Source organism: Platalea leucorodia (assembly GCF_965183815.1).
Source record: "Platalea leucorodia genome assembly, chromosome: 19".
Classification (NCBI taxonomy): Eukaryota; Metazoa; Chordata; class Aves; order Pelecaniformes; family Threskiornithidae; genus Platalea; species Platalea leucorodia.
In genome coordinates, this window is record NC_138841.1 from 7792880 (window position 1) to 7862855 (window position 69976).

The 69976-nt window shown below is 54.4% G+C and overlaps 2 protein-coding genes across 2 annotated transcripts; both read left to right on the top strand.

Moving 5' to 3' along the window:
- Positions 1-13033: 13033 nt before the first annotated feature.
- Positions 13034-16618, top strand: LOC309598914 (SUN domain-containing protein 5-like; the record flags this gene model as incomplete). The annotated part of the gene is made up of 6 exons (XM_082329942.1): positions 13034-13090; positions 13671-13746; positions 14321-14433; positions 15039-15206; positions 15567-15656; positions 16442-16618. The coding sequence occupies 6 exons, from the start codon at positions 13034-13036 to the stop codon at positions 16616-16618; spliced, it is 681 nt and encodes a 226-aa protein (XP_082186068.1).
- A 6065-nt stretch (positions 16619-22683) lies between these two features.
- Positions 22684-49243, top strand: LOC309598915 (sperm-associated antigen 4 protein-like; the record flags this gene model as incomplete). The annotated part of the gene is made up of 7 exons (XM_082329943.1): positions 22684-22895; positions 45614-45707; positions 46288-46363; positions 46952-47064; positions 47664-47831; positions 48192-48281; positions 49067-49243. 7 exons carry the CDS (start codon positions 22684-22686, stop codon positions 49241-49243), a joined length of 930 nt encoding a protein of 309 aa, XP_082186069.1.
- Between the last annotated feature and the right edge of the window lie 20733 nt (positions 49244-69976).

Sequence of the window (69976 nt, forward strand, 5' to 3'; positions counted from 1 at the left end):
TGCCTGTGCCACAGAAGTCACCGACCTCTAGCAGTGCCTTTGTTCGCATTGTCCACCCTGGCAGCGAGGTCCCGCAGTAAACACCAGCTGCAATTCACATCATCAAGAGAGAGTTATTTTACTGGGGTCGCTAGCGATGCCTGCAGTCGCGTTGTCTCCTCCCTGTTGCCTTAGGGGTGGGGCAGCAGGTGAGCTGAGGAGGTGGGGAACGTGGCGTGCGGAGAGAGGACGCGCCTCTGCCTGGAAGCCATCGGCCCAGGCTTGAGGGGACTGCGCAGCCGTGAGCCTCAGGTGTGCTCAGTGCCTCAGAGCTATTCCCCGCTTCCCCTCGCTGCTTCAGGGAGCCCCGAGACCAGGCTGCATGGGCTAGGAGAGGTACCTCCCCATGGGTGCTCCTGCACGGCCCCTCCCCTCTGGGAATCCCCAGTTCAGGCTTGGAAGTAGCTACGCCCTTCTCTCTCGGACTTGCAGACTAAGCAAGCCATGTGGCCCAGTGGCCAGAGCAGCAGCATGGCTGGGAGACTCCCAGTCTTACTGGCAGTCCAAAAGGCAGTCCCGGTCCAGGACGTACTCGGGAAGCGCTTGGGCCATTGGAGTTTCTGCCCATACTGGCCCAAAAGGAAAGCTGGGCAGCTGAAAGCTGGCATCCAGCACAGCCTGGCTGTCGCTCTCAGGTGTCTGCTCATGCAAACTCACCAAGAGCCACGGGGAGCAAGAAGAAGACGACTTGGAAGATCCTCTTCTTCTGCAGGGCCATCTTTTGCCTGAAAAAGAGGGAGTCCTGTGGCTGCCAATGATCCAAGCCTTGGGCAAAGCCCTCCGCCGGTGGAGTTCCCTTTTCAGGCTGGAAAGCCACCCTTTTGGAAGCCTCCTGCTGCCAGAGAGCTGCCAGAGCAGCGCCCAGGAGGAAGACGATTTCTGTCCACACCGTTCAACACTGCCGGCAGATCTTCCCCAGAGGAAGGGCTCCAGAAGCACCATCCCAAAGGGAATGAAAATTATGCAGGGAAATAAAGAGGCCGAGCAAACGAAGACTGCTTTTCAGCCGTCTTTCTGGTGGGGACCTTGCTCTCTCTTTGGCTGAGAAAGCAGGCCTGTTCTCACTTGCGAGCACACAGATCTCTCTTAGGGGTGTTTTTCTGCAGAGCTGGGAAGCGCAGGAGCCTTGTCTGCCTTTCCTCCCAGAGCCCTCCCAGACCTGCGCGGTCACTGGCCAGAGCTGGGGAAAAGCCTTCCCCCGCGGGGGCTTGGCTCTGCACCCAAGCGTCTGGCTACGCGGCAGTTTGCCCTACCACAGCCAAAGTGTGGGGCTCTGGCAAATGCGTGGGACTGAGACTGCCGAGGGGCTTTGCTCTTGGCTCTCCCTGCGAATGGCCACAGCACGAGCAGCACCCCAGCTTGGGCGCCCGACTGGGAGCCCTGGGCTGCTGGCTGGGGAACACCCTCTGCTCTCCCCTTTGCTTGCACCGGCCCTCAGACATCCCCTTTCTCTCCCCGTCACCAGCAGAAACGTCATGTAATACGTACACGGCGGAGATGCACGTCCTCAGCAGACGTCTCCGCGGGGAGACAAGGGCGCCTGCTGGACGGCAAGTAAGGCTGAAGACTGTCCCTGCGCAAGGAAAGCAGAGAAAAGTTAGGCCTGTCTCTTGAGGTCTCTTCTCTAGGATGCCCAGCCCCGCGTGTCTCAGCTGCCTGCGGGGAGGCGGGCACCGTGTCCTACACACGCATTCCTTGGGGCAAAGAGCAGGGCAGCCTGCACTTCTCCTGCCACTTGTGACGTTTGGCCAGAGCTCCAGCGCAGCGCAGCTCTCCAAGTTCACCCCCGAGGAGGTCACAGCAAGCAGCAGTGCTGAGCTTACTTGCAATTTCTGTGGCCTTGTCGCGCCACTTGGCAGGCCCTTGAGTGGCTGAGCCGGGAGCTGACATCGAAGAGAGTATCCCCAGCTCCACCTGCATGCGGAGGTTCCTGTCGGAGGAAAAAGACAAATGCCCGTTGCCCACCGTCCCCACGCCGCGGGAGCCGAGGCGGGCAGGAGCAGCCTGAGCGGCGGCCCTTGCCAGAGGACGGGCCGTCCCAGCAGCAGCGAGAGAGGGCAGCCCCCCCCCCTCTTCTTTCCCCATCCTTTGCTTTACACGCCTGCAGTGGGAGCAAGCTGGCAGCAGCAGACCCCCGCCTCGGGAAGCCCACCCGGCAGCACAGCGCGATTCTCAGCCCGTCCCTCCCTGCTCCCTGGCCCCGGCCCCACCCTGCCCCGCGGCAGACACCTCCCAGTGGCCGTTCGGGGAGGGGGCACGGGCTGCTGTCCCCCCCCACGGCTCCCCCCACCTCTTCCCTGGGCACTCCCAGGTCTCCCGACCCCTCTCTGCCCCACACAGCTGCTCCCATCAGCTAGGCAGGATCGCCCCTCCACGTCCCGAGGGGGCCAGTCTCAGGCCCCAGGGGCTTGGCCTCCCCATGCAGCAAAACCGCCCCGTGCAGCAGGGCTGGGCTCCGACCCTGCAGCACGAGGCTGCCGCCTCCCCAAAGGCCCCTGCTGCACACTGCCTTTTGGCTGGGAGAGTGAGCCAGGCTTTCCGCCAAGACCCGTCCCCACAGAAGGGGGCCTTCGCAAGCCACGGGGCTCTTCCTTCAGAAAACTTCTGTCGGCTTCCCCAGGCTGCTCCGCACCCCACTGACCGTGCTAGGCCACGTCCGTGCTACCAGCCCAACCTGATGCCCCGCGGAGATGCCAGGCTTCGTACCTACTCGTCTGGCAGCGGCTGGGCCCTGCTTCCTCCCCTGCCGGCTGTTGGCCAGCCTCGTTCCCCAAGGAGCCTTGGGAGGGCCCTTGGCATCTTCTCTCGGGGGCCTTTCTCCTCGCCATCTCTGGGCAAAGGCAGGCTCCCCGCTCCGCTCTTCCCCCTCAGCCCCAGCAGTGTGGCCTGCCCAGGCAAAAACAGCTCCGGCAGCAGCCCCACGCTGCCCCACAGCAGGAGCGCGCCTGCCCAGGGCAAGAGCCACACGGCAGCTGGGGGCTCCTTCCCTGCGCGCCACAGGGCTGTGCGGGCAGCCAGCTCTGACCTCACACTGGTGACTCTGACATCACACTGGGGGAGGCATCCGGCCTCAGTCAGAACCTGAGAGCAATGAAGTGAGAGAGGGTGTTGGGACCATTAGGTGTCTGGTCATGTTTAGAGCCCCAGTGTCTGTGGGGCTGTGAAAGTGCTCCCAAGGGAAGGTTAGGGTCAGAAACAGCTTTTAGCCCTGGCACCTTTGGTGTGGCTGAAATTGCTGTATATTTTCAATTTCCGAGCTGGGCTCTGGCTACAATGAGCGGGAGACAGAGAGTGTTTTGGACTTTTAGGAGGGCAGGCAAGCGCAGAGGCCCAGTGTTTGTGGGCCTGTGTCATGGTTTAACCCCAGTCAGCAACTAAAGTGCCACACAGCCGCTCACTCACTCCCCCCTCTCCAGTGTGATGAGGGAGAGAATCGGAAGGTTAAAAGGGGGAAAAAACTCGTGGGTTGTGATAAGAACATTTTAATAATTGAAATAAAGTAAAATAGAAGTAGTAGTATTAGTGGTAGTAATAATAATAATAGTAATAAGAACATAGTAATATACAAAGCAAGTGATGCACGATACAATTGCTCACGACCTGCCGACTGATGCCCAGCCTGTCCTCGAGCAGCGATCGCTGCCCCCCAGCCAACTCTCCTCAGTTTATATACTGATCATGACGCCATACGGTATGGAATAGCCCTTTGGCCAGTCGGGGTCACCTGTCCTGGCTGTGCTCCCTCCCAGCTTCTCACTGTCAGGGTAGGGGAAGCTGAAAAGTCCTTGACTGGTGTAAGCACTACTTAGCAAGAACTACAACAGCAGTGTGTTATCAACATTATTCTCATACTAAATCCAAAACACAGCACTATACCAGCTACTAGGAAGAAAATTAACTCTATCCCAGCTGAAACCAGGACATTTTGCTATTGTCCTGAGCATTGTTTTTATTATAGTTATGCGGCTAATTTTTCTAAAAAGAAGCATATTTTTCATGTGTGGTTTTCAAGAAACTATGCAGATTAACAAGTATATAAGAAGTATACAGGAAAAGCTAGGTCCCTGGGGCCATTGCCACTGCCTAATTCTCTTACTATTCCATTATTTACTACATATGCTTCTAGAGATACTAAATTTGATACGAGAGCAACCCTTACACAATTCCTACTTTTGGGGGGAAAAGATACACACATCTTCCCACTGTGACGCTAACAGGTAGAACTTTACCTCTGCCAGCTGGAAGAGTGCCAAATTCCTACAGTGCTTTACTGGCTCAGGACTTGACAACTGGGAAGTACTTGATGAGCTCTAGGTCTTAAATGAACAGAGAAAATAGCTCAGTGGCACACAGAAAAGACTGAAAGGAAGGGAGAAAAAAAAAAGCTGCTTATGGCTTGGATGGGCGTGCTCTTTGCTGGGTAAAAAACTGGCTGAATGGCCGGGCCCAAAGAGTTGTGGTGAATGGAGTTAAATGCAGCTGGTGGCTGGTCACAAGTGGTGTTCCCCAGGGCTCAGCATTGGGGCCAGTCCTGTTTAATGTCTTTATCAATGATCAGGATGAGGGGATCAAGTACACCCTCACTAAGTTTGCAGATGACGCCAACTTGGGTGGGAGTGTTGATCTCCGGAGGGCAGGAAGGCCCTACAGAGGGACCTGGCCCGGCTGGATTGATGGGCCGAGGCCAACTGTGTGAGGGTCAACAAGGCTCAGTGCCGGGTCCTGCGCTTGGGTCACAACAACCCCAGGCAACGCTACAGGCTGGGGGGGGAGTGGCTGGAGAGCTGCCCGGGGGAAAAGGAGGGGGTATTGGTGGACAGCTGGCTGAATATGAGGCAGCAGTGTGCCCAGGTGGCCAAGAAGCCAATAGCGTCCTGTCTTGTACCAGAAATAGTGTGGCCAGCACGACCAGGGAGGTGATCGTCCCCCTGTACTGGGCACTGGTGAGGCCACACCTGGAATCCTGTGTTCAGTGTTGGGCCCCTCACTACACGAAGGACACTGATAGAGCACAAATTGCTACTTGGCATGGAAGGTAAGTGTGGGCAGGGGCACAACCTGTGCAGGTACTTTAAGAAGAGATACCAGATCCATCCCAGACACCAAGGGAACTGCGTTTTATACTGTTCAACTTGTGTCAGTTATTTTTGTTGCAAATGACACCCCTGATTAATGTTAGACCTAGGTACAGTACCAATTACTTTGCCATTGACACACATACCTACCACGCAGTGTTTAGGTGCAGCCTCACTACAGGCTGTTTAACATCCTTGAAAAGTAAGACTAGCTAACATGCATTTCTAATTACTGATCATCAGTGAGCTACTGCTAAACCGCATGTTTTAGCGGTGTCCAGGAGCGTGTTTCCTGGCACCTACTCAAGTTCTTCTTTGATGGGTAAGCAAAAGCCAGCAGCCACAAGCCCTTACCAAGACTGTATCTTGCAGCACAGAACACAATTCCTGCCTACTACCACATGGCTCTGGCACTTTCCTTCTTGGGCGCTGTAAAATGAACTGAAACAATTCAGTGCGCTGGTATTTGTCTTACTCTTTAAAGGACTCAGCAGTGAATTTCAAGAAACAGACGGTTATCAAGAGGAACTATACAAAGTATTACATTGCTTAACTGACAGTATAACTGACAGCTTAAGTATGCAAAGGCATCTTAGAAATGCTGGAAGATGGATGTTGAATTATTACCATAGAAGTATCACACTGGAATTAACCAATTTTAAGAAGCTTGTAAGCTCCTGCTGCAGGAGCTCCTGCAGACACCGCTCCCTCCCCGCGCTGCCGCTGATGCACCCGCGGTGACGGAGGATCGAGCGTGCCCCAGGCCCGGCTCGCTGCTGCCAGGACAGGCCGTGGGGGCCTGGGGCTGCGGGACAGGCCTCAGGGGAGGTGCTGGGGCCGGGGCAGCTGCAGGGGCCGAGCGGGGCCGCGGCGGATGCGGGGGGCTCCGGGAGTCGGGCTGCCCGGTGCCTGTGCCCGGGGGGATCTGTCTCCATCTCCTTCCCCTCCCCAGCTCTCGGGTCGGTCCTGGGGCTGCCCCGGCCAGGCCCGGCTCCAGCTTGGAGCTCCCCCCGCCACCCGCGGGGTTCCAGCAGGCAGGAGACACCCCCACGCCCGCCCAAGGGCCTCACTCCCCTCACGGGCAGCCCCAGGCCTCACCTCAGCCAGGCCGCAGCTGGAGCTGCACCTCCCGAGACCAACACGGCTGCCAGGAAGGTGAGCGTGGGGCCATGACGGCTCCGGGCATGCCCTGGTAACCAACATGGCCGCCCGGCAGCCCCATGTCTCAGGACTACAGCTCCCGGCATGCCGTGCTAACCAACATGGCCACCTGGCGGACATGTGCCCCAGGACTACAGCTCCCGGCATGCCACGGGGCGCAACTGCCCTGCTGTCTGACCCTGCGCGGCCACCGTCCCCCGCCCCGGCTGGGCCCTGCCCCACGAGCAGGCCCCATGGCCGCCTCCGCGGGGCTGCGCTGGCCCCAGAGCCCCGGTGGAGAGGGAGGAGGAGGGGGAGAGGGGGACAGAACGGCGGAGAAGGGTGGGGCAGGGCGGTGGGGTGGCCGGAGAGGGACAGGAGCAGGACAGAGGGACAGGAGACAGACAGAGGGATGGTGGGAAAAAGGGGTAGCTGGGCAGGGAGTGGAGAAAGGAAAAATAGTGGTGAGGAGCAGAAACAGGGATAGAGAAGGAAGGAGACGGAGGGCAAGTGAAGAACATGGCGCAGGAAGAAAACTAGTGCTAAGCAGCAGGACAGAGGGACAGAGAGAGAAGAGGGGCAGGAAGGAGAACAGAGGGATGGACAGACACAGAAAGGGCAAGGGCACGGGACAGGGGGGCGGAGAGACAGAGAAATGGGACAGGGAACAGGACAGAAGGACAGAAGGCAAAGGGTGAGAGGGAGAAGAAAGGGGAGAGGCAGGGGCAGAGAGTGGGACACAGAGCAAGGGAACAGACACTCTCTGTTTCTGGAGCCTCCCAATGTTCAATGGAGTCTGTCTCCCTGGCCTGCTGAGTACAGCCAAAGTCCAGACAGAAAACTGCAAACATCCGGGGATTCCTCCCACCCCAAAGGTGCCAGGACCAAAAGCTCTCGCTGCTCTTCAAGTAGCCAGGCAACCGCATTCACAGCCCCACAAACACTGGGGCTGTCTCTTTCTAGAGCCTCCCAAAGTCCAATACAATCTGCCTGGGCCGCTGAGCCAGAGCCAGCTCAGCAATTGCGCTGTAATAAAGAGAATGCCTGCTTCTCGATGCTACATTGGTGTGAAGAGGTTGATTCCCCATTTTGGTGACAGTTTGGGCGACCCAGATGGGACTCTGCTTCTGAATGTTGACGGATCCGCGGGATCGCAGGACCCCCAGCCGGCACCGAGGGATTCTTGGGAAGAACCTCCGAAGCCGAGACCAAAGAGCTCTGAGCAGGACCCCTGGGAAGGTAAAGGCATCCCTTTTCTGATTAAAAGGGTGGTTGCCTGCCCGTCAGGCGCGGTGAAGGCCTCGCGGGGTTGGGCTGTAAAGGTACCTAAGGGAAGGATTGGACCCTATCGGGCCCAAGTCCCTAGGACACCTGTGTCTGGAAAGCTTTGGCCGAAGGGGTGGGTTGGAGTCCCACTGGAGGTAATCTAGGGGTTCAAGTCCCCGTCTGGGGAATGCCTCTGACTATTTTGTGCAAAGTTATTGTTTCTCTGTTTGGTGTTGCTGTATCTTTTGTGGCGGGTACTAAGCCCTCTGCGGAAGGGGGGATTCGGAAAAGATCTCCCCTAGGACGAATGGTGAAACATAGGAGGAAATTGGGAGGGGAGCCTCTCACTCAAAAACAGCTTCTAGAATATGGTAACAATTGGTGGCCAATGTATAGTCTCGAAGATCAGGAAAAATGGCCAAAGAACGGAACTCGTAAGATATACTACTATAGTACAACTGATGGTACTTTGCAGGCGGGAGGGTAAATGGGATGAAGTACCATGCGTGCATTTCTTTTTCACACTAAGAAACCTCCCAGAATGGCAGAAGGAATGCGGAATAATCCCACAGGATCCTCTGATCTTGGCTCTAGAAAAGGAGGGGAGGGGCAGGAATTTAAAATGATGGTGTTCTGCTTGTAGTATGGGGAAGAGATGCTGGAAAGGCGGACAGGAGGCAGAAGGTGACCTAGAGTTCATGGCTGCTCCCCGGCAGAGGTTGGGAGAGAATCCTGACGCCGGTGAAGCTATTAGTCATGTGAGCAGGGTAAGAGAAAGCGGTCGTAGGCGAGCCGGTGACGCTGGTAGCGCGGGAGGAATTGGCTATGGCCCTGGCTATGGGCGACTTGGTGGAGCAGAAGGATTTAGTGCGATGGCAGGAAGAACGAGGGGACGACAAGGGGAAGCAGGAGAGGTTTTACAAGCTCCTCTCCGACAAGCGGTCGGAAATAACGGGCCAGTAAGCGTTAAAGTGCCATTGCCAAGAAGGGATTTGAGGTCCTGGAAGGAAACGGCGGGTATTGATAGGGAAGAGCCAGAAAGGGGGGGTAAAGTTTTGGAAACTATAACCAGGACCCACGCCCCTGATTGGAATGACGTACAGGTAATATTAGAGACATTGTGAGACGGTACTGAGAAGAAGGTGGTATGAAACACTGCTGGGAAAGAGGTAGAAGGAGCACGGGCTAATGGGGACCTGCAGGGAATGACAGATCCAACTTTTCCTGCCGCAGACGCGGGGGGGGATCCTAAGCAGCCGGGACCCCAGGGGCTTTTGGGTACTATTTGGCATAAGGCACGCTATGCCAAAAGCGATCCATTGGTGCAAATGCTATGAGGTTAAGCAAGAACCAAACGAATCCCTGTCTGCCTTGGTGGAGCGGTTAAAAGTCACTGCCAGGAAATACACGAATGTAGACCCCGAAAAACCAGAAGAGGCCGTTCAGTTGGCTTCTGTCTTTATGAGACAATCGGCCCCAGCTATAAGAAAGAAACTCCAAAACTTCGAAGGGGCAGACTCAAGGGAATTAGGAAAGATGTTAGAGGTAGCGTGGATGATTTTTCATAGTAGAGAGAAGGAAAAAGAGGCACGACAGGTTCGAAGGGAACACCTAAGAGAGGGGAGATGGATTGCTGCTTTAACAGGGGCTCCTGGAGGAACCGATAGAGAAAGGGGAGGCACAGGAAGGGGTTACCGGGAAGAAGCAGGGGAAGGGGAAACTCAGCTCCTTTTGTACAAGCCCGTCTTGCCTCTTACTGGGTTTTTCTTCTTGGCATACAAAACAGTTCCGAAAGGAGAAACGCTGGCAGAAGCAGCTGCCCCATGGGCTGAGAGCAAAGCCCCCGTTCCAGCAGGCTTTCTGGTTTCCCGGGGATGCCCAGGAGAGCTGGAACCCTGCCTGGCAGCACAGGCCAGGCAGCCGCCCGGCACGGGAGTGTGGCAGGGTTCGGGGGGCCCAGAGGCATGGGCAAAACGTCGCTCAGGAGAGCGGCAGCCGTGCTGCCCCAGGGGAGCCCACCGGCTCTCCCCGCCCTGCTGCACGCTGGGGAGCCCCAGTGTGATGTCAGAGCCACCAGTGTGAGGTCAGAGCTGGCCGCCCGCACAGCCCTGTGGCGTGCGGGGAAGGAGCCCCCAGCTGCCGTGTGGCTCTTGCCCTGGGCAGGCGCGCTCCTGCTGTGGGGCAGCGTGGGGCTGCTGCCGGAGCTGTTTTTGCCTGGGCAGGCCACACTGCTGGGGCTGAGGGGGAAGAGCGGAGCGGGGAGCCTGCCTTTGCCCAGAGATGGCGAGGAGAAAGGCCCCCGAGAGAAGACGCCAAGGGCCCTCCCAAGGCTCCTTGGGGAACGAGGCTGGCCAACAGCCGGCAGGGGAGGAAGCAGGGCCCAGCCGCTGCCAGACGAGTAGGTACGAAGCCTGGCATCTCCGCGGGGCATCAGGTTGGGCTGGTAGCACGGACGTGGCCTAGCACGGTCAGTGGGGTGCGGAGCAGCCTGGGGAAGCCGACAGAAGTTTTCTGAAGGAAGAGCCCCGTGGCTTGCGAAGGCCCCCTTCTGTGGGGACGGGTCTTGGCGGAAAGCCTGGCTCACTCTCCCAGCCAAAAGGCAGTGTGCAGCAGGGGCCTTTGGGGAGGCGGCAGTCTCGTGCTGCAGGGTCGGAGCCCAGCCCTGCTGCACGGGGCGGTTTTGCTGCACGGGGAGGCCAAGCCCCTGGGGCCTGAGACTGGCCCCCTCGGAACGCGGAGGGGCGATCCTGCCTGGCTGATGGGAGCAGCTGTGTGGGGCAGAGAGGGGTCGGGAGACCTGGGAGTGCCCAGGGAAGAGGTGGGGGGAGCTGTGGGGGGGGACAGCAGCCCGTGCCCCCTCCCCGAACGGCCACTGGGAGGTGTCTGCCGCGGGGCAGGGTGGGGCCGGGGCCAGGGAGCAGGGAGGGACGGGCTGAGAATCGCGCTGTGCTGCCGGGTGGGCTTCCCGAGGCGGGGGTCTGCTGCTGCCAGCTTGCTCCCACTGCAGGCGTGTAAAGCAAAGGATGGGGAAAGGAGAGGGGAGCTGCCCTCTCTCGCTGCTGCTGGGACGGCCCGTCCTCTGGCAAGGGCCGCCGCTCAGGCTGCTCCTGCCCGCCTCGGCTCCCGCGGCGTGGGGACGGTGGGCAACGGGCATTTGTCTTTTTCCTCCGACAGGAACCTCCGCATGCAGGTGGAGCTGGGGATACTCTCTTCGATGTCAGCTCCCGGCTCAGCCACTCAAGGGCCTGCCAAGTGGCGCGACAAGGCCACAGAAATTGCAAGTAAGCTCAGCACTGCTGCTTGCTGTGACCTCCTCGGGGGTGAACTTGGAGAGCTGCGCTGCGCTGGAGCTCTGGCCAAACGTCACAAGTGGCAGGAGAAGTGCAGGCTGCCCTGCTCTTTGCCCCAAGGAATGCGTGTGTAGGACACGGTGCCCGCCTCCCCGCAGGCAGCTGAGACACGCGGGGCTGGGCATCCTAGAGAAGAGACCTCAAGAGACAGGCCTAACTTTTCTCTGCTTTCCTTGCGCAGGGACAGTCTTCAGCCGTACTTGCCGTACGGCAGGCGCCCTTGTCTCCCCGCGGAGACGTCTGCTGAGGACGTGCATCTCCGCCGTGTACGTATTACATGACGTTTCTGCTGGTGACGGGGAGAGAAAGGGGATGTCTGAGGGCCGGTGCAAGCAAAGGGGAGAGCAGAGGGTGTTCCCCAGCCAGCAGCCCAGGGCTCCCAGTCGGGCGCCCAAGCTGGGGAAGCCAAGCCCCCGCGGGGGAAGGCTTTTCCCCAGCTCTGGCCAGTGACCGCACAGGTCTGGGAGGGCTCTGGGAGGAAAGGCAGACAAGGCTCCTGCGCTTCCCAGCTCTGCAGAAAAACACCCCTAAGAGAGATCTGTGTGCTCACAAGTGAGAACAGGCCTGCTTTCTCAACCAAAGAGAGAGCAAGGTCCCCACCAGAAAGACAGCTGAAAAGCAGTCTTCGTTTGCTCGGCCTCTTTACTTCCGTGCATAATTTTCATTCCCTTTGGGATGGTGCTTCTGGAGCCCTTCCTCTGGGGAAGATCTGCCGGCAGTGTTGAACGGTGTGGACAGAAATCGTCTTCCTCCTGGGCTCTGGCAGCTCTCTGGCAGCAGGAGGCTTCCAAAAGGGTGGCTTTCCGGCCTGAGAAGGGAACTCCACCGGCAGAGGGCTTTGCCCAAGGCTTGGATCATTGGCAGCCACAGGACTCCCTCTTTTTCAGGCAAAAGATGGCCCTGCAGAAGAAGAGGATCTTCCAAGTCATCTTCTTCTTGCTCCCCGTGGCTCTTGGTGAGTTTGCATGAGCAGACACCTGAGAGCGACAGCCAGGCTGTGCTGGATGCCAGCTTTCAGCTGCCCAGCTTTCCTTTTGGGCCAGTATGGGCAGAAACTCCCATGGCCCAAGCGCTTCCCGAGTACGTCCTGGACCGGGACTGCCTTTTGGACTGCCAGTAAGACTGGGAGTCTCCCAGCCATGCTGCTGCTCTGGCCACTGGGCCACATGGCTTGCTTAGTCTGCAAGTCCGGGAGAGAAGGGCGTAGCTACTTCCAAGCCTGAACTGGGGATTCCCAGAGGGGAGGGGCCGTGCCGGGGCACCCATGGGGAGGTACCTCTCCTAGCCCATGCAGCCTGGTCTCGGGGCTCCCTGAAGCAGCGAGGGGAAGCGGGGAATAGCTCTGGGGCACTGAGCACACCTGAGGCTCACGGCTGCGCAGTCCCCTCAAGCCTGGGCCGATGGCTTCCGGGCAGAGGCGCGTCCTCTCTCCGCACGCCACGTTCCCCACCTCCTCAGCTCACCTGCTGCCCCACCCCTAAGGCAACAGGGAGGAGACAACGCGACTGCAGGCATCGCTAGCGACCCCAGTAAAATAACTCTCTCTTGATGATGTGAATTGCAGCTGGTGTTTACTGCGGGACCTCGCTGCCAGGGTGGACAATGCGAACAAAGGCACTGCTAGAGGTCGGTGACTTCTGTGGCACAGGCACCTCCTGCAACAGAGCATTGCTGAGAGCGGCTGGATAAATCACGGGCTCTCCTGCTGCCACACACAGGGTGACCCAAAGAAGCAGCAGCTTGTGCCGAGTCTTCCTAGGAAAGCCTCTCCTGGGAAGCCCCGGCGGCTCTGGTAGCGGATGCTCGAACCGAGCGTTTTTCCCTTTCAGGAGCTGGCACTTGTGTCCGCAGAAGACCTGAAGACCCTGCGGTAAGAGACGTTTCCTGAGCTGGAATTGGTTCTGTGCAGAAGCATCAGCCCACCTCGTGCTACCTGCACTCATTTTGCTAACAGCCAGGGCTCCCATACCTCCTACCTGCCTTTGCCTTCTGCTCAAACTGGTGTGGAAGGGAAGCACTCTCAAAGCTGGGAAAGCACACGTGTCTCTCCTTCTTGCCGAGCTGAGACGCTCCCCAGAGGGGACGGGCCGCTCTCTGACAAGATCTGCTTTCGTGCTTTTATGCAGGAGCTTTCGCGTTTTCTTGGAGGAGCAAAGGCAAATGATGCAGCTTCTGATGCAGGAGGTGGCTCAACTGAGGGCGGAGGTCAGCAGGGCAAAGGTGATGCTGCGTTTTGGGGAATGAAGCTTGGCTGGGCAGAACCCCCAAGAAAGCACTCCTTGGGCTTGTTGGTGGGTCGGACTGCTGACTGCAGCAACCCAGCCTTTGCCCCAGGGGCTTGCTGGGTGAGCTTCTGTGCTGCACAGGCCCTTCTCCAGGCCCAGTTTAAGCAGGCTGCTTCAGGCAGCAGAGGACTCCCAACAGCCTTCCCTTGGCACGCTGGCACTCTGGCTCCTCTGGCTGGGCTCCTGAGGCAGTGATGAGACCCAGGCACGCTCACGGGGCCAGCCGTTGCTTGCAGGGCCCGAGCCCATCTCCCCGCTGACCTGCAGAGCGTGGAGGGTGGGGACGAGGGTGTGGGGACCCTCGTCAACCCACCTCATGGCCATGGCCGTGGCCGTGGACACAGATTCTCTTCCTCAGTCCTTGTGGCTCCCGTCAGCAGCAGAGTCTTGCAGCTCTGTGGACAAGGCTTGCCTTGCCTTTCTGACACTGACCCTTTGCCTCTGCCGGCGCTAGCAGCCACGCTGAACTGCCCGCTGATGTGGTCCTTTTCTGTGTTCATTTATGGCGTTCCCAGGAAGTGAACCAGGCAGCATCGCAGATGGCTTCGGAAGTCTACGTCGAGATGTCTGACTGGGCCCTGAAAAGCTCTGGTATGGACACAAGCAGCCCAGTCTCCTTGCCCTGCGCTTGTCTGCAGCACTCCCCAAAGCAGCCTGTGCTGCAGGCGCTGCTCTCCAAAGTGGGGGAGCTTCAAAGCTTCATGGGGTCCAAGAGCAATGCTGTGGCACAGTGGCTCTCTCAGACTCCCTCCCAGTCCTGCCCTCGGCCTCCGCACGGGGGCCTCCGCCGCTGCCCCCGCACGTGTTCCTGTGCTGTTGGAAGGGCTCTCTTCCTCTGCACTGCATTGGAAGAGGGAATGGCTGGGCCATCCTTTGCTGCCCATGCCGCAAGCCCTCAGTTTTGGTCTGCTGTCATTCACGTGGGCGCCCGCTGTCTCCCAGAACGCTCACACCTTCTCCTCGTGGCGCTGTGAGAGAAGCAGTCACCAGCAGGCACGTGGCTGCCGTCATTCCCCTGTGCAGCTGGGCACCCCCAGCAGCGTGGGGAGGAGGAGAGCACTGAGAGACGTGGAGCTGGCCGGCAGCATCAGAAAGACTGTCTGAGCACCGAGTCCGCCTAGAATGTGGCCTCTTCCAGTAGTCACCTGCGCTCCCTCCCTTCCAGGTGCCACCATCGACATGCAGAGAACTTCCGAGACCTACATCTGCAAAGAGAATTGGGGCTGCAGGGTTTTATGGCTCTTTCGCACTGCCAACCCTCCGGACACTATTTTGCAGGTATCGTAGCAGAAGTCCTCAGGGAAGGTTTCCTGCCTCCCTCTGAAGTTGGGGACCGACCTCAGGGGCTCTCCCCTCGCTCCAGTGGCACTGCTCAAGCCCACAGTGTTGATCAGGTTCCTGAAAGCAAAGCTCGAACACAGGGCTGGGCTTGCTAGCAATCAATGGTTCCCCTCAGGAGGGGAATGGAGCTGAACGGAGCCAAACTGCTGCATCTCGCCCACAGTGCTCTGCCCCAGCTGGGTGAAAACTTTCTCTCTGGTGACCCCGTTTCCACGCCCATCCCTAACAGCGCCTTTTTGGGCCTGGCGGGCGGGAGGTGGGGGCTGGCCTGCAGAGCCACTGGGCAGAGAGGTGTTTCTGCTAGGCCCTGACTGGGACGGTTTCATAATTGCTCTTCTCCTCTGCCCCATAATCCTGAGAGCCCCCTTTCAGTCAGGCAGGGATGAAGGCCTCCTGCTTCTGTCCATTTCCTCCCACGCGCCTCATTTTCAAGCCAAAATAGACCCCACGGACACAACGGCGCCTACGCTTCAAGCTACGCGGGCCGTTGTGTTGGCCCCAACACTCTCTCTCTCTTCCTTGCTCTCGTGTTCTGCTTGCAGCCGGATGTTTCCCCAGGAAACTGCTGGCCTTTACAAGGGGATCAGGGCCAGGTGGTCATCAAGTTGCCAGCACGAGTCCATCTGACTGCCGTCACTGTGGAGCACATCTCCAAAGAAGTCTCTCCATCTGGGACAGTCATCAGCGCCCCCAGAGACGTCGCTGTCTTTGTGAGTCTCTGCTGGGTGCTTCTGGTGGGGATCTGGCCCTGGGGGAAAGCCATGGCAGGGTCTTGCTTGCTTTTGTGCATCCTCTGAGGTTTGCGTCCTGCTCTCTCCTGAGCACTGCAGTGCCCTAGCGGGACACTTCAAGGGCTCTAGGGGTTTCATCCCTCTTGAGACTTGTTCGGGACAAGCACCTCAGGGTTCCTGAGCAGAAGTCAAGGCCGAGACTGAGCTCCCGCATAGCGAGTGCTAGCCTACTGCTGGAGCCCCAGGAGAGGGTGGGGAGATAGCAGGGCTGATCCAGCACGTACGTTCCCTCTTTGTGGGGACGAGTCTGAGCTGCTCTCCTTGTGCTTTGCCCCTGAGGGAGTGGATGCGGACGGAGAAGAGGAAACTCTCCTTGGGACGTTCACGTACAACGTGGCAAAGGAGACCATTCAGACCTTCCCTCTGAAGGTATGGTCCACGCGCAGGGGCAAGGTGCCGGGGAGCAAACCAGCTTTGCCTGCAAGTCCATGGCAGGAAGAGCGTGAATGCTTTCTCCCTGAGCCGAGGGGCCCGGACCACCGCCGGGAGAGACCTGGCGTGGTTGGGAGGGCTGAGTAGCACGCAGTGGTGGTAGCAGAAGGATAGCAAGGGCAGGGTTAGGCCCGTGGGAGCACGAGTCCCAAGATATCCCTGGCTGCACCCACTGCCTTCAGCAGAGCCAGCCGCACATGCGGCCGCTCCACCCAAGCAACCTCTTTGTGTTGTGAAGAAACAGGGAAGCCCGGTGGTGAAAGGCATTGGCCAGCACTGTCGCTCCGTCCTGTGGCCTGCTGGCAGGCTGAGCAGTGTCCTCTCCTCCCAGCACAGCGTGCCCCTTCTCTCCCGTGCTCTCACGCCTGCCAGGAGGAGAGCAGGCCAAGCAGACATCGGGAGCTTGGTGGGCTTGCACAGCAGCCGCCCCCCGCACAGGAGCACCTCCCCGGCCTCTCTGCCAGCACAGAGCAAGCAGCAGAGGGAAGGGGCAGAGGGGAGGGAGACTGAGCCCCAGCAGGGCCAGCATGCAGAGGATGGCAGCTGCCTTCCCCCTTCCCGTGTCCCCAGCAGCCGCGGTACCAGCAGCGAGCCTCAGATTGCCGCTCCCACCCACTTTCAGGAGCTCGTTCCTGAGCAGGAGCAGGGCTGGCCGGGGGAGACACCTTCATTGCATTCTCGCTCCTAACACCCCTGCTTCCTTTTCCCTCTTTTCTTCCCAGAACGCGCCGCTTCCCAGAGCCTTTGCACGTGTCAAACTTCTGGTGAAGAGCAACTGGGGAAACGCAGCGTACACCTGCATTTATCGAGTGCAGGTTCACGGGAAGATGGCAAAACCAGAGGAAAAAGAGAAGGGCATACAGAAAAGAGCAGCAGAAGGGGAAGGAACAAAACAATAAAAAAGATGTGGCAATTCAGATTGGTGCAGAAGCTCTGTCTCCAAAGTGGGGTGCGCAAGAAGGCCCTTTGGGGGTGAAAAGGGGCTTTAGAGTGTAACTATCAAAGTTTAACTATTGTTCAAAAGGACTGAAGTAAGGAGTCTTGTAATCTCTCAGCGAAGGACAGTTCCTGATGAGAACAGCAACTTGTCTTAAAAACCAGCTGAAACCAACCCTGCAGTTTGGACAAGAGTCAAGGAGCAACGGAGTCTGCGCAAGAAGAAGGGGTTACCAGCGGTGACGAAGAAGAGTCATCAGCCTTCATCCCCACGACCCCCCCGCGACCACCACCAGGAGGCACTGCGCAAGCGCAGTTGGGAGGAGTTTATGGAAACGACCTCTTGGGGCTAATTTTAACACGAAGCGGGGACAGGTCATGCACATGTCTAGGCGTATTGGGAAACCTTATGTATATGTATGGGATGACCCCAGCCCCGTGCTGCCCAGCGCTGAATAAACATACCTACTTTACACCCTTAGGGGTTGCAGAGTCTGTTTCCGCACGTCAGTTTTGGCGAGCCAGGCAGGAGAGTCTCGGCTCGACTGCGGGATCGACTGTGGAGCGGATGCTCCTAGGCACGCCCCGAGCACCTTCCTCGGAGGAGCCTCCGCTGCCAGCCGCTCACTAAACTAGACGATCCACTAATGCTATCAGAACGAAAGTTAGGGAAGCAGATATAAGGAATTTAGAAAAGTTGCTGGAGGAAGTGTGGCGAGTATATCGGAATGGGGAGGGAGAGGACAGAAGGAAACCGGGAAAGGAGATAGTGGCTGCGTTAGCCACGTTCTCTGCATTGAATCAAACCTTGTTACCTATAAGTCAACAAAAGTGTTAATGTTGTGGGAGCAACCGGGCAGGTGGAAAAAGCTTTTTCTTGAAACCATTAACATTTGGAATCGGGAAGAGTGTGGGGATTCACAAATTTCTCTACCTGCCTGAGGCTCCTAGACTATTACTGGGAAGGGACCTATTAGAACAGCTAAATCCCGAAATAGAATTGAATTGAGAATTGAGAAATGGGGAAATGGAATTTGAAATACCAGACAAAAAAAAAAAAAAATCACATTGACATTTTAAGTTTGTTTCTTACCGAACCCCAAATTAGAGAAGAAGAATTTATACGAGAAATAAAAGACCAGGTATATCCCGGAGTATGGGCCACCGATGTACGCGGAAGGGCGAAGAATGCTTCACCTGTTGAAGTTAAACTGAAAGAGGGTCGACAACCGGTAAGAATTTAACAGCGTCCCCTGAAGAAGGAGGGTAGGGAAGGAATCCAGCCAGTGACAGAAAAATGTTTACAATTAGGATTATTGAAAGAATGTGAATCTGATTTTAACACCCCTATATTGCCTGTCGGCAAACCTGACGGATCATACCGGGTGGTTCAGGATCCACGAGAATCCATATACCGTGTTGACAGTATTGACATTATCGACGTGAGTCGATCCTAAGAACCACCGACGAGAGAGCGGGCATTGGCAAGCACAGCTGAAGTTTATTGCAGAGGACCAGAGAGCTGAACTCTACTGCAGGGGACCAGAGAGCTGCTTGTGGACAATTAATCGCCTCAGGAAAAGGAGTGAACCGCTGGGGACGGGAGAATGGGGGCGCAAATGTCCTCGGAAGAAAAAATCTATTTTGTGTAGATTTTTGCGAATCCTTGCAAAAAGGGGCATAAATTATGGTGCAGGAAATGTTCGGTTGTTGTTAACTTGGTTGCGAAAACATGGGCAACAAGCGAACGCAGTGACCGCGTTCCAGGTGGAGACTTGGGAGGAGGCAGGAAAAGCGTTATGGGAAGCGGCCACCAGGGGGGACAGTAATGCCACAAATGTTTTGACGACATGGCGTTTACTGAAAGACTCTTTAGAACAATTAGAGCCACACCGAAAGGCTGCAGCTTCTGCCACCGCTCCGGAGCCAACATCGCAGGGCACGCCACAAACACCGCCATCGGGTTCGTCCTCCGACATGCCCTTGCTCGCGGGTGCTCAAGCTGCACAACCGTACACCACCACACACCCCCCCCCCACGCCGCTGCTACCCTCTGTGCCGTTTTCTCCTTCGCCTGCTCCTATGCCTTAAACACCTCTGCTAGACATTCCGATCCCTGCAATCAGCACCCCTCCACTCCCCCCATTATAACCTCTTACATGGTAGCATTAAGCAAACATCTCAACAAAACTGAGAAACGTGTGGTCGGGGCTCGAAGTAGAGCTTTAGATGGCCCTGTACATAACATCCAACCTGGAGATTATGTCTATAGAAGGTCTCTTGCAGAAAGAACCTTGGAGCCACGGTGGGAAGGACCTTTCCAGGTACTCCTTCACCGCAATCAAAATCAAAGAGCAGAGCAGCTGGACACATCACACCAGAGTGAAGAAAGCACCTAAATCTCCATGGAGATTTAGCACTAGTTACATCAAGTAGGGAAGTGCAAATATGTGAAATAGCAAGCAGACTCGGAAAAACGCCAGCAATACCCCCAAAGGCTGGCCAGCTCCTGTAGGTCAGGGATGGTATTGGATCTGTGCGAAGTGGGGATAGAAGGTATTGCCTTTCGGGTGGAAGGGCCAATGTGCTGTAGGGACTGTAGTTCCTAGCGTTACTGTTGCACAAAACTTAACCAGTTTACGCATGCTTGGCTTATTACGAACCTCTATGAAACCTGTAACCCATGCAACCAAGAGAAAACTAAACCCTTTCATAACGTGGCCAATCAGGTTTCATAGTTTTGCGAGGTGGTTTCTTCCATGGTTAGGAGTTAGTGAATTAGAAAAGGCCTTAGTTAACATTCCAGCTACAATGGAAATTATTACTAATGGTACAGCTGATACGCTCATGGCTCTACAGAAAGCAATTTCTTCCTTAAAACAAGTAACACTTCAAAACAGGCTAGGGCTGGATTTGCTTTTTGCTAAAGAAGGGGATTTGTGTAGGGTTGTTGGTGAACGTTGTTGTACCTATGTTAACCAAGACCAGAGGCTTGAGAAAGATTTACCACAAATTTGGGAAAAAAACAAAATCTTGCATGAAGTGGCCCAAGATAACACATCTTGGGGATGTAGTGGCTTAATAGAAAAATTAATATCTCGGTTACCAAACTTGGCATGGTTAAAACAATTGTTTATTACGAAAATTAGAGCAGTAATTCTGTCTAGGTCTCTGTGTGTAATAAATCGGTGTGCTTGGTGTTATTGCCAGAGCACAGGGGATTCCTACAGCGAACGGAAGAAGACCGAAATTCGACGAGAATTAAATCTAACAAATATTTTGAGAAGATGCTAGATAAAGAAACATTATATTAAAATGAGATGTAGTAAAAGAATTTACTAACTGTATAGAAAAGGGGGGAACTGAAAAGCAGCTTTAGAGTGTAACTATCAAAGTTTAACTATTGTACAAAAGGACTGAAGTAAGGAGTCTTGTAATCTCTCAGCGAAGGACAGTTCCTGATGAGAACAGCAACTTGTCTTAAAAACCAGCTGAAACCAACCCTGCAGTTTGGACAAGAGTCAAGGAGCAACGGAGTCTGCGCAAGAAGAAGGGGTTACCAGCGGTGACGAAGAAGAGTCATCAGCCTTCATCCCCACGACCCCCCCCCGCGACCACCACCAGGAGGCACTGCGCAAGCCCAGTTGGCAGGAGTTTATGGAAACGACCGCATGGGGCTAATTTTAATACGAAGCGGGGACAGGTCATGCACATGTCTAGGCGTATTGGGAAACCTTATGTATATGTAACACTTGGTCGTATAAATCCAGGACAAGCAACCGCATGGGCGCGCACGACTTTGGCGGGATGACCCTCCCTCCCCCCCCCCCCGCCCCGTGCTGCCCAGCGCTGAATAAACATACCTACTTTACACCCTTAGGGGTTGCAGAGTCTGTTTCCGCACGTCAGTTTTGGCGAGCCAGGCAGGAGAGTCTCGGCTCGACTGCGGGATCGACTGCGGAGCGGATGCTCCTAGGCGCGCCCCGAGCACCTTCCTCGGAGGAGCCTCCGCTGCCAGCCGCTCACTAAACTAGACGATCCACTAATGCTATCAGAACGAAAGTTAGGGAAGCAGATATAAGGAATTTAGAAAAGTTGCTGGAGGAAGTGTGGCGAGTATATCGGAATGGGGAGGGAGAGGACAGAAGGAAACCGGGAAAGGAGATAGTGGCTGCGTTAGCCACGTTCTCTGCATTGAATCAAACCTTGTTACCTATAAGTCAACAAAAGTGTTAATGTTGTGGGAGCAACCAGGCAGGTGGAAAAAGCTTTTTCTTGAAACCATTAACATTTGGAATTGGGAAGAGTGTGGGGATTCACAAATTTCTCTACCTGCCTGAGGCTCCTAGACTATTACTGGGAAGGGACCTATTAGAACAGCTAAATCCCGAAATAGAATTGAATTGAGAATTGAGAATTGAGAAATGGGGAAATGGAATTTGAAATACCAGACAAAAAAAAAAAAATCACATTGACATTTTAAGTTTGGTTCTTACCGAACCCCAAATTAGAGAAGAAGAAATTATACGAGAAATAAAAGACCAGGTATATCCCGGAGTATGGGCCACCGATGTACGCGGAAGGGCGAAGAATGCTTCACCTGTTGAAGTTAAACTGAAAGAGGGTCGACAACCGGTAAGAATTTAACAGCGTCCCCTGAAGAAGGAGGGTAGGGAAGGAATCCAGCCAGTGACAGAAAAATGTTTACAATTAGGATTATTGAAAGAATGTGAATCTGATTTTAACACCCCTATATTGCCTGTCGGCAAACCTGACGGATCATACCGGGTGGTTCAGGATCCACGAGAATCCATATACCGTGTTGACAGTATTGACACCCGAACTAACCCGGTTTACTGTTCTGGACCTGAAGGATGCCTTCATTGGCCTCCCTCTCCATGAAGCCAGCCAGAAAATATTTGCATTCGAATGGGAAAATCCTAAAAGTGGACGTAAGACTCAGCTCACTTGGACGGTGTGGCCACAAGGATTTCAGAACAGCCCTCCTATTTTTGGCAGGCAACTTGCAAAAGACTTGGAATCTTGGGAAGCCCCGTCTGAGGAAGGAAAACTGTTGCAATACGTGGATGATCTCCTGATTGCTGCTAAAAGAGAGGACAATTGTATGACGTGGACGGTGAGTCGAGTAAATTTCTTGGGGCTCCAAGGGTCCCGGGTAGCTAAGAAGAAGGCCCAAGCAATACAGCGCCAGGTGATTTATCTGGGCTATGAAGTCAGTGCTGGACAAAGGACTTTGGGAAGCAGGGGATTGCCCTAGGAATATTAGCACAAGATCTGGGCCCATATCGACCAGCAGTTGCCTGTTTTTCCAAACAATTGGATGCAACTGCAAAGGGTTGGCCTGGATGCTTGCGAGCGGTCGCGGCCGTAGTACTAAACACGCAGGAAGCCCGAAAAGTCACCCGGGGCCAGAAAATGACTGTATTGGTGTCCCATAGAATATCAGCAGTATTGGAAGCGAAGGGTGGACCCTGGCTTTCTCCACAAAGATTCTTGCGATATCAGGCTATACTGGTAGAACAAGATGATGTGGAGATGATAGTTCCTGACGTTGTCAACCCGGCCTCTTTCCTCAGTGGAAACACAGGCGAACCAGTGCACCATGACTGTCTGGAGCAACATATGCAAGCCGTCCGGACTTGAGAGACAGTCCTATGGAAAACGGGGAAAACTGGTTCACGGATGGAAGTAGCTATGTCTTAAGTGGCAAGAGACATGCGGGATATGCCATTACCACCAGTCAAGAAGGAAGAGAGTCGGGACCTCTACCCATGAATACCTCGGCACAGAAGGCAGAAATAATCGCTCTGACGCCGCTTTGGAATCGGCCCAAGGCAAAACGGTGACTATCTATACCGACTCGAAATACGCCTTCGGGGTCGTACACGTGCATGGAGCAATCTGGAAGGAGAGAGGACTACTGAAGTCTCAGGGCAAAAATATCAAGCATGCAGAGGAGAGCTTGAAACTGCTGGAGGCAGTCCAACTCCCTGAAAAAGTGGCGATTATGCATATTAAGGCCCACCAGAAGGTGAGCTCAGAATTGGAAAGAGGAAATGAGCTGGCGGACAGAGAGGCAAAAGAGGTAGCCAAAGCGAAGGCAAAAATAGAAGGGGCTTTGGTCCCGGCCGGGCGGATTTCTCTAGAAGGTAAGCCAGAATATACCATGGAAGATCAAAAGCTTATCACAGATCTAGAAGGGTCGCATAACAAAGAAGGGTGGGCTTCCACCCCACCAGGGAAACTAATCATTCCCTCTTGCCTAACATGGCATCTGGTAAGAGAAGAACATAGGAAAAGGCATTGGGGAACAGAGGCTCTATATAAACATTTAATTAGCGAAACTGTGGCTAGAAATCTCTATAGCACTGTGAGACAGGTGAGGCAAGAGTGCGATCTTTGCCTCCAGACTAATCCCCAAAATTCCCCCAGACCAGAAATGGGCCAAATTGGGAAAGGCAATGGGCCTGGGCAGCAATGGCAGATCGATTTTGCAGAACTCCCAAGAAAAGGGCGGGGGGGATCGATATTTATTGGTACTAACTGACACCTTTTCCGGTTGGCCAGAAGCATTCCCTACCAGGACAGCCAAGGCTCGGGAGGTATCTAGAATATTAATGCAAGAGATAAGACCACGTTTTGGGGTTCCAGCAGCCATATCCTCTGACAGAGGGCCACATTTTATCTCAAAGGTAGTACAACAAATTAGCCGCCATTTGGGTATAGATTGGCAGCTTCACACCCCATATCGCCCTCAGTCGAGTGGCCAAGTAGAAAAAAATGAACCACTTAATCAAACAGCAGATGGGGAAATTGGGACAGGAGACTAACTTGGCCTGGCCTCGGTCTCGCCCTTTGGCTCTCTTGCGCATACGAACTAGGCCAAGAGCAAAAGAAGGACTGAGCCCTTTTGAACTCTTAGATGGACGACCCTATGGAATACAGAAAGGGATGTCCACACAGGCTGGGGATGAAATTATAACCTCTTACATGGTAGCATTAAGCAAACATCTCAACAAAACTGAGAAACGTGTGGTCGGGGCTCGAAGTAGAGCTTTAGATGGCCCTGTACATAACATCCAACCTGGAGATTATGTCTATAGAAGGTCTCTTGCAGAAAGAACCTTGGAGCCACGGTGGGAAGGACCTTTCCAGGTACTCCTTCACCGCAATCAAAATCAAAGAGCAGAGCAGCTGGATACATCACACCAGAGTTAAGAAAGCACCTAAATCTCCATGGAGAGTCGCGCAAGTACAGCACGGAAAGCTTACCTTGTCACGACGCTGATTGTAAGCCTAACAGGGAGACTGGGGGCATGGGAGAGTCATAGCTTTTTGCAGCTACATGACAAAATTGCTGGTGCCGTCAATTGGTCTGAGCGCTGGATTTGCTCACACTTGCCCACAAACGCAAGACATGGCCACCCCGTGGTCGCTACAGTTTTTCCCAATTCTTCAGAGATAGCTAATGCCTTTAACAATATAGCCCTCCCTGAGTACACAGAGATACCAAAAAGGAATCCTACTCGGGAACGAGACGGAAGGAGTACCTTGTGTCCAGCGGTGCTACCTAGAAAACACCACCCAAAATACAGGAGGGAATAGCACAGACAGACATTGTGGAATTTCGAGTTTTGTTGGGGCCTACTCCAATTGCACTAGTTTCATCAAGTAGGGAGGTGCAAATATGTGGAATAGCAAGCAGACTCGGAAAAACGCCAGCAATACCCCCAAAGGCTGGCCAGCTCCTGTAGGTCAGGGATGGTATTGGATCTGTGCGAAGTGGGGATAGAAGGTATTGCCTTTCGGGTGGAAGGGCCAATGTGCTGTAGGGACTGTAGTTCCTAGCGTTACTGTTGCACAAAACCAGTTTACGCACGCTTGGCTTATCACGAACCTCTATGAAACCTTGTAACCCATGCAACCAAGAGAAAACTAAACCCTTTCATAACGAGGCCAACCAGGTTTCATAGTTTTGCGAGGTGGTTTCTTCCATGGTTAGGAGTTAGTGAATTAGAAAAGGCCTTAGTTAACATTCCAGCTACAATGGAAATTATTACTAATGGTACAGCTGATGCGCTCACGGCTCTACAGAAAGCAATTTCTTCCTTAAAACAAGTAACACTTCAAAACAGGCTAGGGCTGGATTTGCTTTTTGCTAAAGAAGGGGTTTTGTGTACGGTTGTTGGTGAACGTTGTTGTACCTATGTTAACCAAGACAAGAGGCTTGAGAAAGATTTATCTCAAATTTGGGAAAAACACAAAATCTTGCATGAAGTGGCCCAAGATAACATATCTTGTGGCAATTCATCACGGACTCCGCGTATGAGGTTATGCGAAGACAAGCAAAGACAAGCGAAGAAGAGAAGCGAAGACAAGTGAAGAAGATGACGACGACAATGACACTTTATTTTTTCACAATCTATCGCTTTTATAATATGATCTGAACCGGCACTCTTAGTAATGCCTGTAAAGCAAGGTCTCTGCCTTGTGCTAATATCTCTGGTCGTAACCGTGCCTGTAACGTTGGGTGATTTAGCGGCGGATCCCCCATAAGTTGTGGGAGTCCTGCCCCTTGTAAAGAGTTGCCTTATTGTCGCTGCATATTGATAATTGTGGCGTTTCGGCAGGCGGTACGCCAGGTGCTTTCAAAGATTGCCTTTTGCTTTGGGGTCAATATAAGATTAGTAAGCGTGCAGATATCAAATGGTACTATTGCATTTGTAAATATTCCCTGTAGCAGGGATTGTGTAAAAGGAGAACCCAGTCCATGCATGGCAACTGTTTGTCGTAGATCTTTTAGAACATTATAGCCAAAAGGTTCATGCTCATCGGGGACATTTGCGTTGCTGCGTATGACGGGACATGCTATCGCTGAACAAAAAGCTTTATCTCCCATTTGCAATGCCTGGTGTCTAATCTTTTGCCACCTCGTAGCAGCGGCTGACCCCCCCCATTCCTCGGGCGGCAATTGATTATGGGTTTGCGGCGTATCGGCATTAGAAGCAGTAGAGAAAGGCGGTAAGAGTGCTGACGCAGCAGGGGCCAGGGGCGGGTGGGGGAGTGGAGGGGTGCTGATTGCAGGGATCGGAAGGTCTAGCAGAGGTGTTGCAGCCATAGGAGCAGGTGAAGGAGAAAACGGCGCAGAGGGTAGCAGCGGCGCGGGGGGTGTGTGGGGTGTGTGGTGGTGGACGGTTGTGCAGCCTGAGCACCCGCGAGCAAGGGCATGTCGGAGGACGAACCCGATGGCGGTGTTTGTGGCGTGCCCTGCGGGGTTAGCTCCGGAGCGGTGGCAGAAGCTGCAGCCTTTCGGTGTGGCTCTAATTGTTCTAAAGAGTCTTTCAGTAAACGCCATGTCGTCAAAACATTTGTGGCATTACTGTCCCCCCTGGTGGCCGCTTCCCATAACGCTTTTCCTGCCTCCTCCCAAGTCTCCACCTGGAACGCGGTCACTGCGTTCGCTTGTTGCCCGTGTTTTCGCAACCAAGTTAACAACAACCGAACATTTCCTGCACCATAATTTATGCCCCTTTTTGCAAGGATTCGCAAAAATCTACACAAAATAGATTTTTTCTTCCGAGGACATTTGCGCCCCCATTCTCCCATCCCCAGCGGTTCACTCCTTTTCCTGAGGCGATTAATTGTCCACAAGCAGCTCTCTGGTCTGGTGAAGCATTCTTCACCCTTCCGCGTACATCGGTGACCCATACTCCGGGATATACCTGGTCTTTTATTTCTCGTATAATTTCTTCTTCTCTAATTTGGGGTTCGGTAAGAACCAAACTTAAAATGTCAATGTGATTTTTTTTTTGTCTGGTATTTCAAATTCCATTTCCCCATTCCTCAATTCTATTTCGGGATTTAGCTGTTCTAATAGGTCCCTTCCCAGTAATAGTCTAGGAGCCTCAGGCAGGTAGAGAAATTTGTGAATCCCCACACTCTTCCCAATTCCAAATGTTAATGGTCTCAAGAAAAAGCTTTTTCCACCTGCCCAGTTGCTCCCACAACATTAACACTTTTGTTGACTTATAGGTAACAAGGTTTGATTCAATGCAGAGAATGTGGCTAACGCAGCCACTATCTCCTTTCCCGGTTTCCTTCTGTCCTCTCCCTCCCCATTCCGATATACTCGCCACACTTCCTCCAGCAACTTTTCTAAATTCCTTATATCTGCTTCCCTAACTTTCGTTCTGATAGCATTAGTGGATCGTCCCAGAAACAGAGATGCCAGCTGCTGTGTGGCAGCTTCTGACTCCGGTTTCATAGTAGTTACTCTTCTCACAGCAGCCCGTAAGCCATCGAAAAACTTGGTGGGCGGTTCAGTCTGCCCCTGCTTGGTAGCATACAGAGCAGACCAGTTAACTGCCTTTGGGATCGCATGTTCTATTCCCAATTTGATCCAGGCTCGGTATCGTTGCAACAAACGGTACTGAGCTGGATCATTAGGGTCCCAGCGCGGGTCCCTGGAGGGCACAGGATCTTCGGCCGTGCCCTGTAAAACTCGTCCCTCAATCTATGGTTCTACATGAGCTCGGGCTGCCTTTAATACAAGCTGCTTCTCCGTTTCAGTCATAGCATCTAACATAAGATCCACATCTTTCCAATCCGGGTCCAAGCTCTTAGTAATCCACTCAAACCTTTTCGCAACCCCACTTGGGTCCTCTTAGCTGCATCCTTCCACTTATCCGCATCATCCCTCTGGAAAGGCACTTTTCTTCCGCCCTTCTGGGTGTCTCTTTCACCTTCAAACACCTCTGTCCAATACTACGTGCTGAACAACAGCGCTTCACCTTCCCTAACTCTTTCTGATTTTCCTTTTCCAAAGCCAACACCGTGGGATCTTGGGGAGCAAAATTAAAACCACAATCTTTCTGCCGCTCAGGGTGATTTCGGAGGGTGAAAAAACATATCCGCATACAGAGCTTTGTCCCATTTTCCCTCCCACCTTAAAAATAACAGGAGTTGCAGCAAGGCATTATACTTCAGAGTCCCATTCACAGGCCACTCTTCTTCGTCATCTAATTTATACAATGGCCATCACTGATTACAATACTTAATTAGAGTTTTCTTATTCATATTTCCTCCAGGAGGACGCCCTCATGTCCTTCCAGCGATATAAACTACAACCTAATGGCGATTTCTTTGGTATCTCTTTACTTTGCTGGGACCCTCCCATTTTATTGGTCCCAGTTCTCTCCTGTATTCCCGCAGTATCTTAACACTTAGTTCCACGGTCCACACTTTACCACTCAGAGGGTTACAGAATTACTCTTTTACATCCTTACAACCTTTTTATTTCGCTTCGTCCGTCTCCGGCCGTTTCCCTCGCGGGACAACGAAACCGAGGAGCAGGACTCCGCACTCACTTCACAGCGATGCTGTGTCTCAAACACACGTACACACAGATTTTCAACATACACTACATACAATATACAATACCCGGGTAAATGAAACAGGTAGTTATGGCTCCAGTTGATATCCCTTCAGCAGCTGCAAAGATTTAAATAATTCTTGGGAGAGGTCCGCTTACCCTTCTCCTGCTTCTTACACAGTCATGAGCCGGTCCGTCCTGGCTCCCGCCACCGGGATGCAGTGGTGACCTCAGATTTGCTCGATCTACCCCCAAGATCGCTAGCGGCCGCTCTATGGCTCAGCGAATCTCTTTGGCCGCTCTATCGGCCAGGGTACCCTCCTCCCCTACGGGGACTAGGCTGTACGCCAGACGTCTCTGTGCGGTTTACCAGCAGCCCCGGCCAAGCGTACGACTGACTGGCTCTTCTTGTAAAACATATCATTATTAAATGCTTCAGGAGGCTTCAGGAGGTTGCTGTCTGCTCCCACGGTGAGCGGCTGGCAGCAGACGCTCCTCCGAGGAAGGTGCTCGGGGCGCGCCTAGGAGCGTCCGCTCCGCAGTCGATCCCGCAGTCGAGCCGAGACTCTCCTGCCTGGCTCGCCAAAACTGACGTGCGGAAACAGACTCTGCAACCCCTAAGGGTGTAAAGTAGGTATGTTTATTCAGCGCTGGGCAGCACGGGGCTGGGGTCATCCCATACATATTCGTAAGGTTTCCCAATACGCCTAGACATGTGCATGACCTGTCCCCGCTTCGTGTTAAAATTAGCCCCAAGAGGTCGTTTCCATAAACTCCTCCCAACTGCGCTTGCGCAGTGCCTCCTGGTGGTGGTCGCGGGGGGGTCGTGGGGATGAAGGCTGATGACTCTTCTTCGTCACCGCTGGTAACCCCTTCTTCTTGCGCAGACTCCGTTGCTCCTTGACTCTTGTCCAAACTGCAGGGTTGGTTTCAGCTGGTTTTTAAGACAAGTTGCTGTTCTCATCAGGAACTGTCCTTCGCTGAGAGATTACAAGACTCCTTACTTCAGTCCTTTTGAACAATAGTTAAACTTTGATAGTTACACTCTAAAGCCCCTTTTCACCCCCAAAGGGCCTTCTTGCGCACCCCACTTTGGAGACAGAGCTTCTGCACCAATCTGAATTGCCACATCTTTTTTATTGTTTTGTTCCTTCCCCTTCTGCTGCTCTTTTCTGTATGCCCTTCTCTTTTTCCTCTGGTTTTGCCATCTTCCCGTGAACCTGCACTCGATAAATGCAGGTGTACGCTGCGTTTCCCCAGTTGCTCTTCACCAGAAGTTTGACACGTGCAAAGGCTCTGGGAAGCGGCGCGTTCTGGGAAGAAAAGCAGGAAAAGGAAGCAGGGGTGTTAGGAGCGAGAATGCAATGAAGGTGTCTCCCCCGGCCAGCCCTGCTCCTGCTCAGGAACGAGCTCCTGAAAGTGGGTGGGAGCGGCTGTGGCAATCTGAGGCTCGCTGCTGGTATGGGGGCTGCTGGGGACACGGGAAGGGGGAAGGCAGCTGGCATCCTCTGCATGCCGGCCCTGCTGGGGCTCAGTCTCCCTCCCCTCTGCCCCTTCCCTCTGCTGCTTGCTCTGTGCTGGCAGAGAGGCCGGGGAGATGCTCCTGGGGGGGGGGGGGGGGGCGGCTGCTGCGCAACCCCACCAAGCTCCCGATGTCTGCTTGGCCTGCTCTCCTCCTGGCAGGCGTGAGAGCATGGGGAGAGAAGGGGCACGCTGTGCTGGGAGGAGAGGACACTGTCCCTCGGTCCAGGGAGAAAGCATTCACGCTCTTCCTGCCATGGACTTGCAGGCAAAGCTGGTTTGCTCCCCGGCACCTTGCTCCTGCGCGTGGACCGTACCTTCAGAGGGAAGGTCTGAATGGTCTCCTTTGCCACGTTGTACGTGAACGTCCCAAGGAGAGTTTCCTCTTCTCCGTCCGCATCCACTCCCTCAGGGGCAAAGCACAAGGAGAGCAGCTCAGACTCGTCCCCACAAAGAGGGAACGTACGTGCTGGATCAGCCCTGCTATCTCCCCACCCTCTCCTGGGGCTCCAGCAGTAGGCTAGCACTCGCTATGCGGGAGCTCAGTCTCGGCCTTGACTTCTGCTCAGGAACCCTGAGGTGCTTGTCCCGAACAAGTCTCAAGAGGGATGAAACCCCTAGAGCCCTTGAAGTGTCCCGCTAGGGCACTGCAGTGCTCAGGAGAGAGCAGGACGCAAACCTCAGAGGATGCACAAAAGCAAGCAAGACCCTGCCATGGCTTTCCCCCAGGGCCAGATCCCCACCAGAAGCACCCAGCAGAGACTCACAAAGACAGCGACGTCTCTGGGGGCGCTGATGACGGTCCCAGATGGAGAGACTTCTATGAAGATGTGCTGCACAGTGACGGCAGTCAGATGGACTCGTGCTGGCAACCTGATGACCACCTGGCCCTGATCCCCTTGTAAAGGCCAGCAGTTTCCTGGGGAAACATCCGGCTGCAAGCAGAACACGAGAGCAAGGAAGAGAGAGAGAGTGTTGGGGCCAACACAACGGCCCACGTAGCTTGAAGCGTAGGCGCCGTTGTGTCCGTGGGGTCTATTTTGGCTTGAAAATAAGGCGCGTGGGAGGAAATGGACAGAAGCAGGAGGCCTTTATCCCTGCCTGACTGAAAGGGGGCTCTCAGGATTACGGGGCAGAGGAGAAGAGCAATTATGAAACCGTCCCAGTCAGGGCCTAGCAGAAACACCTCTCTGCCCAGTGGCTCTGCAGGGCACCCCCCCACCAGGGAGAAAGTCTTTCACCCAGCTGGGGCAGAGCACTGTGGGCGAGATGCAGCAGTTTGGCTCCGTTCAGCTCCATTCCCCTCCTGAGGGGAACCACTGATTGCTAGCAAGCCCAGCCCTGTGTTCGAGCTTTGCTTTCAGGAACCTGATCAACACTGTGGGCTTGAGCAGTGCCACTGGAGCGAGGGGAGAGCCCCTGAGGTCCGTCCCCAACTTCAGAGGGAGGCAGGAAACCTTCCCTGAGGACTTCTGCTACGATACCTGCAAAATAGTGTCCGGAGGGTTGGCAGTGCGAAAGAGCCATAAAACCCTGCAGCCCCAATTCTCTTTGCAGATGTAGGTCTCGGAAGTTCTCTGCATGTCGATGGTGGCACCTGGAAGGGAGGGAGCGCAGGTGACTACTGGAAGAGGCCACATTCTAGGCGGACTCGGTGCTCAGACAGTCTTTCTGATGCTGCCGGCCAGCTCCACGTCTCTCAGTGCTCTCCTCCTCCCCACGCTGCTGAGGGTGCCCAGCTGCACAGGGGAATGACGGCAGCCACGTGCCTGCTGGTGACTGCTTCTCTCACAGCGCCACGAGGAGAAGGTGTGAGCGTTCTGGGAGACAGCGGGCGCCCACGTGAATGACAGCAGACCAAAACTGAGGGCTTGCGGCATGGGCAGCAAAGGATGGCCCAGCCATTCCCTCTTCCAATGCAGTGCAGAGGAAGAGAGCCCTTCCAACAGCACAGGAACACGTGCGGGGGCAGCGGCGGAGGCCCCCGTGCGCAGACCCCCGTGCGGAGGCCGAGGGCAGGACTGGGAGGGAGTCTGAGAGAGCCACTGTGCCACAGCATTGCTCTTGGACCCCATGAAGCGTTGAAGCTCCCCCACTTTGGAGAGCAGCGCCTGCAGCACAGGCTGCTTTGGGGAGTGCTGCAGACAAGCGCAGGGCAAGGAGACTGGGCTGCTTGTGTCCATACCAGAGCTTTTCAGGGCCCAGTCAGACATCTCGACGTAGACTTCCGAAGCCATCTGCGATGCTGCCTGGTTCACTTCCTGGGAACGCCATAAATGAACACAGAAAAGGACCACATCAGTGGGCAGTTCAGCGTGGCTGCTAGCACCGGCAGAGGCAAAGGGTCAGTGTCAGAAAGGCAAGGCAAGCCTTGTCCACAGAGCTGCAAGACTCTGCTGCTGACGGGAGCCACAAGGACTGAGGAAGAGAATCTGTGTCCGCGGCCACGGCCATGGCCGTGAGGTGGGTTGACGAGGGTCCCCACACCCTCGTCCCCACCCTCCACGCTCTGCAGGTCAGCGGGGAGATGGGCTCGGGCCCTGCAAGCGACGGCTGGCCCCGTGAGCGTGCCTGGGTCTCATCACTGCCTCAGGAGCCCAGCCAGAGGAGCCAGAGTGCCAGCGTGCCAAGGGAAGGCTGTTGGGAGTCCTCTGCTGCCTGAAGCAGCCTGCTTAAACTGGGCCTGGAGAAGGGCCTGTGCAGCACAGAAGCTCACCCAGCAAGCCCCTGGGGCAAAGGCTGGGTTGCTGCAGTCAGCAGTCCGACCCCACCAACAAGCCCAAGGAGTGCTTTCTTGGGGGTTCTGCCCAGCCAAGCCTCCTTCCCCAAAACGCAGCATCACCTTTGCCCTGCTGACCTCCGCCCTCAGTTGAGCCACCTCCTGCATCAGAAGCTGCATCATTTGCCTTTGCTCCTCCAAGAAAACGCGAAAGCTCCTGCATAAAAGCACGAAAGCAGATCTTGTCAGAGAGCGGCCCGTCCCCTCTGGGGAGCGTCTCAGCTCGGCAAGAAGGACAGATACGTGTGCTTTCCCGGCTTTGAGAGTGCTTCCCTTCCACACCAGTTTGAGCAGAAGGCAAAGGCAGGTAGGAGGTATGGGAGCCCTGGCTGTTAGCAAAATGAGTGCAGGTAGCACGAGGTGGGCTGATGCTTCTGCACAGAACCAATTCCAGCTCAGGAAACGTCTCTTACCGCAGGGTCTTCAGGTCTTCTGCGGACACAAGTGCCAGCTCCTGAAAGGGAAAAACGCTCGGTTCGAGCATCCGCTACCAGAGCCACTGGGGCTTCCCAGGAGAGGCTTTCCTAGGAAGACTCGGCAGCAGGAGAGCCCGTGATTTATCCAGCCGCTCTCAGCAATGCTCTGTTGCAGGAGGTGCCTGTGCCACAGAAGTCGCCGACCTCTAGCAGTGCCTTTGTTCGCATTGTCCACCCTGGCAGCGAGGTCCCGCAGTAAACACCAGCTGCAATTCACATCATCAAGAGAGAGTTATTTTACTGGGGTCGCTAGCGATGCCTGCAGTCGCGTTGTCTCCTCCCTGTTGCCTTAGGGGTGGGGCAGCAGGTGAGCTGAGGAGGTGGGGAACGTGGCGTGCGGAGAGAGGACGCGCCTCTGCCCGGAAGCCATCGGCCCAGGCTTGAGGGGACTGCGCAGCCGTGAGCCTCAGGTGTGCTCAGTGCCCCAGAGCTATTCCCCGCTTCCCCTCGCTGCTTCAGGGAGCCCCGAGACCAGGCTGCATGGGCTAGGAGAGGTACCTCCCCATGGGTGCCCCTGCACGGCTCCTCCCCTCTGGGAATCCCCAGTTCAGGCTTGGAAGTAGCTACGCCCTTCTCTCCCGGACTTGCAGACTAAGCAAGCCATGTGGCCCAGTGGCCAGCGCAGCAGCATGGCTGGGAGACTCCCAGTCTTACTGGCAGTCCAAAAGGCAGTCCCGGTCCAGGACGTACTCGGGAAGCACTTGGGCCATGGGAGTTTCCGCCCATACTGGCCCAAAAGGAAAGCTGGGCAGCTGAAAGCTGGCCTCCAGCACAGCCTGGCTGTCGCTCTCAGGTGTCTGCTCATGCAAACTCACCAAGAGCCATGGGGAGCAAGAAGAAGACGACTTGGAAGATCCTCTTCTTCTGCAGGGCCATCTTTTGCCTGAAAAAGAGGGAGTCCTGTGGCTGCCCATGATCCAAGTCTTGGGCAAAGCCCTCCACCGGTGGAGTTCCCTTTTCAGGCCGGAAAGCCACCCTTTTGGAAGCCTCCTGCTGCCAGAGAGCTGCCAGAGCAGCGCCCAGGAGGAAGACGATTTCTGTCCACACCGTTCAACACTGCCGGCAGATCTTCCCCAGAGGAAGGGCTCCAGAAGCACCATCCCAAAGGGAATGAAAATTATGCAGGGAAGTAAAGAGGCCGAGCAAACGAAGACTGCTTTTCAGCTGTCTTTCTGGTGGGGACCTTGCTCTCTCTTTGGTTGAGAAAGCAGGCCTGTTCTCACTTGCGAGCACACAGATCTCTCTTAGGGGTGTTTTTCTGCAGAGCTGGGAAGCGCAGGAGCCTTGTCTGCCTTTCCTCCCAGAGCCCTCCCAGACCTGCGCGGTCACTGGCCAGAGCTGGGGAAAAGCCTTCCCCCGCGGGGGCTTGGCTCTGCACCCAAGCGTCTGGCTACGCGGCAGTTTGCCCTGCCGCAGCCAAAGTGTGGGGCTCTGGCAAATGCGTGGGACTGAGACTGCCGAGGGGCTTTGCTCTTGGCTCTCCCCAAGAATGGCCACAGCATGAGCAGCACCCCAGCTTGGGCGCCCGACTGGGAGCCCTGGGCTGCTGGCTGGGGAACACCCTCTGCTCTCCCCTTTGCTTGCACCAGCCCTCAGACATCCCCGTTCTCTCCCCTGTCCACAGCAGAAACGTCATGTAATACGTACACGGCGGAGATGCACGTCCTCAGCAGACGTCTCCGCGGGGAGACAAGGGCGCCTGCCAGACGGCAAGTAAGGCTGAAGACTGTCCCTGCGCAAGGAAAGCAGAGAAAAGTTAGGCCTGTCTCTTGAGGTCTCTTCTCTAGGATGCCCAGCCCCGCGTGTCTCAGCTGCCTGCGGGGAGGCGGGCACCGTGTCCTACACACGCCCTCCCTGGGGCAAAGAGCAGGGCAGCCTGCACTTCTCCTGCCACTTGTGACGTTTGGCCAGAGCTCCAGCGCAGCGCAGCTCTCCAAGTTCACCCCCGAGGAGGTCACAGCAAGCAGCAGTGCTGAGCTTACTTGCAATTTCTGTGGCCTTGTCACACCACTTGGCAGGCCCTTGAGTGGCTGAGCGGGGAGCTGACATCGAAGAGAGTATCCCCAGCTCCACCTGCATGCGGAGGTTCCTGTCGGAGGAAAAAGACAAATGCCCGTTGCCCACCGTCCCCACGCCGCGGGAGCCGAGGCGGGCAGGAGCAGCCTGAGCGGCGGCCCTTGCCGGAGGACGGGCCGTCCCAGCAGCAGCGAGAGAGGGCAGCTCCCCTCTCCTTTCCCCATCCTTTGCTTTACACGCCTGCAGTGGGAGCAAGCTGGCAGCAGCAGACCCCCGCCTCGGGAAGCCCACCCGGCAGCACAGCGCGATTCTCAGCCCGTCCCTCCCTGCTCCCTGGCCCCGGCCCCACCCTGCCCCGCAGCAGACACCTCCCAGTGGCCCTTTGGGGAGGGGGCACAGGCTGCTGTCCCCCCCCACGGCTCCCCCCACCTCTTCCCTGGGCACTCCCAGGTCTCCCGACCCCTCTCTGCCCCACACAGCTGCTCCCATCAGCCAGGCAGGATCGCCCCTCCGCGTTCCGAGGGGGCCAGTCTCAGGCCCCAGGGGCTTGGCCTCCCCGTGCAGCAAAACCGCCCCGTGCAGCAAAACCGCCCCGTGCAGCAGGGCTGGGCTCCGACCCTGCAGCACGAGGCTGCCGCCTCCCCAAAAGCCCCTGCTGCACACTGCCTTTTGGCTGGGAGAGTGAGCCAGGCTTTCCGCCCAGACCCGTCCCCACAGAAGGGGGCCTTCGCAAGCCACGGGGCTCTTCCTTCAGAAAACTTCTGTCGGCTTCCCCAGGCTGCTCCGCACCCCACTGACTGTGCTAGGCCACGTCCGTGCTACCAGCCCAACCTGATGCCCTGGGCAGATGCCAGGCTTCGTACCTACTCGTCTGGCAGCGGCTGGGCCCTGCTTCCTCCCCTGCCGGCTGTTGGCCAGCCTCGTTCCCCAGGGAGCCATGGGAGGGCCCTTGGCGTCTTCTCTCGGGGGCCTTTCTCCTCGCCATCTCTGGGCAAAGGCAGGCTCCCCGCTCCGCTCTTCCCCCTCAGCCCCAGCAGTGTGGCCTGCCCAGGCAAAAACAGCTCCGGCAGCAGCCCCACAGCACGAGCGCGCCTGCCCAGGGCAAGAGCCACACGGCAGCTGTGGGCTCCTTCCCCGCGCGCCACAGGGCTGTGTGGGCGGCAAGCTCTGACCTCACACTGGTGGCTCTGACATCACACTGGGGCTCCCCAGTGTGCAGCAGGGCGGGGAGAGCCGGTGGGCTCCCCTGGGGCAGCACGGCTGCTGCTCTCCTGGGCGGTAGTTTGCCCATGCCTCTGGGCCCCCCGAACCCTGCCACACTCCCGTGCCGGGCGGCTGCCTGGCCTGTGCTGCCAGGCAGGGTTCCAGCTCTCATAAAGACAGAAGCCAACTGAACGGCCTCTTCTGGTTTTTCAGGGTCTACATTCGTGTATTTCCTGGCAGTGACTTTTAACCGCTCCACCAAGGCAGACGGGGATTCGTTTGGTTCTTGCTTAACCTCATAGCATTTGCACCAATGGATCGCTTTTGGCATAGCGTGCCTTATGCCAAATAGTACCCAAAAGCCCCTGGGGTCCCGGCTGCTTAGGATCCCCCCCCGCGTCTGCGGCAGGAAAAGTTGGATCTGTCATTCCCTGCAGGTCCCCATTAGCCCGTGCCCCTTCTACCTCTTTCCCAGCAGTGTTTCATACCACCTTCTTCTCAGTACCGTCTCACAATGTCTCTAATATTACCTGTACGTCATTCCAATCAGGGGCTTGGGTCCTGGTTATAGTTTCCAAAACTTTACCCCCCCTTTCTGGCTCTTCCCTATCAATACCCGCCGTTTCCTTCCAGGACCTCAAATCCCTTCTTGGCAATGGCACTTTAACGCTTACTGGCCCGTTATTTCCGACCGCTTGTCGGAGAGGAGCTTGTAAAACCTCTCCTGCTTCCCCTTGTCGTCCCCTCGTTCTTCCTGCCATCGCACTAAATCCTTCTGCTCCACCAAGTCGCCCATAGCCAGGGCCATAGCCAATTCCTCCCGCGCTACCAGCGTCACCGGCTCGCCTACGACTGCTTTCTCTTACCCTGCTCACATGACTAATAGCTTCACCGGCGTCAGGATTCTCTCCCAACCTCTGCCGGGGAGCAGCCATGAACTCTAGGTCACCTTCTGCCTCCCGTCCGCCTTTCCAGCATCTCTTCCCCATACGACAAGCAGAACACCATCGTTTTAAATTCCTGCCCCTCCCCTCCTTTTCTAGAGCCAAGATCAGAGGATCCTGTGGGATTATTCCGCATTCCTTCTGCCATTCTGGGTGGTTTCTTAGTGTGAAAAAGAAACGCACGCATGGTACTTCATCCCATCTACCCTCCCGCCTGCAAAGTACCATCAGTTGTACTATAGTAGTATATCTTAGAGTTCCGTTCTTTGGCCATTTTTCCTGATCTTCGAGACTATACATTGGCCACCAATTGTTACCATATTCTAGAAGCTGTTTTTGAGTGAGAGGCTCCCCTCCCAATTTCCTCCGATGTTTCACCATCCATCCTAGGGGAGATCTTTTCCGAATCCCCCCTTCCGCAGAGGGCTTAGTACCCGCCACAAAAGATACAGCAACACCAAACAGAGAAACAATAACTTTGCACAAAATAGTCAGAGGCATTCCCCAGACGGGGACTCGAACACCTAGATTACCTTCAGTGGGACTCCAACCCACCCCTTCGGCCAAAGCTTTCCAGACACAGGTGTCCTAGGGACTTGGGCCCGATAGGGTCCAATCCTTCCCTTAGGTACCTTTACAGCCCAACCCCGCGAGGCCTTCGCCGCGCCTGACGGGCAGGCAACCACCCTTTTAATCAGAAAAGGGATGCCTTTACCTTCCCAGGGGTCCTGCTCAGAGCTCTTTGGTCTCGGCTTCGGAGGTTCTTCCCAAGAATCCCTCGGTGCCGGCTGGGGGTCCTGCGATCCCGCGGATCCGTCAACATTCAGAAGCAGAGTCCCATCTGGGTCGCCCAAACTGTCACCAAAATGGGGAATCAACCTCTTCACACCAATGTAGCATCGAGAAGCAGGCATTCTCTTTATTACAGCGCAATTGCTGAGCTGGCTCTGGCTCAGCGGCCCAGGCAGATTGTATTGGACTTTGGGAGGCTCTAGAAAGAGACAGCCCCAGTGTTTGTGGGGCTGTGAATGCGGTTGCCTGGCTACTTGAAGAGCAGCGAGAGCTTTTGGTCCCGGCACCTTTGGGGTGGGAAGAATCCCTGGATGTTTGCAGTTTTCTGTCTGGACTTTGGCTGTACTCAGCAGGCCAGGGAGACAGACTCCATTGAACATTGGGAGGCTCCAGAAACAGAGAGTGTCTGTTCCCTTGCTCTGTGTCCCACTCTCTGCCCCTGCCTCTCCCCTTTCTTCTCCCTCTCACCCTTTGCCTTCTGTCCTGTTCCCTGTCCCATTTCTCTGTCTCTCCGCCCCCTTGTCCCGTGCCCTTGCCCTTTCTGTGTCTGTCCATCCCTCTGTTCTCCTTCCTGCCCCTCTTCTCTCTCTGTCCCTCTGTCCTGCTGCTTAGCACTAGTTTTCTTCCTGCGCCATGTTCTTCACTTGCCCTCCGTCTCCTTCCTTCTCTATCCCTGTTTCTGCTCCTCACCACTATTTTTCCTTTCTCCACTCCCTGCCCAGCTACCCCTTTTTCCCACCATCCCTCTGTCCGTCTCCTGTCCCTCTGTCCTGCTCCTGTCCCTCTCCGGCCACCCCACCGCCCTGCCCCACCCTTCTCCACCGCTCTGTCCCCCTCTCCCCCTCCTCCTCCCTCTCCACCGGGGCTCTGGGGCCAGCGCAGCCCCGCGGAGGCGGCCATGGGGCCTGCTCGTGGGGCAGGGCCCAGCCGGGGCGGGGGACGGTGGCCGCGCAGGGTCAGACAGCAGGGCAGTTGCGCCCCGTGGCATGCCGGGAGCTGTAGTCCTGGGGCACATGTCCGCCAGGTGGCCATGTTGGTTAGCACGGCATGCCGGGAGCTGTAGTCCTGAGACATGGGGCTGCCGGGCGGCCATGTTGGTTACCAGGGCATGCCCGGAGCCGTCATGGCCCCACGCTCACCTTCCTGGCAGCCGTGTTGGTCTCGGGAGGTGCAGCTCCAGCTGCGGCCTGGCTGAGGTGAGGCCTGGGGCTGCCCGTGAGGGGAGTGAGGCCCTTGGGCGGGCGTGGGGGTGTCTCCTGCCTGCTGGAACCCCGCGGGTGGCGGGGGGAGCTCCAAGCTGGAGCCGGGCCTGGCCGGGGCAGCCCCAGGACCGACCCGAGAGCTGGGGAGGGGAAGGAGATGGAGACAGATCCCCCCGGGCACAGGCACCGGGCAGCCCGACTCCCGGAGCCCCCCGCATCTGCCCCGGCCCCGCTCGGCCCCTGCAGCTGCCCCGGCCCCAGCACCTCCCCTGAGGCCTGTCCCGCAGCCCCAGGCCCCCACGGCCTGTCCTGGCAGCAGCGAGCCGGGCCTGGGGCACGCTCGATCCTCCGTCACCGCGGGTGCATCAGCAGCAGCGCAGGGAGGGAGCGGTGTCTGCAGGAGCTCCTGCAGCAGGAGCTTACAAGCTTCTTAAAATTGGTTAATTCCAGTGTGATACTTCTATGGTAATAATTCAACATCCATCTTCCAGCATTTCTAAGATGCCTTTGCATACTTAAGCTGTCAGTTATACTGTCAGTTAAGCAATGTAATACTTTGTATAGTTCCTCTTGATAACCGTCTGTTTCTTGAAATTCACTGCTGAGTCCTTTAAAGAGTAAGACAAATACCAGCGCACTGAATTGTTTCAGTTCATTTTACAGCGCCCAAGAAGGAAAGTGCCAGAGCCATGTGGTAGTAGGCAGGAATTGTGTTCTGTGCTGCAAGACACAGTCTTGGTAAGGGCTTGTGGCTGCTGGCTTTTGCTTACCCATCAAAGAAGAACTTGAGTAGGTGCCAGGAAACACGCTCCTGGACACCGCTAAAACATGCGGTTTAGCAGTAGCTCACTGATGATCAGTAATTAGAAATGCATGTTAGCTAGTCTTACTTTTCAAGGATGTTAAACAGCCTGTAGTGAGGCTGCACCTAAACACTGCATGGTAGGTATGTGTGTCAATGGCAAAGTAATTGGTACTGTACCTAGGTCTAACATTAATCAGGGGTGTCATTTGCAACAAAAATAACTGACACAAGTTGAACAGTATAACACCCTTGGTGTCTGGGATGGATCTGGTATCTCTTCTTAAAGTACCTGCACAGGTTGTGCCCCTGCCCACACTTACCTTCCATGCTAAGTAGCAATTTGTGCTCTATCAGTGTCCTTCGTGTAGTGAGGGGCCCAACACTGAACACAGGATTCCAGGTGTGGCCTCACCAGTGCCCAGTACAGGGGGACGATCACCTCCCTGGTCGTGCTGGCCACACTATTTCTGATACAAGACAGGACGCTATTGGCTTCTTGGCCACCTGGGCACACTGCTGCCTCATATTCAGCCAGCTGTCCACCAATACCCCCTCCTTTTCCCCCGGGCAGCTCTCCAGCCACTCCCCCCCAGCCTGTAGCGTTGCCTGGGGTTGTTGTGACCCAAGCGCAGGACCCGGCACTGAGCCTTGTTGACCCTCACACAGTTGGCCTCGGCCCATCAATCCAGCCGGGCCAGGTCCCTCTGTAGGGCCTTCCTGCCCTCCGGAGATCAACACTCCCACCCAAGTTGGCGTCATCTGCAAACTTACTGAGGGTGTACTTGATCCCCTCATCCTGATCATTGATAAAGACATTAAACAGGACTGGCCCCAATGCTGAGCCCTGGGGAACACCACTTGTGACCAGCCACCAGCTGCATTTAACTCCATTCACCACAACTCTTTGGGCCCGGCCATTCAGCCAGTTTTTTACCCAGCAAAGAGCACGCCCATCCAAGCCATAAGCAGCTTTTTTTTTTCCTCCCTTCCTTTCAGTCTTTTCTGTGTGCCACTGAGCTATTTTCTCTGTTCATTTAAGACCTAGAGCTCATCAAGTACTTCCCAGTTGTCAAGTCCTGAGCCAGTAAAGCACTGTAGGAATTTGGCACTCTTCCAGCTGGCAGAGGTAAAGTTCTACCTGTTAGCGTCACAATGGGAAGATGTGTGTATCTTTTCCCCCCAAAAGTAGGAATTGTGTAAGGGTTGCTCTCGTATCAAATTTAGTATCTCTAGAAGCATATGTAGTAAATAATGGAATAGTAAGAGAATTAGGCAGTGGCAATGGCCCCAGGGACCTAGCTTTTCCTGTATACTTCTTATATACTTGTTAATCTGCATAGTTTCTTGAAAACCACACATGAAAAATATGCTTCTTTTTAGAAAAATTAGCCGTATAACTATAATAAAAACAATGCTCAGGACAATAGCAAAATGTCCTGGTTTCAGCTGGGATAGAGTTAATTTTCTTCCTAGTAGCTGGTATAGTGCTGTGTTTTGGATTTAGTATGAGAATAATGTTGATAACACACTGCTGTTGTAGTTCTTGCTAAGTAGTGCTTACACCAGTCAAGGACTTTTCAGCTTCCCCTACCCTGACAGTGAGAAGCTGGGAGGGAGCACAGCCAGGACAGGTGACCCCGACTGGCCAAAGGGCTATTCCATACCGTATGGCGTCATGATCATTATATAAACTGAGGAGAGTTGGCTGGGGGGCAGCGATCGCTGCTCGAGGACAGGCTGGGCATCAGTCGGCAGGTCGTGAGCAATTGTATCGTGCATCACTTGCTTTGTATATTACTATGTTCTTATTACTATTATTATTATTACTACCACTAATACTACTACTTCTATTTTACTTTATTTCAATTATTAAAATGTTCTTATCACAACCCACGAGTTTTTTCCCCCTTTTAACCTTCCGATTCTCTCCCTCATCACACTGGAGAAGGGGGAGTGAGTGAGCGGCTGTGTGGCACTTTAGTTGCTGACTGGGGTTAAACCATGACACAGGCCCACAAACACTGGGCCTCTGCGCTTGCCTGCCCTCCTAAAAGTCCAAAACACTCTCTGTCTCCCGCTCATTGTAGCCAGAGCCCAGCTCGGAAACTGAAAATATACAGCAATTTCAGCCACACCAAAGGTGCCAGGACTAAAAGCTGTTTCTGACCCTAACCTTCCCTTGGGAGCACTTTCACAGCCCCACAGACACTGGGGCTCTAAACATGACCAGACACCTAATGGTCCCAACACCCTCTCTCACTTCATTGCTCTCAGGTTCTGACTGAGGCCGGATGCCTCCCCCAGTGTGATGTCAGAGTCACCAGTGTGAGGTCAGAGCTGGCCGCCCGCACAGCCCTGTGGCGCGCAGGGAAGGAGCCCCCAGCTGCCGTGTGGCTCTTGCCCTGGGCAGGCGCGCTCGTGCTGTGGGGCAGGCCACACTGCTGGGGCTGAGGGGGAAGAGCGGAGCGGGGAGCCTGCCTTTGCCCAGAGATGGCGAGGAGAAAGGCCCCCGAGAGAAGATGCCAAGGGCCCTCCCAAGGCTCCTTGGGGAACGAGGCTGGCCAACAGCCGGCAGGGGAGGAAGCAGGGCCCAGCCGCTGCCAGACGAGTAGGTACGAAGCCTGGCATCTCCGCGGGGCATCAGGTTGGGCTGGTAGCACGGACGTGGCCTAGCACGGTCAGTGGGGTGCGGAGCAGCCTGGGGAAGCCGACAGAAGTTTTCTGAAGGAAGAGCCCCGTGGCTTGCGAAGGCCCCCTTCTGTGGGGACGGGTCTGGGCGGAAAGCCTGGCTCACTCTCCCAGCCAAAAGGCAGTGTGCAGCAGGGGCCTTTGGGGAGGTGGCAGCCTCGTGCTGCAGGGTCGGAGCCCAGCCCTGCTGCACGGGGCGGTTTTGCTGCACGGGGAGGCCAAGCCCCTGGGGCCTGATACTGGCCCCTTCGGAACGTGGAGGGGCGATCCTGCCTGGCTGATGGGAGCAGCTGTGCGGGGCAGAGAGGGGTCGGGAGACCTGGGAGTGCCCAGGGAAGAGGTGGGGGGAGCTGTGGGGGGGGACAGCAGCCCGTGCCCCCTCCCCAAACGGCCACTGGGAGGTGTCTGCCGCGGGGCAGGGTGGGGCCGGGGCCAGGGAGCAGGGAGGGACGGGCTGAGAATCACGCTGTGCTGCCGGGTGGGCTTCCCGAGGCAGGGGTCTGCTGCTGCCAGCTTGCTCCCACTGCAGGCGTGTAAAGCAAAGGATGGGGAAAGGAGAGGGGAGCTGCCCTCTCTCGCTGCTGCTGGGACGGCCCGTCCTCTGGCAAGGGCCACCGCTCAGGCTGCTCCTGCCCGCCTCGGCTCCCGCGGCGTGGGGACGGTGGGCAACGGGCATTTGTCTTTTTCCTCCGACAGGAACCTCCGCATGCAGGTGGAGCTGGGGATACTCTCTTCGATGTCAGCTCCCGGCTCAGCCACTCAAGGGCCTGCCAAGTGGCGCGACAAGGGCACAGAAATTGCAAGTAAGCTCAGCACTGCTGCTTGCTGTGACCTCCTCGGGGGTGAACTTGGAGAGCTGTGCTGCACTGGAGCTCTGGCCAAACGTCACAAGTGGCAGGAGAAGTGCAGGCTGCCCTGCTCTTTGCCCCAGGGAGGGCGTGTGTAGGACACGGTGCCCGCCTCCCCGCAGGCAGCTGAGACACGCGGGGCTGGGCATCCTAGAGAAGAGACCTCAAGAGACAGGCCTAACTTTTCTCTGCTTTCCTTGCGCAGGGACAGTCTTCAGCCTTACTTGCCGTCCGGCAGGCGCCCTTGTCTCCCCGCAGAGACGTCTGCTGAGGACGTGCATCTCTGCCGTGTACGTATTACATGACGTTTCTGCTGGTGACGGGGAGAGAAAGGGGATGTCTGAGGGCCGGTGCAAGCAAAGGGGAGAGCAGAGGGTGTTCCCCAGCCAGCAGCCCAGGGCTCCCAGTCGGGCGCCCAAGCTGGGGTGCTGCTCGTGCTGTGGCCATTCGCAGGGAGAGCCAAGAGCAAAGCCCCTCGGCAGTCTCAGTCCCACGCATTTGCCAGAGCCCCACACTTTGGCTGCGGCAGGGCAAACTGCCGCGTAGCCAGACGCTTGGGTGCAGAGCCAAGCCCCCGCAGGGGAAGGCTTTTCCCCAGCTCTGGCCAGTGACCGCACAGGTCTGGGAGGGCTCTGGGAGGAAAGGCAGACAAGGCTCCTGCACTTCCCAGCTCTGCAGAAAAACACCCCTAAGAGAGATCTGTGTGCTCGCAAGTGAGAACAGGCCTGCTTTCTCAACCAAAGAGAGAGCAAGGTCCCCACCAGAAAGACAGCTGAAAAGCAGTCTTCGTTTGCTCGGCCTCTTTACTTCCCTGCATAATTTTCATTCCCTTTGGGATGGTGCTTCTGGAGCCCTTCCTCTGGGGAAGATCTGCCGGCAGTGTTGAACGGTGTGGACAGAAATCGTCTTCCTCCTGGGCGCTGCTCTGGCAGCTCTCTGGCAGCAGGAGGCTTCCAAAAGGGTGGCTTTCCAGCCTGAAAAGGGAACTCCACCGGCGGAGGGCTTTGCCCAAGGCTTGGATCATTGGCAGCCACAGGACTCCCTCTTTTTCAGGCAAAAGATGGCCCTGCAGAAGAAGAGGATCTTCCAAGTCGTCTTCTTCTTGCTCCCCGTGGCTCTTGGTGAGTTTGCATGAGCAGACACCTGAGAGCGACAGCCAGGCTGTGCTGGAGGCCAGCTTTCAGCTGCCCAGCTTTCCTTTTGGGCCAGTATGGGCGGAAACTCCCATGGCCCAAGCACTTCCCGAGTACGTCCTGGACCGGGACTGCCTTTTGGACTGCCAGTAAGACTGGGAGTCTCCCAGCCATGCTGCTGCTCTGGCCACTGGGCCACATGGCTTGCTTCGTCTGCAAGTCCGGGAGAGAAGGGCGTAGCTACTTCCAAGCCTGAACTGGGGATTCCCAGAGGGGAGGGGCCGTGCAGGAGCACCCATGGGGAGGTACCTCTCCTAGCCCATGCAGCCTGGTCTCGGGGCTCCCTGAAGCAGCGAGGGGAAGCGGGGAATAGCTCTGGGGCACTGAGCACACCTGAGGCTCACGGCTGCGCAGTCCCCTCAAGCCTGGGCCGATGGCTTCCGGGCAGAGGCGCGTCCTCTCTCCGCACGCCACGTTCCCCACCTCCTCAGCTCACCTGCTGCCCCACCCCTAAGGCAACAGGGAGGAGACAACGCGACTGCAGGCATCGCTAGCGACCCCAGTAAAATAACTCTCTCTTGATGATGTGAATTGCAGCTGGTGTTTACTGCGGGACCTCGCTGCCAGGGTGGACAATGCGAACAAAGGCACTGCTAGAGGTCGGTGACTTCTGTGGCACAGGCACCTCCTGCAACAGAGCATTGCTGAGAGCGGCTGGATAAATCACGGGCTCTCCTGCTGCCACACACAGGGTGACCCAAAGAAGCAGCAGCTTGTGCCGAGTCTTCCTAGGAAAGCCTCTCCTGGGAAGCCCCGGCGGCTCTGGTAGCGGATGCTCGAACCGAGCGTTTTTCCCTTTCAGGAGCTGGCACTTGTGTCCGCAGAAGACCTGAAGACCCTGCGGTAAGAGACGTTTCCTGAGCTGGAATTGGTTCTGTGCAGAAGCATCAGCCGACCTCGTGCTACCTGCACTCATTTTGCTAACAGCCAGGGCTCCCATACCTCCTACCTGCCTTTGCCTTCTGCTCAAACTGGTGTGGAAGGGAAGCACTCTCAAAGCTGGGAAAGCACACGTGTCTCTCCTTCTTGCCGAGCTGAGACGCTCCCCAGAGGGGACGGGCCGCTCTCTGACAAGATCTGCTTTCGTGCTTTTATGCAGGAGCTTTCGCGTTTTCTTGGAGGAGCAAAGGCAAATGATGCAGCTTCTGATGCAGGAGGTGGCTCAACTGAGGGCGGAGGTCAGCAGGGCAAAGGTGATGCTGCGTTTTGGGGAAGGAGGCTTGGCTGGGCAGAACCCCCAAGAAAGCACTCCTTGGGCTTGTTGGTGGGTCGGACTGCTGACTGCAGCAACCCAGCCTTTACCCCAGGGGCTTGCTGGGTGAGCTTCTGTGCTGCACAGGCCCTTCTCCAGGCCCAGTTTAAGCAGGCTGCTTCAGGCAGCAGAGGACTCCCAACAGCCTTCCCTTGGCACGCCGGCACTCTGGCTCCTCTGGCTGGGCTCCTGAGGCAGTGATGAGACCCAGGCACGCTCACGGGGCCAGCCGTCGCTTGCAGGGCCCGAGCCCATCTCCCCGCTGACCTGCAGAGCGTGGAGGGTGGGGACGAGGGTGTGGGGACCCTCGTCAACCCACCTCATGGCCATGGCCGTGGCCGCGGACACAGATTCTCTTCCTCAGTCCTTGTGGCTCCCGTCAGCAGCAGAGTCTTGCAGCTCTGTGGACAAGGCTTGCCTTGCCTTTCTGACACTGACCCTTTGCCTCTGCCGGCGCTAGCAGCCACGCTGAACTGCCCGCTGATGTGGTCCTTTTCTGTGTTCATTTATGGCGTTCCCAGGAAGTGAACCAGGCAGCATCGCAGATGGCTTCGGAAGTCTACGTCGAGATGTCTGACTGGGCCTTGAAAAGCTCTGGTATGGACACAAGCAGCCCAGTCTCCTTGCCCTGCGCTTGTCTGCAGCACTCCCCAAAGAAGCCCGTGCTCCAGGAGCTGCTCTCCAAAGTGGGGGAGCTTCAACGCTTCATGGGGTCCAAGAGCAAGGCTGTGGCACAGTGGCTCTCTCAGACTCCCTCCCAGTCCTGCCCTTGGCCTCCGCACGGGGGCCTCCGCACGGGGGCCTCCGCCGCTGCCCCCGCACGTGTTCCTGTGCTGTTGGAAGGGCTCCCTTCCTCTGCACTGCATTGGAAGAGGGAATGGCTGGGCCATCCTTTGCTGCCCATGCCGCAAGCCCTCAGTTTTGGTCTGCTGTCATTCACGTGGGCGCCCGCTGTCTCCCAGAACGCTCACACCTTCTCCTCGTGGCGCTGTGAGAGAAGCAGTCACCAGCAGGCACGTGGCTGCCGTCATTCCCCTGTGCAGCTGGGCACCCCCAGCAGCGTGGGGAGGAGGAGAGCACTGAGAGACGTGGAGCTGGCCGGCAGCATCAGAAAGACTGTCTGAGCACCGAGTCCTCCTAGAATGTGGCCTCTTCCAGTAGTCACCTGCGCTCCCTCCCTTCCAGGTGCCACCATCGACATGCAGAGAACTTCCGAGACCTACATCTGCAAAGAGAATTGGGGCTGCAGGGTTTTATGGCTCTTTCGCACTGCCAACCCTCCGGACACTATTTTGCAGGTATCGTAGCAGAAGTCCTCAGGAAAGGGCCTCCCTCTGAAGTTGGGGACCGACCTCAGGGGCTCTCCCCTCGCTCCAGTGGCACTGCTCAAGCCCACAGTGTTGATCAGGTTCCTGAAAGCAAAGCTCGAACACAGGGCTGGGCTTGCTAGCAATCAATGGTTCCCCTCAGGAGGGGAATGGAGCTGAACGGAGCCAAACTGCTGCATCTCGCCCACAGTGCTCTGCCCCAGCTGGGTGAAAACTTTCTCTCTGGTGACCCCGTTTCCACGCCCATCCCTAACAGCGCCTTTTTGGGCCTGGCGGGCGGGAGGTGGGGGCTGGCCTGCAGAGCCACTGGGCAGAGAGGTGTTTCTGCTAGGCCCTGACTGGGACGGTTTCATAATTGCTCTTCTCCTCTGCCCCATAATCCTGAGAGCCCCCTTTCAGTCAGGCAGGGATGAAGGCCTCCTGCTTCTGTCCATTTCCTCCCACGCGCCTCATTTTCAAGCCAAAATAGACCCCACGGACACAACGGCGCCTACGCTTCAAGCTACGTGGGCCGTTGTGTTGGCCCCAACACTCTCTCTCTCTTCCTTGCTCTCGTGTTCTGCTTGCAGCCAGATGTTACCCCAGGAAACTGCTGGCCTTTACAAGGGGATCAGGGCCAGGTGGTCATCAAGTTGCCAGCACGAGTCCATCTGACTGCCGTCACTGTGGAGCACATCTCCAAAGAAGTCTCTCCATCTGGGACCGTCATCAGCGCCCCCAGAGACGTCGCTGTCTTTGTGAGTCTCTGCTGGGTGCTTCTGGTGGGGATCTGGCCCTGGGGGAAAGCCATGGCAGGGTCTTGCTTGCTTTTGTGCATCCTCTGAGGTTTGCGTCCTGCTCTCTCCTGAGCACTGCAGTGCCCTAGCGGGACACTTCAAGGGCTCTAGGGGTTTCATCCCTCTTGAGACTTGTTCGGGACAAGCACCTCAGGGTTCCTGAGCAGAAGTCAAGGCCGAGACTGAGCTCCCGCATAGCGAGTGCTAGCCTACTGCTGGAGCCCCAGGAGAGGGTGGGGAGATAGCAGGGCTGATCCAGCACGTACGTTCCCTCTTTGTGGGGACGAGTCTGAGCTGCTCTCCTTGTGCTTTGCCCCTGAGGGAGTGGATGCGGACGGAGAAGAGGAAACTCTCCTTGGGACGTTCACGTACAACGTGGCAAAGGAGACCATTCAGACCTTCCCTCTGAAGGTATGGTCCACGCGCAGGGGCAAGGTGCCGGGGAGCAAACCAGCTTTGCCTGCAAGTCCATGGCAGGAAGAGCGTGAATGCTTTCTCCCTGAGCCGAGGGGCCCGGACCACCGCCGGGAGAGACCTGGCGTGGTTGGGAGGGCTGAGTAGCACACAGTGGTGGTAGCAGAAGGATAGCAAGGGCAGGGTTAGGCCCGTGGGAACACGAGTCCCAAGATATCCCTGGCTGCACCCACTGCCTTCAGCAGAGCCAGCCGCACATGCGGCCGCTCCACCCAAGCAACCTCTTTGTGTCGTGAAGAAACAGGGAAGCCCGGTGGTGAAAGTAATTGGCCAGCACTGTCGCTCCGTCCTGTGGCCTGCTGGCAGGCTGAGCAGTGTCCTCTCCTCCCAGCACAGCGTGCCCCTTCTCTCCTGTGCTCTCACGCCTGCCAGGAGGAGAGCAGGCCAAGCAGACATCGGGAGCTTGGTGGGCTTGCACAGCAGCCGCCCCCCGCACAGGAGCACCTCCCCGGCCTCTCTGCCAGCACAGAGCAAGCAGCAGAGGGAAGGGGCAGAGGGGAGGGAGACTGAGCCCCAGCAGGGCCAGCATGCAGAGGATGGCAGCTGCCTTCCCCCTTCCCGTGTCCCCAGCAGCCGCGGTACCAGCAGCGAGCCTCAGATTGCCGCTCCCACCCACTTTCAGGAGCTCGTTCCTGAGCAGGAGCAGGGCTGGCCGGGGGAGACACCTTCATTGCATTCTCGCTCCTAACACCCCCGCTTCCTTTTCCCTCTTTTCTTCCCAGAACGCGCCGCTTCCCAGAGCCTTTGCACATGTCAAACTTCTGGTGAAGAGCAACTGGGGAAACGCAGCGTACACCTGCATTTATCGAGTGCAGGTTCACGGGAAGATGGCAAAACCAGAGGAAAGAGAGAAGGGCATACAGAAAAGAGCAGCAGAAGGGGAAGGAACAAAACAATAAAAAAGATGTGGCAATTCAGATTGGTGCAGAAGCTCTGTCTCCAAAGTGGGGTGCGCAAGAAGGCCCTTTGGGGGTGAAAAGGGGCTTTAGAGTGTAACTATCAAAGTTTAACTATTGTTCAAAAGGACTGAAGTAAGGAGTCTTGTAATCTCTCAGCGAAGGACAGTTCCTGATGAGAACAGCAACTTGTCTTAAAAACCAGCTGAAACCAACCCTGCAGTTTGGACAAGAGTCAAGGAGCAACGGAGTCTGCGCAAGAAGAAGGGGTTACCAGCGGTGACGAAGAAGAGTCATCAGCCTTAATCCCCACGACCCCCCCGCGACCACCACCAGGAGGCACTGCGCAAGCGCAGTTGGGAGGAGTTTATGGAAACGACCTCTTGGGGCTAATTTTAACACGAAGCGGGGACAGGTCATGCACATGTCTAGGCGTATTGGGAAACCTTATGTCTATGTATGGGATGACCCCAGCCCCGTGCTGCCCAGCGCTGAATAAACATACCTACTTTACACCCTTAGGGGTTGCAGAGTCTGTTTCCGCACGTCAGTTTTGGCAAGCCAGGCAGGAGAGTCTCGGCTCGACTGCGGGATCGACTGCGGAGCGGACGCTCCTAGGCGCGCCCCGAGCACCTTTCTCGGAGGAGCCTCCGCTGCCAGCCGCTCACTAAACTAGACGATCCACTAATGCTATCAGAACGAAAGTTAGGGAAGCAGATATAAGGAATTTAGAAAAGTTGCTGGAGGAAGTGTGGCGAGTATATCGGAATGGGGAGGGAGAGGACAGAAGGAAACCGGGAAAGGAGATAGTGGCTGCGTTAGCCACATTCTCTGCATTGAATCAAACCTTGTTACCTATAAGTCAACAAAAGTGTTAATGTTGTGGGAGCAACTGGGCAGGTGGAAAAAGCTTTTTCTTGAGACCATTAACATTTGGAATTGGGAAGAGTGTGGGGATTCACAAATTTCTCTACCTGCCTGAGGCTCCTAGACTATTACTGGGAAGGGACCTATTAGAACAGCTAAATCCCGAAATAGAATTGAATTGAGAATTGAGAATTGAGAAATGGGGAAATGGAATTTGAAATACCAGACAAAAAAAAAAAAAATCACATTGACATTTTAAGTTTGGTTCTTACCGAACCCCAAATTAGAGAAGAAGAATTTATACGAGAAATAAAAGACCAGGTATATCCCGGAGTATGGGCCACCGATGTACGCGGAAGGGCGAAGAATGCTTCACCTGTTGAAGTTAAACTGAAAGAGGGTCGACAACCGGTAAGAATTTAACAGCGTCCCCTGAAGAAGGAGGGTAGGGAAGGAATCCAGCCAGTGACAGAAAAATGTTTACAATTAGGATTATTGAAAGAATGTGAATCTGATTTTAACAACCCTATATTGCCTGTCGGCAAACCTGACGGATCATACCGGGTGGTTCAGGATCCACGAGAATCCATATACCGTGTTGACAGTATTATCGACGTGAGTCGATCCTAAGAACCACCGACGAGAGAGCGGGCATTGGCAAGCACAGCTGAAGTTTATTGCAGAGGACCAGAGAGCTGAACTCTACTGCAGGGGACCAGAGAGCTGCTTGTGGACAATTAATCGCCTCAGGAAAAGGAGTGAACCGCTGGGGATGGGAGAATGGGGGCGCAAATGTCCTCGGAAGAAAAAATCTATTTTGTGTAGATTTTTGCGAATCCTTGCAAAAAGGGGCATAAATTATGATGAAGGAAATGTTCGGTTGTTGTTAACTTGGTTGCGAAAACACGGGCAACACGCGAACGCAGTGACCGCGTTCCAGGTGGAGACTTGGGAGGAGGCAGGAAAAGCGTTATGGGAAGCGGCCACCGGGGGGACAGTAATGCCACAAATGTTTTGACGACATGGCGTTTACTGAAAGACTCTTTAGAACAATTAGAGCCACACCGAAAGGCTGCAGCTTCTGCCACCGCTCCAGAGCCAACACCGCAGGGCACGCCACAAACACCGCCATCGGGTTCGTCCTCCGACATGCCCTTGCTCGCAGGTGCTCAAGCTGCACAACCGTCCACCAACCCACACCCCCCCCGCGCCGCTGCTACCCTCTGCGCCGTTTTCTCCTTCGCCTGCTCCTATGCCTTAAACACCTCTGCTAGACATTCCGATCCCTGCAATCAGCACCCCTCCACTCCCCCCATTATAACCTCTTACATGGTAGCATTAAGCAAACATCTCAACAAAACTGAGAAACGTGTGGTCGGGGCTCGAAGTAGAGCTTTAGATGGCCCTGTACATAACATCCAACCTGGAGATTATGTCTATAGAAGGTCTCTTGCAGAAAGAACCTTGGAGCCACGGTGGGAAGGACCTTTCCAGGTACTCCTTCACCGCAATCAAAATCAAAGAGCAGAGCAGCTGGACACATCACACCAGAGTGAAGAAAGCACCTAAATCTCCATGGAGATTTAGCACTAGTTACATCAAGTAGGGAAGTGCAAATATGTGAAATAGCAAGCAGACTCGGAAAAACGCCAGCAATACCCCCAAAGGCTGGCCAGCTCCTGTAGGTCAGGGATGGTATTGGATCTGTGCGAAGTGGGGATAGAAGGTATTGCCTTTCGGGTGGAAGGGCCAATGTGCTGTAGGGACTGTAGTTCCTAACGTTACTGTTGCACAAAACTTAACCAGTTTACGCATGCTTGGCTTATTACGAACCTCTATGAAACCTGTAACCCATGCAACCAAGAGAAAACTAAACCCTTTCATAACGAGGCCAACCAGGTTTCATAGTTTTGCGAGGTGGTTTCTTCCATGGTTAGGAGTTAGTGAATTAGAAAAGGCCTTAGTTAACATTCCAGATACAATGGAAATTATTACTAATGCTACAGCTGATGCGCTCACGGCTCTACAGAAAGCAATTTCTTCCTTAAAACAAGTAACACTTCAAAACAGGCTAGGGCTGGATTTGCTTTTTGCTAAAGAAGGGGATTTGTGTAGGGTTGTTGGTGAACGTTGTTGTACCTATGTTAACCAAGACCAGAGGCTTGAGAAAGATTTACCACAATTTTGGGAAAAAAACAAAATCTTGCATGAAGTGGCCCAAGATAACACATCTTGGGGATGTAGTGGCTTAATAGAAAAATTAATATCTCGGTTACCAAACTTGGCATGGTTAAAACAATGGTTTATTACGAAAATTAGAGCAGTAATTCTGTCTAGGTCTCTGTGTGTAATAAATCGGTGTGCTTGGTGTTATTGCCAGAGCACAGGGGATTCCTACAGCGAACGGAAGAAGAAGACCGAAATTCGACGAGAATTAAATCTAACAAATATTTTGAGAAGATGCTAGATAAAGAAACATTATATTAAAATGAGATGTAGTAAAAGAATTTACTAACTGTATAGAAAAGGGGGGAACTGAAAAGCAGCTTTAGAGTGTAACTATCAAAGTTTAACTATTGTACAAAAGGACTGAAGTAAGGAGTCTTGTAATCTCTCAGCGAAGGACAGTTCCTGATGAGAACAGCAACTTGTCTTAAAAACCAGCTGAAACCAACCCTGCAGTTTGGACAAGAGTCAAGGAGCAACGGAGTCTGCGCAAGAAGAAGGGGTTACCAGCGGTGACGAAGAAGAGTCATCAGCCTTCATCCCCACGACCCCCCCCCGCGACCACCACCAGGAGGCACTGCGCAAGCCCAGTTGGCAGGAGTTTATGGAAACGACCGCATGGGGCTAATTTTAATACGAAGCGGGGACAGGTCATGCACATGTCTAGGCGTATTGGGAAACCTTATGTATATGTAACACTTGGTCGTATAAATCCAGGACAAGCTACCGCGTGGGCGCGCACGACTTTGGCGGGCTGACCCTCCCTCCCCCCCCCCCCCGCCCCGTGCTGCCCAGCGCTGAATAAACATACCTACTTTACACCCTTAGGGGTTGCAGAGTCTGTTTCCGCACGTCAGTTTTGGCGAGCCAGGCAGGAGAGTCTCGGCTCGACTGCGGGATCGACTGCGGAGCGGATGCTCCTAGGCGCGCCCCCAGCACCTTCCTCGGAGGAGCGTCTGCTGCCAGCCGCTCACCGTGGGAGCAGACAGCAACCTCCTGAAGCCGCGGATTAAATGATATGTTTTACAAGAAGAGCCAGTCAGTCGTACGCTTGGCCGGGGCTGCTGGTAAACCGCACAGAGACGTCTGGCGTACAGCCTAGTCCCCGTAGGGGAGGAGGGTACCCTGGCCGATAGAGCGGCCAAAGAGATTCGCTGAGCCATAGAGCGGCCGCTAGCGATCTTGGGGGTAGATCGAGCAAATCTGAGGTCACCACTGCATCCCGGTGGCGGGAGCCAGGACGGACCGGCTCATGACTGTGTAAGAAGCAGGAGAAGGGTAAGCGGACCTCTCCCAAGAATTATTTAAATCTTTGCAGCTGCTGAAGGGATATCAACTGGAGCCATAACTACCTGTTTCATTTACCCGGGTATTGTATATTGTATGTAGTGTATGTTGAAAATCTGTGTGTACGTGTGTTTGAGACACAGCATCGCTGTGAAGTGAGTGCGGAGTCCTGCTCCTCGGTTTCGTTGTCCCGCGAGGGAAACGGCCGGAGACGGACGAAGCGAAATAAAAAGGTTGTAAGGATGTAAAAGAGTAATTCTGTAACCCTCTGAGTGGTAAAGTGTGGACCGTGGAACTAAGTGTTAAGATACTGCGGGAATACAGGAGAGAACTGGGACCAATAAAATGGGAGGGTCCCAGCAAAGTAAAGAGATACCAAAGAAATCGCCATTAGGTTGTAGTTTATATCGCTGGAAGGACATGAGGGCGTCCTCCTGGAGGAAATATGAATAAGAAAACTCTAATTAAGTATTGTAATCAGTGATGGCCATTGTATAAATTAGATGACGAAGAAGAGTGGCCTGTGAATGGGACTCTGAAGTATAATGCCTTGCTGCAACTCCTGTTATTTTTAAGGTGGGAGGGAAAATGGGACAAAGCTCTGTATGCGGATATGTTTTTTCACCCTCCGAAATCACCCTGAGCGGCAGAAAGATTGTGGTTTTAATTTTGCTCCCCAAGATCCCACGGTGTTGGCTTTGGAAAAGGAAAATCAGAAAGAGTTAGGGAAGGTGAAGCGCTGTTGTTCAGCACGTAGTATTGGACAGAGGTGTTTGAAGGTGAAAGAGACACCCAGAAGGGCGGAAGAAAAGTGCCTTTCCAGAGGGATGATGCGGATAAGTGGAAGGATGCAGCTAAGAGGACCCAAGTGGGGTTGCGAAAAGGTTTGAGTGGATTACTAAGAGCTTGGACCCGGATTGGAAAGATGTGGATCTTATGTTAGATGCTATGACTGAAACGGAGAAGCAGCTTGTATTAAAGGCAGCCCGAGCTCATGTAGAACCATAGATTGAGGGACGAGTTTTACAGGGCACGGCCGAAGATCCTGTGCCCTCCAGGGACCCGCGCTGGGACCCTAATGATCCAGCTCAGTACCGTTTGTTGCAACGATACCGAGCCTGGATCAAATTGGGAATAGAACATGCGATCCCAAAGGCAGTTAACTGGTCTGCTCTGTATGCTACCAAGCAGGGGCAGACTGAACCGCCCACCAAGTTTTTCGATGGCTTACGGGCTGCTGTGAGAAGAGTAACTACTATGAAACCGGAGTCAGAAGCTGCCACACAGCAGCTGGCATCTCTGTTTCTGGGACGATCCACTAATGCTATCAGAACGAAAGTTAGGGAAGCAGATATAAGGAATTTAGAAAAGTTGCTGGAGGAAGTGTGGCGAGTATATCGGAATGGGGAGGGAGAGGACAGAAGGAAACCGGGAAAGGAGATAGTGGCTGCGTTAGCCACATTCTCTGCATTGAATCAAACCTTGTTACCTATAAGTCAACAAAAGTGTTAATGTTGTGGGAGCAACTGGGCAGGTGGAAAAAGCTTTTTCTTGAGACCATTAACATTTGGAATTGGGAAGAGTGTGGGGATTCACAAATTTCTCTACCTGCCTGAGGCTCCTAGACTATTACTGGGAAGGGACCTATTAGAACAGCTAAATCCCGAAATAGAATTGAGGAATGGGGAAATGGAATTTGAAATACCAGACAAAAAAAAAATCACATTGACATTTTAAGTTTGGTTCTTACCGAACCCCAAATTAGAGAAGAAGAAATTATACGAGAAATAAAAGACCAGGTATATCCCGGAGTATGGGTCACCGATGTACGCGGAAGGGTGAAGAATGCTTCACCAGACCAGAGAGCTGCTTGTGGACAATTAATCGCCTCAGGAAAAGGAGTGAACCGCTGGGGATGGGAGAATGGGGGCGCAAATGTCCTCGGAAGAAAAAATCTATTTTGTGTAGATTTTTGCGAATCCTTGCAAAAAGGGGCATAAATTATGGTGCAGGAAATGTTCGGTTGTTGTTAACTTGGTTGCGAAAACACGGGCAACAAGCGAACGCAGTGACCGCGTTCCAGGTGGAGACTTGGGAGGAGGCAGGAAAAGCGTTATGGGAAGCGGCCACCAGGGGGGACAGTAATGCCACAAATGTTTTGACGACATGGCGTTTACTGAAAGACTCTTTAGAACAATTAGAGCCACACCGAAAGGCTGCAGCTTCTGCCACCGCTCCGGAGCTAACCCCGCAGGGCACGCCACAAACACCGCCATCGGGTTCGTCCTCCGACATGCCCTTGCTCGCGGGTGCTCAGGCTGCACAACCGTCCACCACCACACACCCCACACACCCCCCGCGCCGCTGCTACCCTCTGCGCCGTTTTCTCCTTCACCTGCTCCTATGGCTGCAACACCTCTGCTAGACCTTCCGATCCCTGCAATCAGCACCCCTCCACTCCCCCACCCGCCCCTGGCCCCTGCTGCGTCAGCACTCTTACCGCCTTTCTCTACTGCTTCTAATGCCGATACGCCGCAAACCCATAATCAATTGCCGCCCGAGGAATGGGGGGGGTCAGCCGCTGCTACGAGGTGGCAAAAGATTAGACACCAGGCATTGCAAATGGGAGATAAAGCTTTTTGTTCAGCGATAGCATGTCCCGTCATACGCAGCAACGCAAATGTCCCCGATGAGCATGAACCTTTTGGCTATAATGTTCTAAAAGATCTACGACAAACAGTTGCCATGCATGGACTGGGTTCTCCTTTTACACAATCCCTGCTACAGGGAATATTTACAAATGCAATAGTACCATTTGATATCTGCACGCTTACTAATCTTATATTGACCCCAAAGCAAAAGGCAATCTTTGAAAGCACCTGGCGTACCGCCTGCCGAAACGCCACAATTATCAATATGCAGCGACAACAAGGCAACTCTTTACAAGGGGCAGGACTCCCACAACTTATGGGGGATCCGCCGCTAAATCACCCAACGTTACAGGCACGGTTACGACCAGAGATATTAGCACAAGGCAGAGACCTTGCTTTACAGGCATTACTAAGAGTGCCGGTTCAGATCATATTATAAAAGCGATAGATTGTGAAAAAATAAAGTGTCATTGTCGTCGTCATCTTCTTCACTTGTCTTCGCTTCTCTTCTTCGCTTGTCTTTGCTTGTCTTCGCATAACCTCATACGCGGAGTCCGTGATGAATTGCCACAAGATATGTTATCTTGGGCCACTTCATGCAAGATTTTGTGTTTTTCCCAAATTTGAGATAAATCTTTCTCAAGCCTCTTGTCTTGGTTAACATAGGTACAACAACGTTCACCAACAACCGTACACAAAACCCCTTCTTTAGCAAAAAGCAAATCCAGCCCTAGCCTGTTTTGAAGTGTTACTTGTTTTAAGGAAGAAATTGCTTTCTGTAGAGCCGTGAGCGCATCAGCTGTAGCATTAGTAATAATTTCCATTGTAGCTGAAATGTTAACTAAGGCCTTTTCTAATTCACTAACTCCTAACCATGGAAGAAACCACCTCGCAAAACTATGAAACCTGGTTGGCCTCGTTATGAAAGGGTTTAGTTTTCTCTTGGTTGCATGGGTTACAAGGTTTCATAGAGGTTCGTGATAAGCCAAGCGTGCGTAAACTGGTTTTGTGCAACAGTAACGCTAGGAACTACAGTCCCTACAGCACATTGGCCCTTCCACCCGAAAGGCAATACCTTCTATCCCCACTTCGCACAGATCCAATACCATCCCTGACCTACAGGAGCTGGCCAGCCTTTGGGGGTATTGCTGGCGTTTTTCCGAGTCTGCTTGCTATTCCACATATTTGCACCTCCCTACTTGATGAAACTAGTGCAATTGGAGTAGGCCCCAACAAAACTCGAAATTCCACAATGTCTGTCTGTGTTTTGGGTGGTGTTTTCTAGGTAGCACCGCTGGACACAAGGTACTCCTTCCGTCTCGTTCCCGAGTAGGATTCCTTTTTGGTATCTCTGTGTACTCAGGGAGGGCTATATTGTTAAAGGCATTAGCTATCTCTGAAGAATTGGGAAAAACTGTAGCGACCACGGGGTGGCCATGTCTTGCGTTTGTGGGCAAGTGTGAGCAAATCCAGCGCTCAGACCAATTGACGGCACCAGCAATTTTGTCATGTAGCTGCAAAAAGCTATGACTCTCCCATGCCCCCAGTCTCCCTGTTAGGCTTACAATCAGCGTCGTGACAAGGTAAGCTTTCCGTGCTGTACTTGCGCGACTCTCCATGGAGATTTAGGTGCTTTCTTAACTCTGGTGTGATGTATCCAGCTGCTCTGCTCTTTGATTTTGATTGCGGTGAAGGAGTACCTGGAAAGGTCCTTCCCACCGTGGCTCCAAGGTTCTTTCTGCAAGAGACCTTCTATAGACATAATCTCCAGGTTGGATGTTATGTACAGGGCCATCTAAAGCTCTACTTCGAGCCCCGACCACACGTTTCTCAGTTTTGTTGAGATGTTTGCTTAATGCTACCATGTAAGAGGTTATAATTTCATCCCCAGCCTGTGTGGACATCCCTTTCTGTATTCCATAGGGTCGTCCATCTAAGAGTTCAAAAGGGCTCAGTCCTTCTTTTGCTCTTGGCCTAGTTCGTATGCGCAAGAGAGCCAAAGGGCGAGACCGAGGCCAGGCCAAGTTAGTCTCCTGTCCCAATTTCCCCATCTGCTGTTTGATTAAGTGGTTCATTTTTTTCTACTTGGCCACTCGACTGAGGGCGATATGGGGTGTGAAGCTGCCAATCTATACCCAAATGGCGGCTAATTTGTTGTACTACCTTTGAGATAAAATGTGGCCCTCTGTCAGAGGATATGGCTGCTGGAACCCCAAAACGTGGTCTTATCTCTTGCATTAATATTCTAGATACCTCCCGAGCCTTGGCTGTCCTGGTAGGGAATGCTTCTGGCCAACCGGAAAAGGTGTCAGTTAGTACCAATAAATATCGATCCCCCCCGCCCTTTTCTTGGGAGTTCTGCAAAATCGATCTGCCATTGCTGCCCAGGCCCATTGCCTTTCCCAATTTGGCCCATTTCTGGTCTGGGGGAATTTTGGGGATTAGTCTGGAGGCAAAGATCGCACTCTTGCCTCACCTGTCTCACAGTGCTATAGAGATTTCTAGCCACAGTTTCGCTAATTAAATGTTTATATAGAGCCTCTGTTCCCCAATGCCTTTTCCTATGTTCTTCTCTTACCAGATGCCATGTTAGGCAAGAGGGAATGATTAGTTTCCCTGGTGGGGTGGAAGCCCACCCTTCTTTGTTATGCGACCCTTCTAGATCTGTGATAAGCTTTTGATCTTCCATGGTATATTCTGGCTTACCTTCTAGAGAAATCCGCCCGGCCGGGACCAAAGCCCCTTCTATTTTTGCCTTCGCTTTGGCTACCTCTTTTGCCTCTCTGTCCGCCAGCTCATTTCCTCTTTCCAATTCTGAGCTCACCTTCTGGTGGGCCTTAATATGCATAATCGCCACTTTTTCAGGGAGTTGGACTGCCTCCAGCAGTTTCAAGCTCTCCTCTGCATGCTTGATATTTTTGCCCTGAGACTTCAGTAGTCCTCTCTCCTTCCAGATTGCTCCATGCACGTGTACGACCCCGAAGGCGTATTTCGAGTCGGTATAGATAGTCACCGTTTTGCCTTGGGCCGATTCCAAAGCGGCGTCAGAGCGATTATTTCTGCCTTCTGTGCCGAGGTATTCATGGGTAGAGGTCCCGACTCTCTTCCTTCTTGACTGGTGGTAATGGCATATCCCGCATGTCTCTTGCCACTTAAGACATAGCTACTTCCATCCGTGAACCAGTTTTCCCCGTTTTCCATAGGACTGTCTCTCAAGTCCGGACGGCTTGCATATGTTGCTCCAGACAGTCATGGTGCACTGGTTCGCCTGTGTTTCCACTGAGGAAAGAGGCCGGGTTGACAACGTCAGGAACTATCATCTCCACATCATCTTGTTCTACCAGTATAGCCTGATATCGCAAGAATCTTTGTGGAGAAAGCCAGGGTCCACCCTTCGCTTCCAATACTGCTGATATTCTATGGGACACCAATACAGTCATTTTCTGGCCCCGGGTGACTTTTCGGGCTTCCTGCGTGTTTAGTACTACGGCCGCGACCGCTCGCAAGCATCCAGGCCAACCCTTTGCAGTTGCATCCAATTGTTTGGAAAAACAGGCAACTGCTGGTCGATATGGGCCCAGATCTTGTGCTAATATTCCTAGGGCAATCCCCTGCTTCCCAAAGTCCTTTGTCCAGCACTGACTTCATAGCCCAGATAAATCACCTGGCGCTGTATTGCTTGGGCCTTCTTCTTAGCTACCCGGGACCCTTGGAGCCCCAAGAAATTTACTCGACTCACCGTCCACGTCATACAATTGTCCTCTCTTTTAGCAGCAATCAGGAGATCATCCACGTATTGCAACAGTTTTCCTTCCTCAGACGGGGCTTCCCAAGATTCCAAGTCTTTTGCAAGTTGCCTGCCAAAAATAGGAGGGCTGTTCTGAAATCCTTGTGGCCACACCGTCCAAGTGAGCTGAGTCTTACGTCCACTTTTAGGATTTTCCCATTCGAATGCAAATATTTTCTGGCTGGCTTCATGGAGAGGGAGGCCAATGAAGGCATCCTTCAGGTCCAGAACAGTAAACCGGGTTAGTTCGGGTGTCAATACTGTCAACACGGTATATGGATTCTCGTGGATCCTGAACCACCCGGTATGATCCGTCAGGTTTGCCGACAGGCAATATAGGGGTGTTAAAATCAGATTCACATTCTTTCAATAATCCTAATTGTAAACATTTTTCTGTCACTGGCTGGATTCCTTCCCTACCCTCCTTCTTCAGGGGACGCTGTTAAATTCTTACCGGTTGTCGACCCTCTTTCAGTTTAACTTCAACAGGTGAAGCATTCTTCGCCCTTCCGCGTACATCGGTGGCCCATACTCCGGGATATACCTGGTCTTTTATTTCTCGTATAATTTCTTCTTCTCTAATTTGGGGTTCGGTAAGAACCAAACTTAAAATGTCAATGTGATTTTTTTTTTTTTGTCTGGTATTTCAAATTCCATTTCCCCATTTCTCAATTCTCAATTCTCAATTCAATTCTATTTCGGGATTTAGCTGTTCTAATAGGTCCCTTCCCAGTAATAGTCTAGGAGCCTCAGGCAGGTAGAGAAATTTGTGAATCCCCACACTCTTCCCAATTCCAAATGTTAATGGTTTCAAGAAAAAGCTTTTTCCACCTGCCCAGTTGCTCCCACAACATTAACACTTTTGTTGACTTATAGGTAACAAGGTTTGATTCAATGCAGAGAATGTGGCTAACGCAGCCACTATCTCCTTTCCCGGTTTCCTTCTGTCCTCTCCCTCCCCATTCCGATATACTCGCCACACTTCCTCCAGCAACTTTTCTAAATTCCTTATATCTGCTTCCCTAACTTTCGTTCTGATAGCATTAGTGGATCGTCTAGTTTAGTGAGCGGCTGGCAGCGGAGGCTCCTCCGAGGAAGGTGCTCGGGGCGCGCCTAGGAGCATCCGCTCCGCAGTCGATCCCGCAGTCGAGCCGAGACTCTCCTGCCTGGCTCGCCAAAACTGACGTGCGGAAACAGACTCTGCAACCCCTAAGGGTGTAAAGTAGGTATGTTTATTCAGCGCTGGGCAGCACGGGGCGGGGGGGGGGAGGGAGGGTCAGCCCGCCAAAGTCGTGCGCGCCCACGCGGTTGCTTGTCCTGGATTTATACGACCAAGTGTTACATATACATAAGGTTTCCCAATACGCCTAGACATGTGCATGACCTGTCCCCGCTTCGTATTAAAATTAGCCCCATGCGGTCGTTTCCATAAACTCCTGCCAACTGGGCTTGCGCAGTGCCTCCTGGTGGTGGTCGCGGGGGGGGGTCGTGGGGATGAAGGCTGATGACTCTTCTTCGTCACCGCTGGTAACCCCTTCTTCTTGCGCAGACTCCGTTGCTCCTTGACTCTTGTCCAAACTGCAGGGTTGGTTTCAGCTGGTTTTTAAGACAAGTTGCTGTTCTCATCAGGAACTGTCCTTCGCTGAGAGATTACAAGACTCCTTACTTCAGTCCTTTTGTACAATAGTTAAACTTTGATAGTTACACTCTAAAGCTGCTTTTCAGTTCCCCCCTTTTCTATACAGTTAGTAAATTCTTTTACTACATCTCATTTTAATATAATGTTTCTTTATCTAGCATCTTCTCAAAATATTTGTTAGATTTAATTCTCGTCGAATTTCGGTCTTCTTCCGTTCGCTGTAGGAATCCCCTGTGCTCTGGCAATAACACCAAGCACACCGATTTATTACACACAGAGACCTAGACAGAATTACTGCTCTAATTTTCGTAATAAACAATTGTTTTAACCATGCCAAGTTTGGTAACCGAGATATTAATTTTTCTATTAAGCCACTACATCCCCAAGATGTGTTATCTTGGGCCACTTCATGCAAGATTTTGTTTTTTTCCCAAATTTGTGGTAAATCTTTCTCAAGCCTCTGGTCTTGGTTAACATAGGTACAACAACGTTCACCAACAACCCTACACAAATCCCCTTCTTTAGCAAAAAGCAAATCCAGCCCTAGCCTGTTTTGAAGTGTTACTTGTTTTAAGGAAGAAATTGCTTTCTGTAGAGCCATGAGCGTATCAGCTGTACCATTAGTAATAATTTCCATTGTAGCTAGAATGTTAACTAAGGCCTTTTCTAATTCACTAACTCCTAACCATGGAAGAAACCACCTCGCAAAACTATGAAACCTGATTGGCCACGTTATGAAAGGGTTTAGTTTTCTCTTGGTTGCATGGGTTACAGGTTTCATAGAGGTTCGTAATAAGCCAAGCATGCGTAAACTGGTTAAGTTTTGTGCAACAGTAACGTTAGGAACTACAGTCCCTACAGCACATTGGCCCTTCCACCCGAAAGGCAATACCTTCTATCCCCACTTCGCACAGATCCAATACCATCCCTGACCTACAGGAGCTGGCCAGCCTTTGGGGGTATTGCTGGCGTTTTTCCGAGTCTGCTTGCTATTTCACATATTTGCACTTCCCTACTTGATGTAACTAGTGCTAAATCTCCATGGAGATTTAGGTGCTTTCTTCACTCTGGTGTGATGTGTCCAGCTGCTCTGCTCTTTGATTTTGATTGCGGTGAAGGAGTACCTGGAAAGGTCCTTCCCACCGTGGCTCCAAGGTTCTTTCTGCAAGAGACCTTCTATAGACATAATCTCCAGGTTGGATGTTATGTACAGGGCCATCTAAAGCTCTACTTCGAGCCCCGACCACACGTTTCTCAGTTTTGTTGAGATGTTTGCTTAATGCTACCATGTAAGAGGTTATAATGGGGGGAGTGGAGGGGTGCTGATTGCAGGGATCGGAATGTCTAGCAGAGGTGTTTAAGGCATAGGAGCAGGCGAAGGAGAAAACGGCACAGAGGGTAGCAGCGGCGCGGGGGGGAGGGTGTGTGGTGGTGGACGGTTGTGCAGCTTGAGCACCTGCGAGCAAGGGCATGTCGGAGGACGAACCCGATGGCGGTGTTTGTGGCGTGCCCTGCGGTGTTGGCTCCGGAGCGGTGGCAGAAGCTGCAGCCTTTCGGTGTGGCTCTAATTGTTCTAAAGAGTCTTTCAGTAAACGCCATGTCGTCAAAACATTTGTGGCATTACTGTCCCCCCTGGTGGCCGCTTCCCATAACGCTTTTCCTGCCTCCTCCCAAGTCTCCACCTGGAACGCGGTCACTGCGTTCGCTTGTTGCCCGTGTTTTCGCAACCAAGTTAACAACAACCGAACCTTTCCTTCATCATAATTTATGCCCCTTTTTGCAAGGATTCGCAAAAATCTACACAAAATAGATTTTTTCTTCCGAGGACATTTGCGCCCCCATTCTCCCGTCCCCAGCGGTTCACTCCTTTTCCTGAGGCGATTAATTGTCCACAAGCAGCTCTCTGGTCCCCTGCAGTAGAGTTCAGCTCTCTGGTCCTCTGCAATAAACTTCAGCTGTGCTTGCCAATGCCCGCTCTCTCGTCGGTGGTTCTTAGGATCGACTCACGTCGATAATACTGTCAATACTGTCAACACGGTATATGGATTCTCGTGGATCCTGAACCACCAGGTATGATCCGTCAGGTTTGCCGACAGGCAATATAGGGGTGTTAAAATCAGATTCACATTCTTTCAATAATCCTAATTGTAAACATTTTTCTGTCACTGGCTGGATTCCTTCCCTACCCTCCTTCTTCAGGGGACGCTGTTAAATTCTTACCGGTTGTCGACCCTCTTTCAGTTTAACTTCAACAGGTGAAGCATTCTTCGCCCTTCCGCGTACATCGGTGGCCCATACTCCGGGATATACCTGGTCTTTTATTTCTCGTATAATTTCTTCTTCTCTAATTTGGGGTTCGGTAAGAACCAAACTTAAAATGTCAATGTGATTTTTTTTTTTGGTCTGGTATTTCCAATTCCATTTCCCCATTTCTCAATTCTATTTCGGGATTTAGCTGTTCTAATAGGTCCCTTCCCAGTAATAGTCTAGGAGCCTCAGGCAGGTAGAGAAATTTGTGAATCCCCACACTCTTCCCAATTCCAAATGTTAATGGTTTCAAGAAAAAGCTTTTTCCACCTGCCCAGTTGCTCCCACAACATTAACACTTTTGTTGACTTATAGGTAACAAGGTTTGATTCAATGCAGAGAATGTGGCTAACGCAGCCACTATCTCCTTTCCCGGTTTCCTTCTGTCCTCTCCCTCCCCATTCCGATATACTCGCCACACTTCCTCCAGCAACTTTTCTAAATTCCTTATATCTGCTTCCCTAACTTTCTTTCTGATAGCATTAGTGGATCGTCTAGTTTAGTGAGTGGCTGGCAGCGGAGGCTCCTCCGAGGAAGGTGCTCGGGGCGCGCCTAGGAGCGTCCGCTCCGCAGTCGATCCCGCAGTCGAGCCGAGACTCTCCTGCCTGGCTCGCCAAAACTGACGTGCGGAAACAGACTCTGCAACCCCTAAGGGTGTAAAGTAGGTATGTTTATTCAGCGCTGGGCAGCACGGGGCTGGGGTCATCCCATACATATACGTAAGGTTTCCCAATACGCCTAGACATGTGCATGACCTGTCCCCGCTTCGTGTTAAAATTAGCCCCAAGAGGTCGTTTCCATAAACTCCTCCCAACTGCGCTTGCGCAGTGCCTCCTGGTGGTGGTCGCGGGGGGGTCGTGGGGATGAAGGCTGATGACTCTTCTTCGTCACCGCTGGTAACCCCTTCTTCTTGCGCAGACTCCGTTGCTCCTTGACTCTTGTCCAAACTGCAGGGTTGGTTTCAGCTGGTTTTTAAGACAAGTTGCTGTTCTCATCAGGAACTGTCCTTCGCTGAGAGATTACAAGACTCCTTACTTCAGTCCTTTTGAACAATAGTTAAACTTTGATAGTTACACTCTAAAGCCCCTTTTCACCCCCAAAGGGCCTTCTTGCGCACCCCACTTTGGAGACAGAGCTTCTGCACCAATCTGAATTGCCACATCTTTTTTATTGTTTTGTTCCTTCCCCTTCTGCTGCTCTTTTCTGTATGCCCTTCTCTTTTTCCTCTGGTTTTGCCATCTTCCCGTGAACCTGCACTCGATAAATGCAGGTGTACGCTGCGTTTCCCCAGTTGCTCTTCACCAGAAGTTTGACACATGCAAAGGCTCTGGGAAGCGGCGCGTTCTGGGAAGAAAAGCAGGAAAAGGAAGCAGGGGTGTTAGGAGCGAGAATGCAATGAAGGTGTCTCCCCCGGCCAGCCCTGCTCCTGCTCAGGAACGAGCTCCTGAAAGTGGGTGGGAGCGGCTGTGGCAATCTGAGGCTCGCTGCTGGTATGGGGGCTGCTGGGGACACGGGAAGGGGGAAGGCAGCTGGCATCCTCTGCATGCCGGCCCTGCTGGGGCTCAGTCTCCCTCCCCTCTGCCCCTTCCCTCTGCTGCTTGCTCTGTGCTGGCAGAGAGGCCGGGGAGATGCTCCTGGGGGGGGGGGGGGGGGCGGCTGCTGCGCAACCCCACCAAGCTCCCGATGTCTGCTTGGCCTGCTCTCCTCCTGGCAGGCGTGAGAGCATGGGGAGAGAAGGGGCACGCTGTGCTGGGAGGAGAGGACACTGTCCCTCGGTCCAGGGAGAAAGCATTCACGCTCTTCCTGCCATGGACTTGCAGGCAAAGCTGGTTTGCTCCCCGGCACCTTGCTCCTGCGCGTGGACCGTACCTTCAGAGGGAAGGTCTGAATGGTCTCCTTTGCCACGTTGTACGTGAACGTCCCAAGGAGAGTTTCCTCTTCTCCGTCCGCATCCACTCCCTCAGGGGCAAAGCACAAGGAGAGCAGCTCAGACTCGTCCCCACAAAGAGGGAACGTACGTGCTGGATCAGCCCTGCTATCTCCCCACCCTCTCCTGGGGCTCCAGCAGTAGGCTAGCACTCGCTATGCGGGAGCTCAGTCTCGGCCTTGACTTCTGCTCAGGAACCCTGAGGTGCTTGTCCCGAACAAGTCTCAAGAGGGATGAAACCCCTAGAGCCCTTGAAGTGTCCCGCTAGGGCACTGCAGTGCTCAGGAGAGAGCAGGACGCAAACCTCAGAGGATGCACAAAAGCAAGCAAGACCCTGCCATGGCTTTCCCCCAGGGCCAGATCCCCACCAGAAGCACCCAGCAGAGACTCACAAAGACAGCGACGTCTCTGGGGGCGCTGATGACGGTCCCAGATGGAGAGACTTCTATGAAGATGTGCTGCACAGTGACGGCAGTCAGATGGACTCGTGCTGGCAACCTGATGACCACCTGGCCCTGATCCCCTTGTAAAGGCCAGCAGTTTCCTGGGGAAACATCCGGCTGCAAGCAGAACACGAGAGCAAGGAAGAGAGAGAGAGTGTTGGGGCCAACACAACGGCCCACGTAGCTTGAAGCGTAGGCGCCGTTGTGTCCGTGGGGTCTATTTTGGCTTGAAAATAAGGCGCGTGGGAGGAAATGGACAGAAGCAGGAGGCCTTTATCCCTGCCTGACTGAAAGGGGGCTCTCAGGATTACGGGGCAGAGGAGAAGAGCAATTATGAAACCGTCCCAGTCAGGGCCTAGCAGAAACACCTCTCTGCCCAGTGGCTCTGCAGGGCACCCCCCCACCAGGGAGAAAGTCTTTCACCCAGCTGGGGCAGAGCACTGTGGGCGAGATGCAGCAGTTTGGCTCCGTTCAGCTCCATTCCCCTCCTGAGGGGAACCACTGATTGCTAGCAAGCCCAGCCCTGTGTTCGAGCTTTGCTTTCAGGAACCTGATCAACACTGTGGGCTTGAGCAGTGCCACTGGAGCGAGGGGAGAGCCCCTGAGGTCCGTCCCCAACTTCAGAGGGAGGCAGGAAACCTTCCCTGAGGACTTCTGCTACGATACCTGCAAAATAGTGTCCGGAGGGTTGGCAGTGCGAAAGAGCCATAAAACCCTGCAGCCCCAATTCTCTTTGCAGATGTAGGTCTCGGAAGTTCTCTGCATGTCGATGGTGGCACCTGGAAGGGAGGGAGCGCAGGTGACTACTGGAAGAGGCCACATTCTAGGCGGACTCGGTGCTCAGACAGTCTTTCTGATGCTGCCGGCCAGCTCCACGTCTCTCAGTGCTCTCCTCCTCCCCACGCTGCTGAGGGTGCCCAGCTGCACAGGGGAATGACGGCAGCCACGTGCCTGCTGGTGACTGCTTCTCTCACAGCGCCACGAGGAGAAGGTGTGAGCGTTCTGGGAGACAGCGGGCGCCCACGTGAATGACAGCAGACCAAAACTGAGGGCTTGCGGCATGGGCAGCAAAGGATGGCCCAGCCATTCCCTCTTCCAATGCAGTGCAGAGGAAGAGAGCCCTTCCAACAGCACAGGAACACGTGCGGGGGCAGCGGCGGAGGCCCCCGTGCGCAGACCCCCGTGCGGAGGCCGAGGGCAGGACTGGGAGGGAGTCTGAGAGAGCCACTGTGCCACAGCATTGCTCTTGGACCCCATGAAGCGTTGAAGCTCCCCCACTTTGGAGAGCAGCGCCTGCAGCACAGGCTGCTTTGGGGAGTGCTGCAGACAAGCGCAGGGCAAGGAGACTGGGCTGCTTGTGTCCATACCAGAGCTTTTCAGGGCCCAGTCAGACATCTCGACGTAGACTTCCGAAGCCATCTGCGATGCTGCCTGGTTCACTTCCTGGGAACGCCATAAATGAACACAGAAAAGGACCACATCAGTGGGCAGTTCAGCGTGGCTGCTAGCACCGGCAGAGGCAAAGGGTCAGTGTCAGAAAGGCAAGGCAAGCCTTGTCCACAGAGCTGCAAGACTCTGCTGCTGACGGGAGCCACAAGGACTGAGGAAGAGAATCTGTGTCCGCGGCCACGGCCATGGCCGTGAGGTGGGTTGACGAGGGTCCCCACACCCTCGTCCCCACCCTCCACGCTCTGCAGGTCAGCGGGGAGATGGGCTCGGGCCCTGCAAGCGACGGCTGGCCCCGTGAGCGTGCCTGGGTCTCATCACTGCCTCAGGAGCCCAGCCAGAGGAGCCAGAGTGCCAGCGTGCCAAGGGAAGGCTGTTGGGAGTCCTCTGCTGCCTGAAGCAGCCTGCTTAAACTGGGCCTGGAGAAGGGCCTGTGCAGCACAGAAGCTCACCCAGCAAGCCCCTGGGGCAAAGGCTGGGTTGCTGCAGTCAGCAGTCCGACCCCACCAACAAGCCCAAGGAGTGCTTTCTTGGGGGTTCTGCCCAGCCAAGCCTCCTTCCCCAAAACGCAGCATCACCTTTGCCCTGCTGACCTCCGCCCTCAGTTGAGCCACCTCCTGCATCAGAAGCTGCATCATTTGCCTTTGCTCCTCCAAGAAAACGCGAAAGCTCCTGCATAAAAGCACGAAAGCAGATCTTGTCAGAGAGCGGCCCGTCCCCTCTGGGGAGCGTCTCAGCTCGGCAAGAAGGACAGATACGTGTGCTTTCCCGGCTTTGAGAGTGCTTCCCTTCCACACCAGTTTGAGCAGAAGGCAAAGGCAGGTAGGAGGTATGGGAGCCCTGGCTGTTAGCAAAATGAGTGCAGGTAGCACGAGGTGGGCTGATGCTTCTGCACAGAACCAATTCCAGCTCAGGAAACGTCTCTTACCGCAGGGTCTTCAGGTCTTCTGCGGACACAAGTGCCAGCTCCTGAAAGGGAAAAACGCTCGGTTCGAGCATCCGCTACCAGAGCCACTGGGGCTTCCCAGGAGAGGCTTTCCTAGGAAGACTCGGCAGCAGGAGAGCCCGTGATTTATCCAGCCGCTCTCAGCAATGCTCTGTTGCAGGAGGTGCCTGTGCCACAGAAGTCACCGACCTCTAGCAGTGCCTTTGTTCGCATTGTCCACCCTGGCAGCGAGGTCCCGCAGTAAACACCAGCTGCAATTCACATCATCAAGAGAGAGTTATTTTACTGGGGTCGCTAGCGATGCCTGCAGTCGCGTTGTCTCCTCCCTGTTGCCTTAGGGGTGGGGCAGCAGGTGAGCTGAGGAGGTGGGGAACGTGGCGTGCGGAGAGAGGACGCGCCTCTGCCCGGAAGCCATCGGCCCAGGCTTGAGGGGACTGCGCAGCCGTGAGCCTCAGGTGTGCTCAGTGCCCCAGAGCTATTCCCCGCTTCCCCTCGCTGCTTCAGGGAGCCCCGAGACCAGGCTGCATGGGCTAGGAGAGGTACCTCCCCATGGGTGCCCCTGCACGGCTCCTCCCCTCTGGGAATCCCCAGTTCAGGCTTGGAAGTAGCTACGCCCTTCTCTCCCGGACTTGCAGACTAAGCAAGCCATGTGGCCCAGTGGCCAGCGCAGCAGCATGGCTGGGAGACTCCCAGTCTTACTGGCAGTCCAAAAGGCAGTCCCGGTCCAGGACGTACTCGGGAAGCACTTGGGCCATGGGAGTTTCCGCCCATACTGGCCCAAAAGGAAAGCTGGGCAGCTGAAAGCTGGCCTCCAGCACAGCCTGGCTGTCGCTCTCAGGTGTCTGCTCATGCAAACTCACCAAGAGCCATGGGGAGCAAGAAGAAGACGACTTGGAAGATCCTCTTCTTCTGCAGGGCCATCTTTTGCCTGAAAAAGAGGGAGTCCTGTGGCTGCCCATGATCCAAGTCTTGGGCAAAGCCCTCCACCGGTGGAGTTCCCTTTTCAGGCCGGAAAGCCACCCTTTTGGAAGCCTCCTGCTGCCAGAGAGCTGCCAGAGCAGCGCCCAGGAGGAAGACGATTTCTGTCCACACCGTTCAACACTGCCGGCAGATCTTCCCCAGAGGAAGGGCTCCAGAAGCACCATCCCAAAGGGAATGAAAATTATGCAGGGAAGTAAAGAGGCCGAGCAAACGAAGACTGCTTTTCAGC